This window comes from Ruditapes philippinarum, unplaced genomic scaffold, assembly GCF_026571515.1.
Source record: "Ruditapes philippinarum isolate M1 unplaced genomic scaffold, ASM2657151v2 ctg582_1_1_1_1, whole genome shotgun sequence".
In the NCBI taxonomy this organism is placed as follows: domain Eukaryota; kingdom Metazoa; phylum Mollusca; class Bivalvia; order Venerida; family Veneridae; genus Ruditapes; species Ruditapes philippinarum.
In genome coordinates, this window is record NW_026867385.1 from 184,792 (window position 1) to 246,941 (window position 62,150).

At 32.5% G+C, this 62,150-nt stretch overlaps 1 protein-coding gene across 3 annotated transcripts; it reads left to right on the forward strand.

Moving 5' to 3' along the window:
* Nucleotides 1-15,273: 15,273 nt before the first annotated feature.
* Nucleotides 15,274-59,334, forward strand: LOC132735940 (midnolin-like). Of its 3 annotated transcripts, none has more exons than XM_060722980.1 (7): nt 15,274-15,601; nt 36,534-36,621; nt 52,011-52,067; nt 53,158-53,322; nt 53,662-53,782; nt 54,140-54,322; nt 54,739-59,334. In XM_060722980.1, the coding sequence occupies exons 1-7, from the start codon at nt 15,405-15,407 to the stop codon at nt 55,038-55,040; spliced, it is 1,113 nt and encodes a 370-aa protein (XP_060578963.1). In that variant the 5' UTR covers nt 15,274-15,404; the 3' UTR covers nt 55,041-59,334. The 3 variants fall into 3 exon arrangements, with proteins under 3 accessions (XP_060578963.1, XP_060578964.1, XP_060578965.1); XM_060722981.1 differs by lacking the exon at nt 15,274-15,601 and adding an exon at nt 31,813-31,992; XM_060722982.1 differs by lacking the exons at nt 15,274-15,601; nt 36,534-36,621 and adding an exon at nt 49,236-49,558.
* The last annotated feature ends 2,816 nt before the right edge of the window (nt 59,335-62,150 follow it).

The following is a 62,150-nucleotide window of genomic DNA, read 5'->3' on the forward strand; positions in this document are numbered from 1 at the left end:
TCTCTCATGACCTGGCTCAATTACATTTTTCGACTATTTATTTATTTTTTTTCTGGTTGCTCTCAGGGGGATCTATCCTTTCCATGGATGTTTATATATATATAAACTTTATGCAAAATCACTTATTCAAATAGGAGTTAATTGTAGGACTTAATTGCAGATACATTTATAGATAATCTGTATAATGACCACAGCATTCAATTTTCTTTATGGTATCATTTAACTAGTCACGTGTTTATACTAGAAACCTTATTATTAATAAATGCAGTTATTTATTTACTTATAAATGAATAAAGCACACATAACGAATTCAACCGATTTACTCTAACCGGCACCCACCGCGCCTTTAGAAACTTTTGCGCACGTTTATCTGTGTGATTTGTTCTTCTATGTTTATGCATTGTGTCGAACAACGTTACTGTGGTGCTTAGCAAAAAAATATATGTATTATATTATCGAATAGTGGGTGGTTTGCTAGTGCATGTTGATGGTATATTTACAAAATTAAGAGAGAAAGGAAAGCTATTTCAATACATTACTAAATAGATCTCGACTGCATAAGATCAACTGGTGCAATTAAAATCGAAAACAAAATATGCAAAAGATAATAAGAACATACTTAATTAAAAATTGATTTTAAGTGGGATTCTTTGAACAAATTAAGTTAAAAGAATATAAGATGTGACTGGAAACAATTTTGCGAGATTAGTGTTCTATTTGATATACAGTTGGTCTAGACTAATAACTTGTGTGCAGAACTTCAGATCAATCGCTCACATCGTTTTTCTAGAGCACTAATTGTGAAAAAAAATGACACACAATTGAAAAGCGTTACAACGCGTTTTACTCAATTAGGGCTAATAATAGCAAAAAAGTGCAATTTTCAAATTATATCTGAGTATATTTCTTAATTATCTTTTGTTTATTTAATTATCTTTTTTTTATCATTCTCTTTAAAGTGTCCAAGCAGATCTATGTAAGAAATTCGGATTTTATGTTTTAGGCTTTTGAAGTAAATTAATTTTTCTATGACGATCATCTCTTTATCTAGATTTAAATGACACAAATACTAAAGAAATACTGTTACTTAATCGCTACATTCTATGCATTATTGTATACTTTAGAGGATCCGCAACAATTTTCCAAATTACAAATATTTAGATGTATGAACAATAACAATCACTTATTCGATTTATATAAAAAGATACAGTTATAACACTCTTTTCCCTTCTAAACTAAGATACTTTTTTAGAAACTCGTTTTCCTCCCACACGTTAATTGCCTGGTAAGCGTTTACCAAAAGGGTACAAAGAAATACTGATATGTAAATTCTAAGGTTCTTTTTTAAATTGTTATGTTTTTTTTTAAGTTTTTGAAAATTTGTTAAAAGATCATACTATCTATGGCACATTTCGGTTTATAGAGTCTGAAAAATGCCACATTTAATTTCACAAGGACGGAATAAGACCTCCCACTCAACCGTAATTTCCTGCACTAAGGAAATTTTGTAAGGTTTCACAGTATTAAAATAACGCGAAGAAATCTTTCAGAGCGATTATTGCAATCTCGAAAAAAAGAGGAGAAAATGAAAAAAAGAAGAGAAAGAGAAAAAAAAGAAGAGAAAGAGAAAAAATGTAAAAAGCTGAATCACTTTTTCATTCTTTGCATTATTGTATACTTTAAGAGACAACCGTAACAAATTTCCAAGTTTCAAATATTTACATTTACGGACAATAACTTCATTTATCCGATTTATATAAAAAGAACAGCCATAACACTCTTTTTCCTTCTAAACTAAGATACTTTGTCAGAAACTCGATTTCCTCTCACACGTTAATTGCACGAAAAAAATGAACAAAAGCAGTTAAAGGGACAATAATTTCCATACAATTTGAATATAACGACAAATTAAGCAATTACAACATGTCTGTCGTGGATAAGAATGAGAACGAGGCACGCAACAATGGAATGAGGTCCTCCTACACAGAAGTAAATATCTGCAAAGTGTATCATTTTTCACAGTTTTTGTAATAACTCCACAGGAATGCATTGAAATTGCTTTGCGCTCAGGAAAGGGAAAAGACAAAAACATGTGCTTCCGTGACAAAAAAAAAGATTGAGAAAAGAATTTGATACAGTTCATTTCGACTAGTAAAATCTTAAAAAGTCCGTGATTTAAAAGTTACGATTAAGAAATATTCAAACTTAAGGATACTATATGATGATTAGTCTGAAAAGTATACGTTCTATGACGTATATTTTCTTTTGTTGTCCTATGTTTGCTAATGTGTATAATGGCGTTTCGAGATTAAGTTTTCCTTTTGTTGTGTCTTAGACCGTTAGTTTAAAATTACTACTGATTATATTTCTTTCTGTGATTAAATTTCTTTCTGTATGCTCGGATAAATAAAAATATTTGTGGTGTTCATTTTAGTAGCATCTAAAGAAAAACTAACCCAATATTTTGTGTACAATATAAAATTAAATGGAAGTATTTTAATAATTTTATGTTGATACATGCATCGTTATTTAATTATGACGTGATTTATATTAATATTATTTCATATACGTTAAAAAAACATTTCCACTTTTTGACATGTTTTTAGAAGATCAATTGTATATGACATTGCTGTTGTTAGAACAAGAACTTTTCTTTGTTCTCTTGTTCTTGTTACTGATCTTGAAGCCAGTTCACATTGCTCAATCGGTTAGACCACGAAACTTGTAATCTCGACATTGTCGGTTCGATTCCCAGACTGGCCAACTAAAATTTACTAATCAGTCTTTTAAATTAGACTTTAAATCGAGATCCCGTGTATGAGTGCTTTAACAGCTAAAGAATAAGGAGAAGCTTTAAGAATTGGGGCATCTTTCTCTTTTATCCTTCAAAATCTAAATGACACATACTGTTTTTGAGTACTCGTCCATATGAGCTGTTGGCGAGTATGAATAAACACAAATACACACAAATTAGCTGCTGGCGGGAACTGAATCTACCCATGTGACCAGCACGGACAAAGATCGGTCCGCACATCGGTGTAACTGTAATATTTACCACTAAATCAGTAAATATATCATACCTACCCTACAGATCATCAATGGCTTTGTCCAAATCGATAGATGGACCATTCCATTTCATATATTAAGCGTTGTTTTGATAATAAAATGACCGAAACATAAAATAGACTATGGCACCAATGATATGAAGTCATTTTGTTGTATCACTGCTTACCAAATATAATTATACAAACATGTTTAATATTTTTAAGAAACGACAAAGTACCACGGAGAAATGAAATGCCATGACAAATCTGAATGTTCCAGAAACGTCAATCAAACCAGTATTTTTTCGACGCCTTCTGCTATTAAAGTAACATAATACATTGTGTATCTTTTCTATTTCTGCGAAAAAAAATCTACTTGTCATGTCATATTGGTTCAGATACTATTATGTAAGTATTAAAAAAGGTGACAGTAGACAGCAATTCGTCTCAAATGTTTGAACATGATAGTAACCTTGCTGTGATTTGCAGCGATAGAATTCCTAGTCACGAAAAATGGTCTGAATGGTTGTCTGAATGGCTGAGGTGTTCATATTATGTGCTAAATATATCAAGTATTTATATTTTGTGCTAAATACAGCTCAAAACAGCTCGGTTGATTGTCTATATGAATGGAACTGTTGAGTATGAACATTGACGTTCTGAAAGGAAATATTGACGGGTATCCATCAATAAGACCACAGCAACGATTGACACTTCTATAAATAGAAACCGGTCGTGATTAACCAGCAGGTCTTTAAGTACCAACTAAACGACGTGTTGCAGTCGGAACAATATAAAAATACGGTAATTAGATATACATGTATATATTCTTTACGGATAAGTGTAAGTTTAACTTATATAATTGGCTCAATTGATATTGCGTATTTGAAATCGTATCATACATTTGCAACAATAGTTGGGTTTCTTTTGAAAGGGATCTAAAAGTCTTAAACATGAAATTTGAAGATAGATCAACTTGGGCGCTTAAAACATGTGAAAAAAGCAAAATATAAAAAGAAATACACTCGGAATTAAATCTTAAGTCGATGTTTTTATGCGATATTTAGCCTAATTTGACTTTAAAGCGTTTAAAAGCAATTTGTTTTAGGTCTGGAAAAACTGAATGAGCGTATGATCTGGACTTTGCGCCATGGTACCCAACTATTAGAAAATAAAAGAGTTACTGCAAAATTCTTAGAATTTATCGCACAGTCCTCGTATGTCAAAAACAAAACTTAAGCCCTTTGAGCGCTTGTGAGCGAATGATCTGGAATTTTGTTATCATCAGATGGTATTAAAAAAACCTCCATAGTCTCTTTTAGCGCTTAACTAGAAAGAAATAATAATTTTAATTCGTGTTTATTATAAAATATGCAGTTAAAACGTCTATACAAGTAAAGAAAATACGTATATCAATCATTAAGCTAAAGGAAAATAGTATTTTTCTAAACTACCACAGCTGAAATGCCTTACATTAGAAAAACGGAGTTTGTCAAGGTCCATGCGGTTTACGATGCTCAATGTCTAATGTATAACAAAATTCTGATTTGGTGCCGCTCGTGACCTCAGTAACAATCACTCTTCTGAGTGCTTGCCGTACTTTGATTTTGGTTTATTTCACTGATAACACATACATTGAGCACCGAAAGTTCACATTCAGCATTTAGCGTGAGTAATGTTAAAATACATTCAAATATGACAATTAGTGAATAATCCTTTTTGTTAGCGTTACGATTGGACGCCATGACAGAAACCACTGATAAACACTAGTTTTGTTTGTTTGTTTATTCATCTATTTTTACATCGAATTGAACAAATTCCTGGTCTGTTGACCTTTTTTTTTTAATTGGTTTTACAACGCACCAACACAATATAGGTCATATGGCGCCGGCACAAGATAGATGGTTTTGGCTAAACTCGGGCGTTACAAACTTAAAGCAACACCATGGGTCAAAATTACCTCATCTGCTGAGCTTAGAGATGCATAGACTCCAGTGATTCAAACACATTTAGTAATCACGATCACGCACGGTGGCTGCATTCTTTTAAGTTAACCCCTCAGCCTCAGTCGACCGAACTTACGTGTCTTGATAGTAAACCAGAATATTTCTAGAAGAAAACCTTAACTTTCTGTATTTTTATTAGGAATTGTCCGGCTTCCATTTCAAGACCTGTCCATCGCCAATTTTGCGAATATCAAAATGAAATTTTAAAAGGCATAAGATGACCCGACTATATACTGGTGGCAAAGGTTAATAACTGTTTAGCGTTCAACAGAAGGGTGCATAAAAGTACTGTTACGTAATTCGTAATTTCTAAGGTTCTTTTTCATTCTGATAAGATTTTTTTTAAGTTTTCGAAAAACTGGTTCAAATGTCACTCTATCTATGACACATTTTCGGTTTATAAAGACTGAAAAATGCCACGTTTTATCTCACAACAACGGAATAAGTCCTCCCACTCAACCGTAATTTCCTGCACTAAGGAAACCGTGTAAGGTTTCGCAGTATTAAAATAACGCAAAGAAATCGTTCAGAGCAACAGCATTATTGCAATTTCAATAAGAGAAAAAAAAATAAGAAAAGCTGGTGTCTGGCGTGGTTGCGAACTACCATATAACTCTTGAAACGTATGTACGTACAGTTAAGACGACCGAAATAGTCATCTCTAATCTAGTTAAACATGCAATCAAACTTATGGTCGTTTTCATGCTGTTGTTGTTGTTTTACAGTGAGTAAGGAGTAAACGTAAGTTACAAAATAAAATACGACACTATATAATAAAGTGCCTTAATATGCAGTACAGCGAAATCAGAGTCGGAATTGAAAATTTAGATTAGCCCATTGTACGGTTAAAGCAGTTAATATAAAGGTATTGCAATAGATATATTTGATTTGTTAAAACTTCATTATACTAATGCTGAAAAGAAGAAATTATTCGATTTTAACAGTAGTGACTCAACACAGGCGTCTGAAATAATGCACGAATAGGCACTTAAGGTCTTCCACGGATAAAAAAAAGTTTTTTTTGTGTTTAAAAAAACTGCTTGTAACCGAAACATAAATAGGAAACAGATTCTATGGTTACTCTATACATATAGTAACAAAACTTGATTGTGTACCATGAATTTGACAGAGGATGTATAAAAAGCATTGTTTTATTTTTTACGTTTATTTAGAATGATAATGAGTTGTTGCTGACCTTCATCTTCAACTTTTCCTTTTTCTTCTCCTCTTATTCTTTTTCGTTTTTTCTTTGTTATTTTATTCATTTTCTTGTTATTCTCCTTCCTTTTTTCTTGTTTTTCTTCTTGTTTTTCTTGTTTTTCAACTTTTTATTGCTTTTTTACTGCTGCTGCTTTTTTCATCTTCCTCTTCTTCTTTTCTGTCTTGTTCTTCTTCTCTTTTTCTTCTTTCTTTATCTTCTTCTTCTTTTTCTCCTTTTCTTTCTTCTTCTCCGTCTACTACTTCCTCTTCTTCTTTTTCTTCTTCTTCTTGTTCTTCCTCCTCTTCTTCTTCTTGTTCTTCCTCCTCTTTTTCTTCTTGTTCTTCCTCTTCTTATTCTTCTTCTTGTTCTTCCTCTTCTTCTTCTTGTTCTTCCTCTTCTTATTCTTCTTCTTGCTTTTTTTCTTACTACTAACTACTACATGTACTTTGTGCCGCTGATTCAGCCAAAACAGGGTTAAACATGATATGTTTGAATTTCACAAATAAAATAGATAAAACAAAATAACAATATCCATTGTTGTCTAAAACAAGACTTTAACACGCAAAACTCCTACTCATAAGCACCTTCTGAAATATAACCACTATGCATTTTTGCGCAATTTACAATCATATTATACAGAAACTAACCACGTGCAGATTTTGAAAATTTTCAAATATTAAGGAGGGACTAGTACGGAATGTTTCCCAATACAACCATATATGTAGTTCTTTTAAAGTATATAATGTATGCATTGTTAAAGATAATCAAGGCTTTTGGGTGCTTTGTGATTAGTTATTAAGATACTTGAGATGTTATGAAGTAATTGGACAGATTAAAAAGTTACTTGGACAGGTCATGTAGGCCAATATAAACGGCTAACGCCTCGTCCAATATAAGTCGTCTCTCTCGTCCAATAGAATTAAGTATTGTACTCATCAATGTACGATAACCTTAAAACATATCACGCCTCGGGCCATACCGATGTTGAGGGATTTAATAATGAGATTGATGAAATATATTTGATTCTGTATGACGAAAAGGGATAAATGTGACGATAAACTACAAACACTTACCTGCATTTTCAACATGATCAAACAAATAGAACTGACAAAAAAATAACGTAAGTATGCCTGCATTCTGTGATTCTATTGCTTGGTGCAAGTCATTACTATGGTGGTTGATTTGGTACACTTTGTGGGTTGCGTTGTCGAAAGCGACAACACAACCTGTATCGTTATCGCCTTTTCGTCTTGTCGTCTTACACGATGCACAAAAACGTTCCAAATCAGCCACCATACTTTACGGACGTCATTTCAAGAAACGACTTAGATTGCATGTTTAAGGACTATATAAATTTATGTAAATAAAACAAATTTCATTATGGAAATAGTGGCGTTGCTCCTAGAATGCAGGGTGCACCTTTGAAACATTCATCACCTATGAAAGTTGGCCTTATTCATTTTTTCACGTATCCGTTGACTTAAAAACAATAAAATCAATTATTATGAAAATATTCTTTTTCTTAACAATATCTATCACGGAAATTGCCGGAGTTTGCCGAATTTATGCGTCTTTAATGGATGCAATACCTTAACTAAATTAAACGCTGCGTACAGTTACGTCAACCTCAACGTCTGCTAGATACTCGACTGGTTTATGGTAACCGAGCAGATTGTCCGTTTTAATTGGCAAATAATATTTATGAACGAAAAACATTTTACCACCTACAACGTACTTTAAATAGAATTTTCTGAGAAATCTATACATAGAATTATTCCATCTATCGTCTGTCTCCCCAGCCTTTATGTAAGTTGCATATGTTGTGAACATGAAATATGAAACAAACAAAACGTTTTTTCTGACTGTATAACGCGAGTATGAATAAAATAATTTAGAACATGTATTATTGTCAATTTTGTAAACACTGTACAATAGAATGCGGAAAATATTTAACATCATTATTGAGCCGTGTCATGACAAAACCAACTTAATGGGTTTGAGACCAGCATAGATCCAGACCAGCCTGCGCATCCGCGCAGTCTGATCAGGATCCATGCTGTTCGCTTACAAACTCTATAACAAGTAGAGAAACTGATAGCGAACAGCATGGATCCTGATCAGACTGCGCAGATGCGCAGGCTGGTCTGGATCCATGCTGGTCGCAAACCCAATATGTTGGTTTTGTCGTGACGCGGCTCATATACATCTACATGTGTTTACAATTGGTATGGTACATTTATATCACCATATTTCTTTGGGTATGTTACATGTATATTATCATATTTTTTAATCTGCATTCTTTCCAAATACAGATATAATCAAGGATGTGTATAAATTTTCTTTATGCATGAACCTACAATTTACAAACAAAGTATTCATAGCGATTTGATTTTAGTAATTTTATTAATATTTTAGTAATTTAGTAATTTTCCATGCAGTACATTCGAGTTCTACCAAAAAATAGTTCAAGACCTTTTTTTCAACCCTTACCACGTTAAATATCTAAAAAATTAAAAATGGACAAGACAATCTTTCAGCCTAGACAAAACTATTTATCATTTTATGGTAAATTATCGTAATATTTAGTGACAGAATGATGAACAGTGCAGACCATGATCAGTCGGCACGGTCTGCTGGCAGATCATGGACTGCACCGGTCGTAAGGGTAGAATCTGTTTCAACCAGCAGTCTAGGAGTAAAAGTAGCAGTCTTGAGGAACAGAACAGTCATTTATAAAAGACTGGTTTTGATACATACATTCATGTACTTCTTTCTTCCCCTTGGTGCGTGCACGTCGCAGAGATGGAAAATGGCATTGGCAGAGGATTTGGAGCTTGGCTGATTTCTTCACCAATAACACGTTGACTGATTAAGATCCGAGCGCTAGCTGTTTATGTACATATAGAGTAGGTCTTTGGGACCAAACTACCCTTGCACTGATGGGGAGTTAAACTACTATCGACATCATGAACTCAGCCGATGTCCTGACTAAAGCTGAAGCGAGTGGCCCCACAAAGTAGACAGGGACGACGAGGAAATTGTGCTAGGGAGCGTGAGCCTATAGCATAGAGCGTAACAGCTTGAAAGCATGAAGCATGACCTTTGCTGTCATAACAGCCCTGCTACCTTCTTTTGATATTGTCTCAGGTTTCTGTACATTTATGTTCTCATTGGCCACCGTACAGTAACCTATTGTTAACCCAAAATTCATATATTTGGCTTTTATTATGTGGAAATTGCAAAATTATTACCACTTTTGTGATTTTAAAATTAAACCCCCTTTAAGGGTAAAGACTGATGATGCCTGTCCATAGGACCTTAATTCAGAAAAAAAAAAAAACACGAGAGAAGCTTGCTGTTTGTAGCTTATAACGGGCACAATGTTCCCTCATCCCAAAAAGTCCATCAGCATGGCCCAACCAATCCCAATTCCCCATCCCCATTCCCCCACCATCCCAACATACCTACAACAGTACATATAATCAGGAACGTTCCGTGGCTAAGTTTGGAATAAGGTCGTGGACTTTAAAAACCACTATCCAGCTGAGTTTACGGAACGCGGTGGCTTACCAGTTTGTGCTTGAAATAATGCACGGAAAGGGGACCTTTGAGGTCTTCCTCCCACAATAAGATCAAAACAAAAAATCAATGTCAAGAAGAAACTACTCTTTCGCGACGAAATTGGGTGTAAAAATAAGTTTAACAAAAGGCAGAAAAGCTTCAAGATTTTCAAGAACAAATTAAGTTTTAAACCTTTGAAGCTGAAAATTTAGAATACCTGTTCTGTTCGTCCGTTCTTTGTACAATACGATGAACTTGTCATGAAACTTTTTGAAAATGTGTATCTATGACAACAGATTAGTCTTAGATCAGAACAAAAAATATTGCAAAATAGGATTTTCCCGGATGCAGGGATTGTTTTAACAAATGAGGGCTGCTAATTTTCCAACAGAAGGTGATGAAATTATATATATTTTTAAGGTGTAACGGACACGGCCATTCACCTTGTACGTCCACCTGTAAACGGATGTAGTAACTATTTTAAGTAAGACAATGTTGAATATAAAGACTAATAATGACTTTCAAAGGTGTTAAGATTTCTAATGAAATGACAATGACCGGACTTAACGAATTTCCTTGTTTGTCCACATTCAAACGGATGCAGAGAATATTTGAGCCGCGTCACGACAAAACCAACATAGTGGGTTTGCGACCAGCATGGATCCAGACCAGCCTGCGCATCCGCGCAGTCTGATCAGGATCCATGCTGTTCACTTACCAACTCTATTACAAATAGAGAAACTGATAGCGAACAGCATGGATCCTAATCAGACTGCGCGAATGCGCAGGCTGGTCTGGATCCATACTGGTCGCAAACGCACTATATTGGTTTTGTCATGGTACGGCTCAAATATATTTATTAAGGGCTGCTTATGACATCACAAGTGTTAAGAATGTCTAAGTTGAAAATGACCGGATTTACGAATTTCCTTGTTTTTCCACATTCTAACGGATGTAGTGACTGTTTTAAGTAAAGAAGTGTTACTTTAACCAATGACCTTTCAAAAACGAGATTTAAAAAGTGTAAAAATTTCAGAGGTGGCAATCCCGGCTTTAACAGGATTTCCTTGTTCGTTAATCTCCATAACGGGTTCATTTTTTTTCAAAGATTGCATTAAACGTAAACATTGTCAAATAAGGGGACTGAAAATGACCCTTGCACATGAAGGTTTAGTATTGCATATAGGTCTAAATGTCATTTCAACTCTGATTTGAAATTACTGCGATATATCATAAAGATATAGGCAGCTTACGGTCTCGACTTTGATGGAGTTTTTTTTAAACACATATTAACTCTATTTTTAGCATGACATTGAACATCAATAACAAGATGCAACATATGTTAATAATTGTTTTACATATGTTAATAGTTATTTTGTGATCTGCTTTTTGTTTCAAAATACCACATAATGTTGTATGTGATCATATATTTACATTATGTAAAACTTTACATTCCATTCCATTCCTTTCCTTCTCATCACTTTTCCTTTTATTTCCTCCTTTCCTTTCTTTTCCATTTCTAAACCTTACTATATAACTTTCCTGTTCTTTACTTTCCTCTCCTCTCTTTCAATTTACTTTCCTTTATTTTTCCTTTTGAATTAACTTTCCTTTACTTTTACTTTACTTTTTAAAAAAAAAAAGTTAAACAATTCAGAAGTAGCGATATGCTGTGATGTTATGTTGTATTTTTTTATTTAGACACATGTTTACAAATACACTTACAAAACTTTAGAAAAATTTGAATTAAAGGGTTTGTAAACTAAGTTTTGATTACCCAAAAGCTTTAAGTATCCGCTATTTCTTAAGGGTCTAGCCGGAATGACAAACGACTCGTGCTTTTTGTTTACTTGCATAGACATGCTTGTTTCGTTTGTTTGTTTGTTTCATTTTACGCCTTTTCCCAACAGTATTTCAGTCATGTAGGCGGGAAGTTTCCAAACCATCGTTCCTGGAGAGTTACACCAGTACAAGACTACCTTCCTCTGGGCTAAACTACCAAAGCATCTCTTGGGGATCGAATCCACGCCAGAGAGGTAACTGGATTAGAAGTCATCGACTCTAACTCCTCGACCACGGAGGCGATATAACAATTCAAACTATACAGTTCTAAATGAGAAGCTGCACATTATTCGTACCATTTACTGAAACGTATTGTCCTGGAAAGTATCAATTATTTCAAGAATTATTCCTTTGTGAAACATGCGTTTTAAACTAAAGTACCTCGTATTTGCACAGTATCAGTTACTTCTCCTTAAACAATAAAATAAGATCATTTTGTTGTAGACAATGGCGGACTACCTTACAAAGAAGTATCTAATGAACGGTACCAACCAGGGAATTGCGTAATGGAAACGAATAGTTGTCAGTAATGAATTATTACCATTTAAGTTTCCGCTTAAATGACAGGTATCTATATAGATGACATTGCATAAATTCCGACAAGTATTGAAAATAAATTTAGCGAAGGCGTGTGCAGCTGTAGTAAATAAATAAATTAAATATATAAATAAACAAAAACAGAAGAATACTGTAAAATTAAATTTTCCGCCCACAATTAATAATGTATTCACAGTAGTTGAATTATTTAAGTTTGAGAATTAAGATATCTGAGAAAAACCTTGAGGGACATAAGAATAAATTGTCTCGAGACAGCGAAAAGTAAATAAAAAGCCAATGGGATCTTTGGCCGTTCTAGTGGCACCACTATCATCCTTGACAATTTCTGAAACTTCTATATGGTTTGTATACTATAAATAATTTTTATAAGAATATAATATCACAAATTATAATTTCTTCATGTGTGCATGCGTTTGAACAACCGGAACGCAAAAAATGCATCAAAGCAAAAATGCAACAAAGCGAAAATGCGACAATGAAAAAAAGGGGAAAAATGCAACAATGCAAAAATATGCCAATGGAAAAAAGAAAATAAATGCAACAATGCAAAAGCGCGTGTTATATATGGTAGTACGTCCAATTGGAACATCTCGGCTATTATCAATATGACGGAGATGCGATTTCTGTCAAGTCTTTATATAACGAATATATGATAATGCATGTTTCCTTTCTTTGAAGAAAAATGAAAATTTATAGATATACAACCCCCGCGTATACAGATACTATTAAATTTATAAACATCACGATTTTGGTTACAACCGAGCAGAATCAGCTTAATATTTTCACTAATCAGCGTCATCATTTAGGGTGGCTGACTTTAAAGTTTATAGTGCATGATATATACACATAGTTTAAGGCTATAAATTGAACGATAAGTGAACACAGTTCTTGAAAAAAAAGTAATTTGGGCGGGTATCATACATTCCACAAAGTATTTATGACAATATATAACAATTAAAATTGATTTCTTTGCTATTTGAAACCAAATTTGATGGGTAAATGAATATCTGAAATCGCAAATATTTCATTAAAAGTTTAATTCTTGATATTTTTGTTGTTATAAAGATAGTGTTTGATGTTGTTATATAATTAAAGTTAATAAAAGTAAAAAAAATAAGCTTACCCAATGCAGTTAAAGGCCCATTATGCCTCAGAAATGCTTTTATTTTTATGTCTCAAAATTTTTTTTTTTAATTTTGGTGTTTTTTACCTTATCCAAAAATGTTACTCATTGGTCAATTACATGTACCATATTTTTTTCATCTGTTGCTTTTTTGACAATAAGTACAGTTATAGTGAATTAGTATTTTGTATGGGAGTCAAAATACTACGTTGTTTACATTTTGCTACTTTTATGACAAATGAGCCGCGTCATGACAAAACCAACATAATGCGTTTGCGACCAGCATCCGCACAGTCTGATCAGGATCCATGCTGTTCGATAACAAACCCTATAACAAATAGAGAAACTGATAGCGAACAGCATGGATCCTGATCAGACTGCGCGGATGCGCAGGCTGGTCTGGATCCATGCTGGTCGCAAACCCATTATGTTGTTTTTGTCGTGACGCGGCTCAAATTATTTCACATTTATCATCACTTTCTTTAGGTAACAAGCATCCAACATTAAATAGTAAACATGTATAATGAACGCTCCTGCAAAAGTAATCATCAGTCGCGTTTTTTTTTTCAACTTTGGGTCATTTTGCAGATAAAAGTGATTATTCAAGTAAACGGAGTGAACGACGGATCTGAAATTTCTTACGTCCAGGTCAAATAAAAAAAACTAATCTTGAAAAAATTCCGGTTCCTTCATGCCAATAAACATCAGTGGAGTCCTTAAATTTCAACAGTCGGTGACTGTTCTAAACCTTATATGATGGGCGCGATACACGACAAGAATTGGGACTTCTAGGAATGCAGCCATGTCCTTTCTCATGACCATGTACTTTCATTAATTTTGACGATTAAATGGGAAAGTTGTGTATCAATTTGCACAGATGTGATTTATCGCCAATTATTTATTCAAAAATTAATGGACAAGATTAATACTCACAGCTAATGTTAATATGTAACAGAGCAGATTTATAAATATGCCTTTAACCTTTACCCAGCAAAATATCTTCAATGGAAGTCCAAAACATTCATCACTGTAGGGAAAATTTCAAATCCAGGACTGCCTGGCAGATGAATAGCGAGCAGTAGAGACCATGGCATAAATTCGGCAAGCTGAATCCTGCATTGCTATTGTTGCATGAGTAGAAGTTGTTGAATTCCGGTAAGAAAGGATGGACATAATACTTACTGAGAGATTTAATGTACTTGGAGCCACACTAGTTAGTTGATATCTGTCAACATATTAATAAATATGGAACATACATGTACGTGTGGGAAATAAAACTCCTTTAATAGCCTATATAAAGTAAGTATTTAGTAAGACCAGATATACCCGTTGATCTATATATAAGTATTTCATCGTTCTGAAATGTACCCTACGCTTCATGTTCACAGAAACAAGTCAGCGCCCGTAAATGTATAGTTCATACGGGCACACTAGACAATAAATCTGATGAGTGGGACATGTGAGAAATAAGCTTTATCTGCGAATGCCGTCCCTAAAATTATTAATATATCGATAACTAAATCAACATTGTGCAACTCAGTTTAAATTACGAAATTGCCGATCGGCCCTGAGGCTTTTCTTTGTACATTTCATTTCATCGACTATTTACTACCGATTTCATTGAGGAAAACAAAGTCACGTGATCTCCCATTGACGTCAATCGTGGCCTTTTGATTGACAATAAAAAGACCTACTTTCGCGCAGGTGCGTCAGGTTCGATAAATAAGTGTAACACGCCTTTCCTGTGTAATCTTTAAGCTATTAATGACATTTTAAGTCACAATTGATCTAAGTAACTGATACTTCATAGATATATAGAATAATATTAAGTATCAGGCCGTTTGTTTACATTTAAAAACAATCACGCGCATTTGGTTCACCCCTACAGGACTACTCCAATTTATAGTCGAATCTGATTGGATGCTTACTGAAAGATATAGTAGAACATACAGTTCATCGGTGTAGCGTACTCACGCGCTTATAGTTTGACAGTTGCGTATTGTTATTCTTTAAGATTTTGGACAAACTTGCACAGTTAATAGGAATAAGGGACTGTTTGACTTTTTATCATGAACAGAGACAGTGGTAGGATTAATTTTGTAAATGCTCCAGGGCTTCGGCCAGTGCGCTTGACAGTTTGCCCGACTACCGGTGGGCAGTACCAACTTTCAGTTTCACCGTTTGAGTCTGTGGCAGGAATTAAGTACACGCTTGCACGAAAACTTCGCTTACATGCAGAACGCATGAGCCTTTTGTATAAGGATAGGTATGCTTTTATTTTCTATCTCTTCCTCATACTTTCTCAATATTCTGCTGCATACTTTTGATATGCAACTTAGTGCATGCATTTATTGTTATATTTATGAATGAAAATTTTTCGTAAATGGTAAAATGCAATATAAAAAGCAAACCAAAAAATCTAGTAAAATGCAATGGCATTAACAAGCTGATTTTGCATTGAGGTCAGCATATCTGATAAAAAAAAAACAACAACATTTGATATTGATATTGAGTTTTTTCCCTCTCTCACATTCTGTAATTACTAAGATGCAGTTTTATATTTAGGGTACTTCCCAAATGAAAAACCATCTTTGAACAGTTATTGGATTGCTTATTTATGAATTGTTTACTTATATGATCAGATTCCACAATGTTTAGGATATGTTGTATATAACCTTCAATGGGCTCCAGTGAAACTGTCCTTAAACTAGGACTATTTAGTATTTAAAGTGATATTTTTAGGCCTGTGCACATATCAAGATGTAATTACTGTTAAATTGGCCTTTAAAAGTGAATAATATATAGTGCATTTTATGCATTTTATTACATGAACTTTAAATTTGCATAATTATAATACAAATGTTTCAAATAAGCACCTCTTTGATACAACAAACAAGAAAAGCATTGATGCAAAGCATCAAAGGGCGACGCCAAAAGAATTTGATCCAGATTTGCACGTAAATACTTAACAAAAGAGCTGTACTTTATAGCAGTACCATTACATGTGACCTGGAGGCTAGGGCCAGGTTAAGTTGAAACTTAAACCAAAAAAGAATAGACTCTGTCTTGCCAAGATGCAAAGGCAATTTATAGTCAATTAAGCAATCTTATAAGACTCATGTTATAAGAAAGAATTTCTTCAGATTTAATTTATGAGACACAAGGATTCCTGAGTCATCAGCATATAATCACTGGCACGAGTATCGGACCTGGGAAGAAAAAATATGACCAGATGACCAGATTGATAAAAAAAACTGTGTTTATAAAAACCAAAACAAAAAATGTAAATAATGATCCCCTTTAAAAATATACTATCAACTTGAAGTATATTTTTAAAGGGGGTCATTATTTACATTTTATTTTGGTTGTTGACACTTTTAAGATGAACACAGGTTTTTTTTATCAATCTGGCCATATTTTTTCATCCAAGGTCTGATACTCGTGCCTGTGCATTATAATAAAAGCTTATTGCTTAGGGTTGAAGACATGTAATTGACATATATTAGACATAAAAGAGGACCTAAAATGAACATCAGGGGGACAGCATAGGTACTCAGAGCAGTAGTAGAATAAGTACCAGCCACATCAACCAGCTACTATCAGAGATAAGACTTAAACCATGTAAGAATGTCATTATATATGGCAGATGCTTGAAGTTTCATGAAGAAGAAGAAAAACAACTTCTTCATGTGCAGGATAGTGTGTTCAACTGTATCAAATGCCCTTTGTAGATCTAAAAGTATCATGCAATACTGCCTTTGTCCATTTCAAATAATGCAATCTGTTAAATGAATCAAACATGTGTCAATTGAAAAACCACTTCTAAACCCTGACTGAAACTGCCTGACCATGACTCAAACCCATGACTTTCAGAAGACCAACTGAGCTATCCGTCCTGCTACACATTTTCTCTTTAATAATGAAACAGTTCTAAACCACAACATATTTCCCCACTATATCGATTTGTGTTCGTGAATTTCTTATGTTACAGAGCATAGGAAATTGAACTCATGCTTATATGCAGTCATAGGATGAGAAAAACTTTGAGCTTGACCAGAACTCATTAACCTGTGACCAACATAAGAAATTTTATGAAGGCTGATTTGTATTTTGCATCAAGGGCACCGGGCAAAAACATGAAAATACAACAAACAAACCACTTTGTGGTAGATTGTATTTTCATGTTTTCATCTGGCGCCCAGTTACTTTTTGTACTATGTTGGTTTTCATGTGGCACAAATCACCCACTATAAATTTAGTGCACAAATTTATTCAAGGGCAAGTAACAATCTACTCTATGTACAGTCTGTTGTCGCGTTGACTCAGGAGACCTGGAGGTTGAGACCGGTGTCTCTTCATTACAAATAGATAAGACAGAAGCTGTCCTTTTCAAACTATGCACATGTTATTATGTTAAAATTAGAATAACTATTCAGAATATGATTTTTTGAGACTTTATTAATTATATTGCTTGATCCAAGGACATTTTCAATCAATACATGTATAATCATTTATAACTTTAAATAAAAGTCTCATTCCTTTAATGATAATGACATAACTGTAACTCTTCAATGCAGAAAAATTATAAGTCTCAACATATCAATATACTACTGTCTAAGATATACATGTACATGCACATAACATTAATAATTCCCAGTTTATATTAAATAAATATGAAATCCTAACATTAACATTAACATGCTTTTGATGACCTTACAACTGGTGAATTATATACAACAAAATAGTATTATAAGTAATACCTAAGATAGACAGAAAAGAACAAATAATTTAGTAAACATAAGTTACTTCCCCTTAAAATAAAGAAAACCTGAAACCCAAAAGAACACGATAAACAGCAAAATTATGAAATGTTGCAGGTTCAATTTTATCAAGCCATGCAAATTAATGGTAAAGTATTCATAAAAAAATAGATGGCCATGTGTCAGCAGTAATTGCAGAAAATCGGATAGCTTTCAACATCCAGATACTGGTACACTTTGTAAAAACAACCATTCTGCGCAACAGATAAATGTAATAAGGATAAAATCAATAGGATAATCGTTTACAACAGTTCCATTACCTATCCTTATACTCAATTGCAGGTGAACTTTCTTCTTGTAGGAAAATTTTGAAAATGTATAAATGATACGGCTTTAATCTAGACCACAACGATATTCGAAATCCGGGTTTTAGTATTGTCATTAAAACTAAGGGACAAGCTGTTAAACTTAACCCGCAATTTCGTGAAAATAATATCACAATGCACATGCTTTTTACATAAAGTTATTAAATACAAATATAACAACACATTTGTTTACTTGATTTTTACGAATCAAAATAAAACTAATTTACACAACATGAAATTAACTGCTAATAATAACAGCTCCTTCCATAGGCAAAAATAAAAAGCGTTCCATAATAGACGACGCCGCTCACCGGCGTCGCCAATAAATGTCATAAGAACATGACAGACATCTGTCTTATTGGGTCACTATATACATTGTAGTTTACAGTATTCATAGAGCTTAAAAGAAAACACCTATAGTATGAACTGCAGAGTTCTTTGCATTTATAATGCAAACACCCCATGGCTCCACTCTGATCATGATATACATATGTACATGTATTTGTGTCTCTCACACTCATGTTACAATGATAACATGATGGCTTCCATTGTGGTTCAGGCAACCAGGTGGCAGCCGTTGTGGTTCAGGCAATCAGGTGGCTGCCATTGTGGTTCAGGCAACCAGGTGGCAGCCATTGTGTTTCAGGCAACCAGGTGGCTGCCATTGTGGGTCAGGCAACCAGGTGACAGCAATTGTGGTTCAGGCAACCAGGTGGCTGCCATTGTGGTTCAGGCAACCAGGTGGCAGCCATTGTGGTTCAGGCAACCAGGTGGCAGCCATTGTGGTTCAGGCAACCAGGTGGCTGCCATTGTGGTTCAGGCAACCAGGTGGCAGCCATTGTGGGTCAGGCAACCAGGTGGCAGCCATTGTGGTTCAGACAACCAGGTGGCTGCCATTGTGGGTCAGGCAACCAGGTGGCAGCCATTGTGGGTCAGGCAACCAGGTGACAGCAATTGTGGTTCAGGCAACCAGGTGGCTGCCATGTGGTTCAGGCAACCAGGTGGCAGCCATTGTGGGTCAGGCAACCAGGTGACAGCAATTGTGGTTCAGGCAACCAGGTGGCTGCCATTGTGGTTCAGGCAACCAGGTGGCAGCCATTGTGGGTCAGGCAAGATATGTTGTTATCTGCGCATCAGTGCAGTCTGGCCAGACTCTATACTGTTAGCTGACAAACTTCGAATTTTAACCTTCATAGATACAGATATCCCCAAAAATGATAATGGACAACTCCAAAATAGAAGCTGGACAGGTCCATTTAAGAAATTATAAAGACATTTTATTCCCAGGCTCTGATATGACAGTTGTACATTCAGGCCTAAACCCTGGTTGCATGAACACATTTCTCTCTATGTCTTCAACTTAAATTAACTGATTTCAAGTCATAGAACTTCACTGTGAGTTTTGCTTTAAAAATGTCGAAATGAATGCCTGCTCAAGTTGGACAAGCTGACCTCACAATATGATGTATACAGAGATTTATAGGAAGTCAATGAGCTGACACCTGCAACCACTATGTCCTGTGTAGCTATTATTAAAAAGGTTGTGTGCCAGGAAATAAGGGAATACCCCAAGTCTCTTATATGTTTTAGCTTACCGAGCTATGCCATCATACGTTTTGTTTTTTTTACCTGCAGAAACTGAAAATTTCAAAATAGTCAGGTGAGTCAGCTATGTGACAGGAATTTGTTTATATTGATCAGATCTACTGTTATGGTACTATGGACACAATAAGTTAACTACTTCATTTAATATTGAACAGCCATTCTATACATAGAACTGGTTCGGGGTAAGAACTGGAACAAATCATTCGTTTTTTCTATTTTCTGAAACACACATTGTTATCTTGTGCAGTTTCAAAATAACTCGAAATATTATAAAGGTCAGTTTAGGAATATGCATGTACTTACATGTATTCATGTTAATATTTTTCATTTTGCATTTTTTTTTTAAAGTTTTGACCATATAAGCTTCAAGTTGAGTTTAATATATATATAAATATAATGTATATATAAATATCTATACTAAAAAAATAGTGTTTCAAAGAATTTATATATTTCTATGAAATGTGTTAAAGTTATTTTTAAAACATATCCAAGTTCTTCTTAGAAATGTGTCAATTTTTCCTTCCGGTACTTTTTTTTTTTAAAGTACATTGTTATAGTATTTCAAGTTTAAGTTATTCTAACTTGGCAAGTAAAGCTAATTTAATATTTTGATTAATAGTTTTTTATTATATCAAAGTTCTTTTTTTCCCAAAGTTTCATATGTATAATTTCATTGACACTTAAAAAAGATGAGGCGAGTAATTGTTTTTAAGAGAGAAATCTTAATTATACGTCCGCAGTCATAGGGAAATGCCTCATATCATATTAAGTTTGTAAGTATTAAACTTCAAATTTTCGCACACAAATTAGATTCCGCTACATTCATTCAGTTCTGTTCAAATATTATATTTTGTTACCTAATGACCTCGCAGCACCTAAATTCTTCCTGACACAGTTTGATTGCAAAATACCTAAGTTGAATAGGAAATATATAGCTACCATTATTTGTTTACAAAGAAACTGTATGAGTAATAATAACAAAAGCTTGACAACAGCAGTCTCTGTCGACAGCAGCAGCTAACTGTGTCAGATGTTTCCATTGGTGGGAGGCAGTATTGATTGATTTCTATAACAGCTAATGTTACTCACAATTGATGACTATTTGCCAGTGTAAACACCAGTACCGATGCGAAATGTGATGGAGAAAGAAGATAAATTCCATGGTGACAAGAAAACAATGCCATGGCCGGAATCTCGCAGAATTTCAAAAATAGTTTAAGGGCTTTCCATAAATGAAAGTCAAAATAAATTTAAAAAAAAAAATCACTTCTCATGGGTTTCACATCAAACGCATTGATTCAAGGCATTTAGAAAGTTAGAAACTATGTCGAGCTTGGTTGTATTATTGTATATGTATATTTTATAATGAACATCATTATATTTTTGTGATTAAAATCCCAGTGGTTTAATATTTTTTTAAGTCTGTAAAAGACCCTCCTCGCCCTTTTTCTTGTATGTTCGAGCTTTAAGGAAGTTTTAACTGTTATATATACGCGTACAATTATAAAATATGTCAACATTTATCATATTTTGTACTTCTTTTTCAAGGAAGTTTTACTGAAGATGGATTGGCCTGATCCGTATGTAACCTAAGGAGCTATATATAGTGTTTAACTACGCTGGTTTTTTTACCTGTATAAAATACACAGTATATATTAATGTATGAACTTTTGATTGATTTAATTGGGCCATAAGTTGAATTATTCATTATGTGCCATTTCAAAATGATGTTGAAGTCAGTGTGTTTGTATACGGTAGGTGATGAGTTACAAGATCATGAAGTTCAAGCAGAGAGGCATTCAAGTGTTAATTCTTTTCCATGTAGAATATAAAATGATACACTGGCATACCGCATTAACCACAAGGCATTAACCCCTCCGATAGTTGAATCCATACTGCCATATACCTTTTATGCTTTGGTATACTAGACTAGAGAATAAATATTTACAAATATATAAAATTCTCTCAGAAAATTCCTGTTACAGCATGTATAAAGTTTCTAATTACTGTTCTTTGGGTTAGTTTTTTTTGTTATTTTGAACACTTTAATAAAATTACTCTTTTTCCTGAGATAAAGACATGTAAACATTCTGATTGGCTAATATTATGTTATGAGGATATTGTAACATTAAGCATTAATATACAGCATTTTTGTAATGTTATATTGATTATTAAAGGAACTCCACTGAGGTCCAAAAGCCCATAAAAAAAACCCATAGAATTTGAATTTTTCACTAAGAACAGCTGGGACACTTAAAATGGAAAGATATGCAAAAGATAATTGTTAAATGTACAGAGAAATAAATTGAAATCATATCTTCTGCTATTATTAGCCGAATTGAGTGAAAAGTGTGCTATTTTGGATCATTTTTCGCAGTTAGAATTACTATTCTGGAACAAAGTAGTGAGCGTATGATCTGAAATTTTGCACAAAAGTTATTGATATAAACCTTCATCAAATAGAACATTAATATCGAAAGATTATGTCCAGTCTTGCCATGTCGAAAAAAAAAAAACTCAGTGGAGTCCCTTTAAGGCATTTGTACATGTAGGCTTTACCAAAATGTTTACAGTATAAATGTGTACAAGTACTTTAGAATTTGATAAAATATTGATCACTTTTTACAGAATTATAACTTTATAAGAATTTATTATCTTAATATGGGAATCGTAATAAACCATAGTGGAACCCAAAGATACTGAATTAAACCTAAATAATCTTTATTGAATGAATCCTATCAAGGCTAATTTTAAGTAAATAGAGAGCTTTTTAAATTTAGTTTAAGCTCTTTTGTTTTCATTAAATTTTGAAATTTTCTATCTAAAATATGAACGAGCTATAAGCAACTCAGTCTTTAAACTATTTTAATACCTGTATTTGTTTTATAAATACACTCTCTAGTAGGCAGAGATTGACGTCACAGTATACAATTGTATAGTATGACAGCGAATTCTTCAACTTTAATTCTTTGATCTGATAAAAATTTTCGTCACCCTGGATTATAAATGGACTGAGAGATATAATTTGCTTACGTCAATGCGGTCTTCAAATTCAAATAGCTTTTAGCTATGATAGTACCTGAATGATTTAAAAGTCTATTTGTATCTTAAATAAAAAAAAATATGAAAGTAACAGTGAAGTAAATTTAGAAATACTTTTCCTTAAATAGATGAAAAAAATGCACATTTAATTATCATTCATCTCTAAATCATTATTCTTATGCCGTAGCGAAGGGTGATAAAGTTACTGGAGTATGATACACTGCGTCATTTCATAATTTAAAATAGAACACGCTGTATCAAGCAATGTAAGAAAATAGATATTTCACTGTCATACGATATAAGCAGTTTTTTTGAAAATATTAAAACATTTTATTTTATAAAGCATTAACTACAGGTAATAATTTAATTGTAGAAGGATCCAAACATGCTGTGTTAATTGTAATGTGTTTTATATATAGATACCAAATTGAAATAAAATTGTTATTGTCATTCTTATATGCTGTCAGGTATAGAGGATATTGAATGAGTGTAAGTTCAGTACTGAAATTATTGAACGAGTTGAATAAAATTGTCTGGCGTTAGCATAATATTTTATTATTCAATGAGTTCAATAAATTAGATATGAACCTACATGAATATAATATTCTTTTTATCACATACATGTACACAAAATTAAGACTGTTTAAAGTGAAAAAGAATCATTTTTCATTGACAAACCTGTAACTCTAACATATTCAATGACGTCGCTCCAAAGTATATGCAAGGCCATGCAATGCCATTTTTATGGACTCCTGTCAGCACATGTTCATCAGTTTATTGACTGTTCATGAACATTCAGTGAACCAGTTCATAAATATTCAATGAACCAGCTCATGAACATTCAGTGAACCAGTTCATAAATATTCAATGAACCAGTTCATGAACATTCGTGAACCAGTTGAACCAGTTCATGAACGTTCATAAACATTCAATGAACCAGTTCATGAACATCATCATTTGCTTGTTCATCATCTCTGAATAGTTCATGAATATCCAGAAACTTCATATGTTCATGAACATTAATAAGCTAGTTCATGAACATAATGCTTTATAAGCTGACTGGCAGCCACAGATTTTACATATAGGACTAGAGATATTTAATTTACATATATCCAATCGTAAATTTGATTTTAAATTTTTTGAAACCTGTCATAGAACATGTTTATAATGTACCGTCTTATTCAAAATTTGTTACAGTTTCATTGACAGTTTTCAAAATTTACTACAATCAACTGAGATATTTATATAACCAGCAGAGAACTGATCCGAGTCAAGTTAATATAGCACCTGGACAATATAGACGTGACTGAACATCATGTAAAGTCATTTCGAAATCTGATAACACACTATTTCATAGGCTAATTTTAGCCATTTATCAAAGCAGAAGGTGTTTAGTCCGTGACTCAAAGTTTTATTTATAGTCTCTCTGTGATATTTGATATTTCATATACCTAATGTACCCAACATTCAGAAGGACTGAACAAAAGAACAGAAATAAACAACCAAAAAGTAAGGCATGCAGTACACAGATACTGATTAACAAAATATTATATAAAAAAATATTGTGTACAAAATATTTTTTACAATCTGGATTTGGATTATTTGACTTATGTTTTTTGCTTATTTTTGAAACTGAAATGAATAAGATATAATTATATACTTTATATTGTTTCAATATTTTCTAGTTGAGTGAAAATTAAGAAATAGATGAAGATTATTGATGATTCTTGCATAAAAAATGTGCAAGCAGCTGTGCATTAACTGAGAATGAAACATGCAACAAATGCCATTGATGAATGTTTTTAATATGCTTAACTAAGGGCACCATGTAAAAAAAGCTTCTGCATTATAGTGGCTCTGGCAATTTCATTATCAAAACATAATTTTCAAATGACATCACATTTATTTTGAATGTGAAATGCATGACTAAAACCAGTTTCTTTATAAGAAGAAAACAACTTCAAGAAGGGAAACAATTGGAATCACCACTGCATGAATAGACATATAAACATCTTTTTTTAATAATGCATTAACATCTGCAAGCCTTTAATTGGACTCTTGGACTTTATCATTAATCCTGCCCACTCAGGGACATTTGCTTTAAATGTGTCCACATGCTTCTTTTAAATGTGTCCACATGCTTTTGCAAAAAAATTTACAAAAAAAAAAATTGTGAAGACTATTTTACTATTTTTATTTTAATTTGTATAAAATATTGCTCAAAAAAGTATTGAATACCTTTTTAACAGTCATAACGAAGCTTTGGACATTAGTCCATTAGTCTGTCATTTTATGTACGTACATGTATTTATTTTTGTTAATATATCATTTAGGCTAATGTAACCCATTTGGTAGAAAATGTATGTTGCTATTGATCTTTAATGTTTAGCAAAGAAAACATGAAGTTTTAGACAAGTTACAGCTGTTAAAATGCTGAAATTTCATAGTTTCAAATTTGTTACGGTAATTATGTACTTCAGTTTTTTTTTGTTTCACTTGTTTTATAATTATAATGTTTTGACCTGGAAGGTAGATTTATTAGCCTTATTAGAAATACAGTCTTGTTCTCATTTAATTGTTATATATTTGGTGTTTAAATGTTTAACCTTTTCCAGTATGTAATAAAATGTGAATAATTGAATACATTTTGTTAATGAATGGCGGTATGAAAAGAATCATTATCAGAATTGTGGACATATTTTTGGAACAGATTATTTTTCAGTTTTAATGTTATGCAACAGTTATTATAAGTTTTAACCCTAGATTCCTTCACCCCATTGTTCCCTCCCATGGAAAATATAAATATAATGGCCCATTGTGCTGCAGTTTTAAAAATTTATAATCATGTGAGTTAGTAAAACAATAAGATGGTAAAATTTCTGTCAATTCCTTCAGCCAGTGACCCAGCTTTTCTGATGGTGAATCAAAACTTAGTCTAAACTGCATTCACTTGAGGACTGTGGGGGAAGGTAATGACATATGATTTATTCCCCTCCCTCCCCACACTATCATCCTGTCTTAATCTTAGTGTCACTATTTAAAATTGTACACCTGGAATTATTTATTTACAGGTGCACTAAGGTTAATAAATTAATTTTTTGAGCAATTTTTTTTAGGATTTTCCTGAATTATGGACTTTTAAGTCTCAAATTTCACAGCAAAATCTTTTTCATAATGATCAGAATATTTATGAAGGAAAACAACAAGTTTCCATAGTTATAATTGCGATTTTCAGGATTTTTGAAATTTGAAACTTTTACCACATTGATGTGGAACTTATGTCCAAACATTTGTTATTTTAATGAACTCCAAATCCAAATAGTAGATATTGATTTGTATCTTTAGAAATGCCAAGATTTGTACTTTCATTCAAAACTTTTAAAAATCTTTCTTTTAATTGTCAACCAATTGGTTACGGAAGTAATATTTTTGAGAAGTTTTCAGAGAAAAAAAACAAACCCACAAACAGTCTGTTACAAGTGCATCATGCAGTCAATTTTGTGGTTATATTCATATACTGTATAAGTACACTGAAATGTGGCAAAATTAATTTAAAAGTAGGAGCTTAATTTAAAGCCCTTTTATTAAATAATGAATTAATATTATGACTCACAAATGCAGTTCTTTTGAATTTTAAAAAGGGCTAAATGATTATGATATTAGCGTATTACAAAGGCAAAAAAAAACAACTTTAGAAACCAATAAATATTGCAGGTTGCAAGTTATCAACACATTTTGAAACATTTGTTTACTTATAATTATAAATTGTAATCCTTTTAAGACCTTTCATCATTTTTATATTTTTAGAAAAAATTTCAAAATATTTACTGAATTAATTCAAATTTCAAAATAATATTCACTGATGTGCTTTCCTCGATCTTGGTCTGTACTGCACGGTTAGCGATTTTGTTTACGTCAGCAGGCTAAAGGTTAAGTTATTATACTCTCTTACATTTTTCTAGTACGCAATTTGTTTACATCAGAAACATTAAGAGGTCTTATAATGTTACAAACTTTGTCTACAATAGAAACATTGGGGAAGTATTTATCTGGTGGTAGCATTTCCTTGTGACATTTTCAGCTGTTTATTTAGATAAACAATTGGCTTTATTGAAAATCATTTATCATCCAACAATATTTCTTCTACTGAAAATGATCTGTTGTAAAGGTCACTATGATTGCCAAGACATTTTCAAAATGTCAGCCATCCCAGGAACATTTTTTTTCCTTGCTTAAGTTTTAATGGTTTAAAGATGAACAATTATTTGTGGTAATTTTAAAAAATTACACATTAAAGGTTAAATGATGCTGAACTTTCTGGGATATATTGTTCTTAAATTATAAAAGATAAGTATGTAAACTATTTAACTGTGCATTTAAGTTACCACATCGCACATTTAACACAGGTTTTACTATAGAAGTTACCACTAGATGCATTTAACACAGATTTTACTTTAGAAGTATCCATCAGGTGTATTTAACACAGGTTTTACTGTATTTGTTGTGTATTTAACACAGGTTTTACTATAGAAGTTACCACAAGGTATATTTAACACCAGTTTTACTGTAGTAGCTACCACTTTAGGCCCATTAAAACTAAGTGTTACTGTTCACCTAAGATACCAAAAAGGTTTCTTAAAAGGGGTTTAACTATAAGATTTCCACAAACTTTTTTTCTGTAGATTTTGCTAACAATTTTACTGTAATTGCGAATGAAGAGTAAGTTTGACTGTAACGAGTTTGACTGTAATTGCAGTTGAAATACGAGTTTGACTGTAATTGCAAATGAAATATGAGTTTGACTGTATATGCGAATGAAATACGAGTTTGACTGTAATTGCGAATAAAGTACAATGTTAGAGCAGCAGATAATGCCATTGAGGACCAAGTAATCTTTGTAAACCACAAAATGACATGAAAGTTTTATTGAAGTGTTACTAGATTACATCAAGGGTTAAAGGATCACAGTGTCTCGTGTAAATAAAAGAGAACAACAAAAAAGTAAAATGCCCTTTGTTTTATTGCGGCTCTTTTTAGAATATCTGAATTTTGACATTTTGTATTTCATTGAATTGTAGCAACCAAATGTTTTTGTTCATATTTAAAGATTGTTTTTGATAATAAGTGTAGGCGTAACATAACTGCTTACTTAATATTTAGGTCAGAAAAACGTGGCCTTGCGTTCATACGTCTACATATGTATTGTACTATGGTAGATTAGTTTGATCATGCATACACTATATTATTTGACCCAAATTGTGTAGGCAGCTTGAGAAAATTAAAAAGTTTAAGCCAAACATTCTTAAAAATATGTGGGCCTTAAATGCGTGCTTTTTTTTTTCTTAAAGAGCTTTATAATGAAATGGGTGAAGTATAAAGAAATTTAAATATTGAAAATAATGTAGGAGGGTAGAATGATTATGTTTTGATTAAGTATAAACTTTAATTTAGGTTTTTGATATTTTAATTATCTTAAAATACATGTGTGGTAAAAGATTTTTAAGCTCACTCAGAACTCGTTATATTTTATAACTAACATCTATTCAACTACATGCATCAACAAAGTTTTTTTAAAAAAATATTAAAGACCACCTGACTCAGTCTGTAATATTTCATTTTGATCTGTATAAATTTTTTGTCTACGTGTAGGGAAAGGGCCGTAAGTTTTCGAATTTTTGTTTGCCTTAGTATCTAAGGAACTCTGAATGCCGATATTTATTCTTACATTTAATCCCATCACCAAGTAATTCAAATTGTTTTTTGTTTTTTTCTTTAAATATTATCTTAGAATATTATATTAAAAGATGCATTAAAAGGTCACCAAGAGTTTATTAATACTCCTTTCTGGAAATATGATATGTGGTAAATCTCAAACAAATGGTAAACTTGGCTATGATATGATGAAATAGATGCTTTATAATTAATGCCAATTAGAATGTCAGAGAGTTTATAAATGTCAGGTATTCACCATTAATATAATATCCATGTGTAAGAGATACCAACCAGACTGATGGCGGCTTTTATATGAAAAAAAAATTATCAATTTTAACTATAATTTATGTCTTTTAGATCAGGGAAAATTAAATTTCTGAAAGGGCATTCTGAATAGCAAAGTACTTAACATTTTCTGTGCTGTCTGTGAATCCAAGCTTGTTTATAGTTTGATTTATAATGATGAATTGACATTTATACCTGAACTTTTTTTATAGGTCATGACCTTTTCATGATATTTTCTAGTATTTGTCTGCTGAAGTTGATTAGTTTTCTAAAACAAAATCTTTATACAACATTTTAAATTAGTACTTTGCATTATTTTCTTATTAATATCATAAGGCATTTAGAAAACAGTCTGCCTCAGTTCATTTTTTTGAAGTAAATTTATAATGCCATGTTAATAATTCCAACATGAGCTCGCATAAATAAGAATGACTTCTTGCGAACTTAGCTGTAATTGCGTTGATTAATTTAAGTCTAAAATACCTAATGCTTAATTTGTGTTGTTTTTGGACTATTTATGCCTTGCATTTTGGACTTTTCCTGTCTTGTTTTTGGACTTTTTATACCATGCATGTAGGACTTATCCTGCCTTGTATTTTGGACTAAAAATTTGCATGCCTGTTATTTTTTACTTTTCTTGCCTTTTTTTTTTTTTTTTTTTTTGGACATTTTATGTTTTGCATTTTGGACTTTCCCTACTAAAAATTGCATGCCTGGTAAATTTTTGCACTAAATTTCCTGCCTTGTATTACTTGGCATCAAAATGTTTTAATTCAACATGTATCTCATAATACTAGTGATATGGGAAGGCAAAAAATAGGGGTAACATTTTCTTGCCACATGAAACTTGTGATACAGAATTTTTTTTTTGATATATGGTCAAGTCTTAGAATCAATCAATTAACTTTAAATTTTCCACTGTCTAGGTGGGTTTTTTTTCTATTGATAACAAGGGAACTGTTAAAATGTTCTGTTTTATGTTTTATTTGTTTAACCTATCATGTAATGATGATATTAACAACAAAAGTACAATGAATCCGATACAGCAAAATCAGCAGGTTTTTTTCTAAAAGGATAAAGGTGAAACACCAGACACATTATATGTATTAGAGCTCAAACATGCCACTGGTTTCAATTTTGGCTTTTTTTATGAACACACGAAAAGGTCATTGCTGAAATGCTCACTAGATAACCAAACCTGATAGGTTTCCAGATAAATGTTAGTAGTACGACCCATGACCTTTTCCTCCGTTTCATGCAAACTCACTGTTAACCTTTAAATCTCTTAAGACTTTCGGAAATGTAATTCACTTGTCTTATTAAAGGAAACCTCTCTGGCATAATACAGGCAGTAAATAACGGAAGCCAAAACTCTCTCTTGACATTTAGACAAACACAAGTAAACTGTTAGTGTTGGGAAATTGGTAAGATATTGTTGTGCTTGTTTAATTTCCATCCAACAAATTGTCTCTTGGATGGAATTTGACAGACCATTAATTTTCTTATAAAGGTTATTCCCTATAACTGGGGAAACATGTTTTCACTTTGTGACGTTTGTAGTATTTTCTAAAATGAAATCTTGGCATGGAACATGGCTGTTTTTATATCCGATCAATACTCTTTATGAGCATCTGATGAATCGTAGATATCCTGTTTTGGAAATTGTTTGGCACACAGAAAATGTTGATGTATATTTTGAGAATTCTTGCTGATGGAGGCCAGCCAGAATTCTATTTTAAGTGCCATATTTGATATAATTGAGCCGTGTCACGACAAAACCAACATAGTGCGTTTGCGACCAGCATGGATCCAGACTAAGCCTGCGCATCCGCGCAGTCTGATCAGGATCCATGCTGTTCGCTTACGAACCCTATAACAAGTAGAGAAGTGATTATAGCGAACAGCATGGATCCTGATCAGACTGTGCGGATGCGCAGGCTGGTCTGGATCCATACTGGTTGCAAAGCCATTATGTTGGTTTTGTCATGACACAGCTCATATTATTTTGCTTTTGCTTAAGCTTGTTTTCTCTGTAAGTCTAGTGATGATTTTTGTTGTCATTATTAAAATGATGGTTGAAGCATCTTAAATATAAAGACATTTATAAATAAAAAACTTTTCTTCGGTTATGAACTGGCCAAATGAAAAGGAGGGTTGACTTTATATAAAAATTGCATACCCTTAGTGTGGCTCAAATCTCACCAGACTTTGAGTTTGTTTTTCATTAGAAAATATTTATAATTCGGCTTGATGTTTAAAAGAGTCACCAGCTTTGCACAAGTGCCCATCTATACACATGTGCTCACTCTAAAATGTCTTGCCAATGTAACAAAAGCAGTGCTTGTTTAGTTTTTGTTGTTTTTTGGGGGGTTTAATACCAATTTTAACACTTCTTTGGTCTTCTCATGAGATGCACCTAGATAACCTGTAAATACCATTTTCTCTACAAGTAGCCGGACTTCAAGAAAAATGTTGTCTGCCTATAATGATTATATTATTTACTAGTATGTGATATACTGGTGTTAAAGTCGGTTTATAGCATATTAATTAACTGGTAAATCTTCTTACTAATGGGGAAGTGAAAGTATTAATGGTATATAGATGATTTACTGCAGATAACACTGTTGATCTCTAAACCGCAAGTATGCGATCTCTTAGCTCAGCTGTTATACCAGATTGTATTTCCTGCTTTAATGTTTATAAACTCTCTTTATCAACAAATATAGCTGCACGATGAATTGCGAGATAATGAAAAAGGAACATAGAATTGAAGTGTTCTGTTTTTCTTGATTTACTTTTTTGTTACTTCTAAAATTTAATCAAGAAAGTGGGCACAATTGGATTGTAGTTGACTTCAGCATTTGGTCTCGATTTAAATGCATATTTAGGCAAGCCACAGAGATTTATCTCGCATTGTAATTTGATTATGCCGGTCTTTATAAAATGGAGTTATTGACATGATCACTTATTCGGAGACAAAGTGCAATTAAAATTAACGCTAACGATGGAGTTTACTTCCGCGCTAAAAACCATTATTGGATATCATATAGTTATTTTGCGTCTGATTTTTTTTTGATTTTGAGCTGCGTTGATTATTGACTCTTCTCGATGTGTTATTGTTTCCTTCTTGGGGATAAAAATGTGCCGTAAAGTGATTTTGCGATATCAGATCGGATAAAACTTCCTTGTAAAAATGATTTGTCAATAGTTTCAAGTGGGAGTTATTTGATTTACATTGTAAACAAAATTGCAGTTTAAGGGCGGCTTTTTTTGTCTCTTTCTTGATTCAAATTATATTGAAGTATATCTGTCAAACTAGCTGAGCTCAGAATAAATACAAAAATTAATGTTGTATTGCCGGTAACTTGTTTACTGCGAAATCTATGTTTTTAAAGCAAAATTTTCTATAAATAGTGAGAACCCGGATTTTGATGTATTTTGTAAAAAAGAAAGTATATTGCAGCATTTAATCCTTACCTCGCTAAATATCTCTTAAACATTTAAAATTTGGACAAAATCATTCATCTCTTTTGGAAAAATTTCAAAACATGTACTGATTAAAAAGTTAACTGTACAGACCACAATCAGATGGCACAGATGTTATAGACAAAAATAATGGTCTGCAACTGGTGCATAGGTATATTTGGTGATCGCCCTCCTGGGGACACCCGTGCTATATTTGATTTTTATCTTAAACCCTATTATAGTTACCTGAGCCCTGATATCTTTTTTCTTGAGGTGCTGAATTTGTGAAACAGATTGCTGAATTTGTGAAACTGATTTGCTATTAGCTGACCATTTATATATTATCAAGTATTGAAATTTATTTATTAAATTTACTTAAGTTAAAATATGAAAATTTTGCAAGCCACAGTATATAGAATTTACCTGCTTTAACTCATTAGCCAGGATTTTACAGATGAACTGACATTATAAATATATATATATATATAATTATATTTACAAGAATATCGCCATCTTTGTGCAGTAATGGGTTAAGTCATTCTGAATTTAATCGTAGTTAACCAGTTATTGCACTTAGGTGACAATATATGTATATGTAGAAAGAAAGAAAGACGGCTGATCTAAGTGTAACTGGCCTTGATCGCATTCTCTCCCACACAAAATCTTTATGGAGATCTAAAACCTACACACATAATGTCTTGCCCGCAGTTAACTTTATATTTCTCGCAGTTAACTTTATATTTCTCGATCTGTAAACACTAACCTTTAAACTGTCTAGCTGAATGCATTTGATTAAAAAGACTGATTTTACTTTAATTAGTGGTGCATGTAATATTATATTGTTTAATTTACTCGGGAGGCAATTTAGGCTCGCAGAAGGTTAAGGGTCAAATGCAATTAAAATTGTTACTTATACCTGACATGATTTTTTTATTATAATTTTTTTTATATGAACCAATATATAAGAGAGACAGGCACCCTGCTTACCTATGCAGACTCTGACCAGGCTAATGAAGGTTTAAGTTTAGTTTTTATAATCACTAATTCAACTTAGAATGGACGTCCTGAACATGTTCCTGACAAATCCATTACAAGAAGTCCACGGGTAAATTGGTATATAATATACATGTACTAAATATGCAATAAGTAAATGACAATACCTATAATGTACATGTAGTCTGACAGTTGGCGGACCTTTAAATTCTATATTTTCCTGCTGACGTCAACTGAATCTGTCTATCCGACCAGTGCAGACCAAGATTAATCGTCTGATCGTGGTAGGCACTGTTTGCTTTTCAGCTTAGAGCTAGTACTGATTTTGAAAATTTTCCCTAAAAATAATGAATGGTTTTATCCTTGATTAAAGATGGACAAGTCTATTTAAGATATTTAGCATAGTAGTAAGGGTTGATTTCAAGATTTAAATATCAAAACAATACAGTTATTTCCAAATCAAAACATTTGTACGTCATTTAAGAAAATTTTATAGTTATACATATGATATGAACATAAATATTAGGAAGTTTAGAAAAAAAGCGACAGACTTTGAAATATTTAAACATATCTATTAATCTACATTAAGCAGCTATTTTTGTAAGTATTTGTAATCGGATATACAATAAAGATATAATTGATTGCGCAGTAGTGGTTTAAGTCTATTTCAAAATTTAAACACTTCCTCCTAGGATTGTGAAATAGTTTATTTCAAAAATTAAAAAAACAAACTGTTGATAAGGCCTAACCATATAACCGGTACATTATCATTTGATCCTGTGATATTAATGAGAACTTATATACCTCCCATATAAAACCGTATTAAGCTTGCACGTCATTGTACAGACCTGATACTACTGGACGGCCTATAAATAACACTTTTAATATTTTAACTTATGGGCAAAGCTCAACATAATTATAAAGAGAGAAAGAAAAAAAAGAACCACAAAAGAATGACCAAACGGCAAAACTGAAAATGTTGCAGCTAGGTTTGATTAATCCAAGCCTGTTCATTGACAGTACTCAGTGGAAAGTGCCACCCAGGCTCTAGCATTGACTAGCTAGCCTGTATGTCTAATATTTTGGACTACACAACCGGTTGCCCATTATCTAATTAATTTGATAAAGAACCTAAATTTTGATTAATGTACAAATGTACAATATATAATTCCAAATGTAATTCCGTAGCATAAAGGGTTGATAAATGGTTTTTTTTTATTCCTAAAATGGGATGATTTTTGGTTGGGGCTAATTTGCCTATAAAAGCTTGTATATGTAACTAAGCCATAATTATTATCATCATCATCAGACATATTGATGTCACTGGCAATTTTGTATCTGGAGTGATTTGAATAACAAGGCAAATTAGTGACCTAGATTTTTTTCTAAAAGTGAATAAATGAGACTCCCACTCTTGCCCTCGAGGGACCCTGTTTCTCTTTACATTGCATAATTGCAGCATTTAACATTGATCTTAGTTGATCGGATACAATGAATCTAGAATCTGAATCTTTTTTATTATTTTCCAGAGAAAAGTAGTTTCATTTTAAGATGTATAGAATTTGTTTCATACATTCATTCAGACTTAAATGTGCGGAGGTTTCTTTCCCTTCCGCAGCAAAACCCAGCTATCTGCTTCTATTTTTATGCTGCAATAGGAGAACTGCGTCTTTTTTTAGCCGTAATCATGTGTAATTATAGGTCTTTACTTAAAGAGATTTTTTTTACTTAACCAATAAAGTTTTGAGTTGTAATTAAATCGGACAGATTTAATGATTTGTCAGTGGGCAGTGTGGGTATTTTTCTATCCAATTAGGAACTATATCATATCTGGCATATCATCTACAAGGCCCTAAGACATAATGTTATCCCAGACAGTATTTTTATTGAGTTGAAATTGACCTTTATTCTTAACATCCTACATAAAAAAACGACTTATTTTTGGATATTGTTCTGTAGGGTAATCAATTACAGCATTTTATATAAAATGCAAATATTTGGTTTTGATAAGAACAAGCAAATATAAGAGTTTTTTTTTTGTCAATAGTTCTTGGAATAAATCAGTGAGATTTATTCTATTTTACTCCTGTATACTTACTTTTTGGGTATGACAAAGCTAAAATTGTGTATAATATTATGGAATTTGGTCAGACTGTGCTGATCTGACTTTATATCAACAATTAATCCATTGTCACTGTTAAAACAAAATAAAAGAGATAATGGAATGATGTCAGAACCTGGGACTTTATCTCGTATTGAGATGATCTATTTTTCATAGTGCTTGCACACTCATTTTAAGTTAATTTATCTTTGCGATTCTCAGAGAAATATTCAATTCCTGTAAATATTCAATTTAACTGAGTCATAGCTGCCGAGTTATGATGGATCTTGAAAAATGTTATCCGGAAATTTCTATGGAACATGGTGCCATTTTCATATCAATGGTTTTATGCCAGACTTGATTGGATATCAGTGTGCGCTTGAATTATACACCACTGGTATTATACAGCCAGTTGACCCTGCTCGCTCTACCTTGGCCACACACATGCAGGCAACACTGAATGAATCAGTGTGTGTCTCGGCTGACCAAAAACGGTTGAAAAACCCGTTGGTCTGCCTGCTTATCAGACCGGGCCTCAAGATTATAAAACTTTTTTTCTAAGCTCTGTCTCAAATCTTTGGATTTTCACTGGTTAGTGTACATTCAATGCCAGTCTCTGACCAGTTTATTTTAAAACTTCTTGAAATATCATTTCACAGTTACAAAGTCGAATTGGAGCAAGTCCATTTATTATAAAATTAGTGGATGTAACATTTTATTATGTCATAGTATTGTGCTGAATCTAAAATAGTCTCTCCGACTGAGCTTGTGTTACATGCAGATAATACAGGAAGAAAATGGTTATACTGATTTTCTCTATATAAGTCTATATACACAATTAAAATAAGTATGCGATCTTATGTTTTTCAGATTATTACTGCATGGGAATTTATTGGATAATCAAGTGAGCGACGGCAGTCATCTGACCCTCGTACCTAATATGGAAACAGGAACAGCGGTAAGGCTCTTTTAAGCAAAATACTTGTCAAATATAGGTACGGCAGCAATATATGGATATATATGAACAAATATATATAGTATAGCATATACTAGTAATTAGTATGTAGGCTAAAAAGAACACCTTTCGTCATAAAAGTCTGGCACAGGCAAAGGGGGGGGGGGGGGTTTCAAAAGATAAGAAAATGATGTTTTAAAGGTTGATTGAATGAAATGTAAGGGGGTCAGTGGTGAAAATATATATTTATATATATATATATTAGGGCATTTATTCCTATAGCTGCAGTAATTCCCGAATTTTTATTTTGATCCTGGGGAGACTTGTTTAGTAAATAGCTTTATGTTACAGTGAAGTATGTTCCGATTTAGAGATACTCTGTACAATGTTATATTGACAACAGATTGATTTTACCCTCTCTTGGGAAATTTTGCGATCTTGCATTGTTTATAGCGGCATAATAAGAAATGTTCCGTTCTGAATAACAACTGGAAGAAGAGGATGTATAAAATAGTTCTAAGACTATTGTCTCAAAACTGATACATTGATATTGGGGGAAAAAAGTTTTATATAATTATGTAACATTGCCTGGATGGTATATTTATAGTGGTACATGTCCAAATATGAGGCTATAATTATATATACACGCAACCACATATTAACTTCCTGGTTCAATAAGCAGTACAGTAAAATACTGCATGTTTAAGAAGGTGCATCCTATACATGTATATGTACATGTACAAGATATTATTGTAAACAAACTTAATGAACTAAACTTGAGCTTTCTAACAAAAAGTGATGTAGGGTTTGGATAAACTGTATTTCCTGTTGGTAAAATAATTTATTTGTTATATTTTTTTTTAAGTTGACAATGCAAGAAAGGTAATTTATTGCGGTTAACAAGTTCCAAGTTTAATCATGGTGTCAAGCTATTTTAAAATCAGGCTGCCTATCTCTATAGTTTTTATACAAGTTTTTTTTCTTTTCAAAGGAGCATTTTTAGTATCAATCTTTCGAATTGTTTTGAAGAATTTGGGTAGCTGGATTGTAGAAAAAATGTAATGTTGTTGTTGTTTTTTTGTTTTTGCAATTACCTCCCTTTTACAAAACATGAACTTTATTACCATAGGCATAATATACCAGTATAACACTGTCAATACTTTATAAAAATATAATCTTCATTTTCCCCATTTATCTGTTAATGATAGAAATTTAATGGTTCTACTCAAATATGCCAACACAAGTGGGCTCGGGAAGTATTTCAATACCATTCTAGCTCAGAAGTTGACATGTGACCGCTGTGAAATGGAACCCGACCATATGATTTTAAAAGAAATATGTCACAGCATTTTTAGCTCACCTGTCACAAAGTGACAGGGTGAGCTTTTGTGATCGCTTTTCGTCCGGCGTCCGTCCGTCCGTCCGTCGTCCGTCCGTCGTCCGTCCGTAAACTTTTGCTTTAAATAACATCTCCTTATTAACCACTGAGCCAATTTCATCCAAACTTCACAGGAATGTTCCTTTGGTGGTCACCTTTAAAAATTGTTCAAAGAATTTAATTCCATGCAGAACTCTGGTTGCCATGGCAACCAAAAGAAAAATCTTTAAATATCTTCTTTTAAACAACCCTAAGAGCTAGAGCTTAGATATTTGGCATGAAACATCTTCTAGTGGGTGTCTACCAAGTTTGTTCAAATAAAAGCCCTGGGGTCAAAATTGGCCCCGCCCCAGGGGGTCATTGATTTTCCCTATATGCATATAGTAAAAACTTAAAAATTCTTCTTTTAAAGAACCCAAAGAGCTAGAGCTAAGATATTTGGCATGAAACATCTTCTAGTGAGTGTCTACCAAGTTTGTTCAAATAAAAGCCCTGGGGTCAAAATTGGCCCCGCCCCGGGGGGTCATTGATTTTCCCTATATGCATATAGTAAAACCTTAAAAAATCTTCTTTTAAAGAACCCAAAGAGCTAGAGCTTAGATATTTGGCATGAAACATCTTCTAGTGAATGTCTACCAAGTTTGTTCAAATAAAAGCCCTGGGGTCAAAATTGGCCCCGCCCCAGGGGGTCATTGATTTTCCCTATATGCATATAGTAAAAACTTAAAAAATCTTCTTTTAAAGAACCATAAGAGCTAGAGCTTAGATATTTGGCATGAAACATCTTCTAGTGAATGTCTACCAAGTTTGTTTAAATAAAAGCCCTGGGGTCAAAATTGGCCCCGCCCCGGGGGGGTCATTGATTTTCCCTATATGCATATAGTAAAACCTTAAAAAATCTTCTTTTAAAGAACCGTAAGAGCTAGAGCTTAGATATTTGGCATGAAACATCCTCTAGTGAATATCTACAAAGTTTGTTCAAATAAAAGCCCTTGGGTTAAAATTGGCCCCGCCCCAGGGGGTCATTGATTTTCCCTATATGCATATAGTAAAAGCTTAAAAAATCTTATTTTAAAGAACCCAAAGAGCTAGAGCTAAGATATTAAGCATGAAACATCTTCTAGTGAGTGTCTACCACGTTTGTTCAAATTAAAGCCCTCGGGTCAAAATTGGCCCCGCCCTGGGGGGTCATTGATTTTCCCTATATGCATATAGTAAAAACTTAAAAATTCTTCTTTTAAAGAACCATAAGAGCTAGAGCTTAGATATTTGGCATGAAACATCTTCTAGTGAATGTCTACAAAGTTTGTTTAAATAAAAGCCCTGGGGTTAAAATTGGCCCCGCCCCAGGGGGTCATTGATTTTCCCTATATGCATATAGTAAAAGCTTAAAAAATCTTATTTTAAAGAACCCAAAGAACTAGAGCTAAGATATTAAGCATGAAACATCTTCTAGTGAGTGTCTACCATGTTTGTTCAAATTAAAGCCCTCGGGTCAAAATTGGCCCCGCCCCGGGGGGTCATTGATTTTCCCTATATGCATATAGTAAAAACTTAAAAAATCTTCTTTTAAAGAACCATAAGAGCTAGAGCTTAGATATTTGGCATGAAACATCTTCTAATGAATGTCTACCAAGTTTGTTCAAATAAAAGTCCTGGGGTCAAAATTGACCCGCCCCAGGGGGTCATTGATTTTCCCTATATGCATATAGTAAAAACTTAAAAATCTTCTTTTAAAGAACTCAAAGAGCTAGAGCTAAGATATTTAGCATGAAACATGTTCTCATGGGTGTCTACCAAGTATGTTCAAATAAAAGCCCTGGGGTCAAAACTGGCCCCGCCCGGGGGGTCATTGATTTTCCTTATATGTGTATAGCAAAAACTTAAAAATCTTCTTTGAAAAAACCTAAATAGCTAGAGTTTAGATATTAAGCATGAAACATCTTTAAGTAAATATCTACAAAGTTTGTTCAAATAAAAGCCTGGGGGTCAAAACTAGCCCTGCCCCAGGGGTGTCATTGTTTTTAACTATATGTATAGTAAAAACTTTAAAAATCTTCTTTTAAAAAACCCAAAGAGCTAGAACTTAGATTTTTAGCATGGTAAAAATTGGCCCGGGGGTGGGGGGGCCTATATACAGGTGAGCGACCTCAGGGCCATCATGGCCCTCTTGTTTGTTATTTACTTTTTACATAATACAAAATATAATCATCAAAATATATCTTCTAACTTTGGTCTATGTTTGTGTCTTCTTTTCAATTAAAGGTAGCTATTTCAGTGTAAAGTAAAGCTATTTCAGTCACAGGTATGACTAAAATTCAGCCTAGATTGGTTTAATTAATAAACAGATTGTCAAGCAAATGCTAAAACTAAATGGATTCTTTGTTCACGAGCGCACATATCTAAATTAGGAATATGTTAATTGTTATAGCTGTGGTAGAATAAGACATGTTGCGGTCTTAACTGCGTTCTATTTTAGACAATCAAACAACTGAGTGAAACATTTTATTGTTATGCTCGAGACATAACAACAGTATAATTGTGGGTTTTTATGATATTGGTTATTCATTATGCGTTTTATCCCTCATCTTGAAAACAGTGTTTAGCATTACTTATACAATCGGAAAGTTCAAAATCCAAAATGTAGGACATGTCCTTTTAAACCCTTTTATTATTCTGCTGATTCCTAAAGTGATAAGTGTTTGCCACCAGTATTCTAAAGAGCCATGTTTTAAGTCTGAATGTCTTAACCGACTCTTTACGGTTGTTTTTGTATTTTGAAATATCATAAACTTTAAATGGACTGTTTCCAAATTCAATGCCCATCATGTCCATTACACAAATTCAGGAGATTAAGGGTCATATATGGCACACTGCAATAATTTGTACCTATATAATACATGTATTTGTGCTTTAAAGTCTTGTTTGCTTATGAGTACAATAGAAACAGTATTATATAGACTGGCACTTCAATTCTTCGCTTCAACGTAGTACCTTTCAAAATTGATAGATTACAAAATCAGTCACAGTCTGTAAGTAATCAAATAAAGAGAATCCAATCTTCATTATGGGTCCATAACTTGAAAAAAGAAGTATAAAATAACCGTTCCCATAGTCATGTGACCAGATCACATGATTGATGTAACGACAGATATATACTCATTTGGTGTTTTCTTTACGTCATGCACTGGCTCAACTTGCCCCCTTTCAATATAATAAGCTAATTCATTAACATGGGACGTAGGAAGGAATCACTTAAAGCCACCAAAAAAATGACAATACAACCTACCGTTGTACTACTAGGATATGATTTTTATTGTATTAGTTTTATATTATGATATATTTTGGTCAATGGGTAGAAAATATCAATGCCTTGGTAATTATTATATGACAAAATGTGAAAAAAAGAAGGCCGATTATTCAGTAATGACTTTGTTAGTAGGCTGGTACTTAGTGGGAAGAGTAAGAATAATGAGGTCGAGTTTTAGTTTGTAATACTTATAGGTATGTCATCAGACATATTTTTTATGTAAATGTAGGTCACGCTGAAAATGAAGAGTAGGTGACATTTAAACTGTACTTTCTATGCATACTGAATAATGTTAAAGGTGTGACTTCTTAAGGTATGATATTAAGAAATACTTGTTTAGTGTTGCGTTCAAATTTCTCATTTTTCCTCGCCTCTCATTGATAAAGTGATCTGATTTATATCTGAGATATTATTTGCTGTGATTTTGCAATTTTTTGTGACATATGCGTAAGTGTAGGTTTACATTGTTGTTGAGATAGATCTGTCCTATTGTCGGCACCGGAACATTTATGGAGGCTTTACTTGATAAATTGGAGACCATTAAGGGTTTGGGCTGCTGATTAAGAAATTGATGGGTGTGATGGGGGTTAGGGTTTGATTGTTTTGGCCTTTTTACCTTTATTACACTATATATTAAAATAATTATTGACATATAAATCATAAATGTCAGAAATTTGAGCGATATTTATATAAAAAAAAAAAGAAATAAAAAAAAAAAATAACAAAAAAGTTATTTATAGTAGATTTAATTGGACATGTGCCTAGTTAAAAACTAGAAAAAAATCAGTTCCAGTTAAATACTAGCTTTTAGATATTGAAGCACATAACAACTTAAGTGGGACAGTTATCAGACATCAGAGAGAGAGAGGCTGATAAAATATCAGCCGGAGGTCACTGAAGAAGTGTTGGTGGAAGTCTGTGTAAAGATAAAACACCCCCTCACACTTCTGGAATCTCTCAGGTAATCACCTGTAACTGTATCTATAAATGGCTTCTGAATAGTTACATGTAAACATCCCATGCATAGCTGCATGCTGCCTTTACCAAATCTTAAGATTTGTTGTAAATACTTCAGAAAAATTCGTGTAAAATTGAAAAAAAAGAAGTCTTGTAATCAGGATAGTTTTATCATAGGGGTTACATGGGGTGATGAATGGTTTTATACCGGTATTTTAGCTTCCTGACGCTGTGCAGTGCGCCACTTATTGCCATTCCTTTAATTGTTTGCCATCCTTTATGTCATAAATGTGATTTGTGAACTTTGTTCTTTATTTTTTCGTCTTCATTCACTTTCCTATTTTTGTCCATGCTTTAGTTAGTAATTCGGGCAGACCCCAAGCTGATAATCATGTTACAGTTTATTCAGTTAAATCCCTCATCTCAAAGTTTGGTATGTCAATTACACAAATTAAACTGGGGCACTAAAGGTTAAATAGAACCTACAAAGTGGTCCAAATGAATTTATTAAATAAATGACCATTTGTATTCATGATATCTGCTGATACAGCAAAATCCTCACAGGACATTCAACCAGGTTAGATGGAGGTCAATTGTTTATAGTGCCCACTGTTTACACCCACATACTCAGCTGTTTCAAGAGGTTTTAGTGATAAAAAATGGAATCTGATCATTGGTTTCATGTTATATACCATGTGGCCAGATTGATAAGTAAAGCTTAAGCAACAAGACACTACAAATATACTATTGTCACTTTGATTATACATGTAATTTATTCTCACTGAGTATGAGATGGAAATGTATGAGATGGAATTTAAAGCTTATTATTTTGAGTATAAGGGAATGTTCATGATGAGTCATAGATAGTATCTTGTTTAAAGGCTCTACTGTACAATGTACATAGACTTTTATTTCTATTGTTAGAAAAATGTTACTGAAATTTTGAGTTAAATAAAGATATTTTTTGGGGGGAGAAAGGATAATGACAATATTATATGGAGGGCACTTAATGGTCATCGATCAGGATTGCTTGTCCTGGGTGAATGTTGGACACACTTGTTGCTCTTTAAATTTAGTACTGGGACCCTATCTTTGAGTAACCTCCCAGTATATGAACCAAATTATAATTGAAGAAGAAAACATGACTGATGGTGAATCTAAGGGGTAAATAGTAAATGTGTATCAACACTCTGCCTCTCAATTCAGGATATTTGGGTTCGAGATCTTCTGGGGTGGTATATAACAAAATTTCTTCAAAACTGCACCTCAAGTACTGGTTAATTCTGGGAAGTGAGCCTCAAAGAATATTTCAAATGAATTTCAAGCTTTTATCTCATACAAACTAAAATTGATAATTATATACAAACCAAGTCAAAGTACTAAACAAACAAAAAAACACTTTCTTACTCTGAATTCAGAAGTTTTCCTGCCTTTGTCTTAGTGCTTTCTTAGCATAAAAAAGCCAAAATAACTGAGAGAAGACTAGTCATTTGTTGAGAGTATGTTGCCTGCAATAATAGCTGACGTACATCCTCGTAAATGCCAGTTGTACTTGGAAGAACAATTTGATTAAGAAGTCTTCAATCAGCACTTGTACAGTGAGTGGGCGTATTTTAGTAGCTTACACATTGTTCTCATGTCTTGGAGCTGTAATAGTTTAATCCAATCCCATACTGATTTTATAACACTATATTTACTGCTCATGCTGCTGATTTGTGTACTAGATTTGCACAGGGGCTTTGAATTCGGAACAGTCCTTCCAAAGTTAGAGGGATTTTGCAAATTGAAATTTCATTTTACCATAGAGTCTGGTCAGACCTACAGACTGGTCTTGCGATTAATACTGTACTAATCACTTTCAATTCGGGTAGGTTTTCAATAAAGCATTAAAAATAGGATTAGTTTTCCGTAAGTTTAACCAGCTTCGGAATCTGCCCTTAGAGCTGGCTGATCAACTTGGTCAGTTACATGTATTCTTAGGTATACATACATTAGATCAGTACATAATTATTTAAGAAACTTTCCCTAGAAACTATGAATGGTCCATTTAAGACATTTTGCAGGGGAGATTTGTTCAAATATTTTTGGATTCCAAGTTGACTACTGCCCGAGTTTGGAGTTTTGTCAGATTGAAGTGATTTAAAAGATTGATATAACAAGATAATCATACAAGAGAGATGTAGACCTGCATAAATATAGTTGTCATAGAGATAAAGAAATCAGGATTATAATAATTACCATTAAGTTCATTATACTTCAGTGTAATTAGCACAATTTTAATCAATTGAGGAATAATGCAGTTAATATATGTCAGTGGTACAGTGAACCTTCGTGCGTTCGTTATGTTGACTAAAAAATGGTAAAACAAGACGCTGAATCAGACGTATTTGATTCTTTATCGTTGTTTAATTGTTATACCAGACATAGTGTAATTTTTCATGCTATTAAATAGTGAGTAGGAAATACCAAACATTTTTTTTTATGGAAACTGTTACAGTACTTTTCTCAGGGAAAAAAAATTTACTTTTAAGGGATAGATCTGTGTTAGTCGGTAGGAGCAAAGGGAGTGACTGATGTTTCGTGGAAGAGTCATTAAAATGTATATATATTTGTATATATATTCGTAAATGAATTACATAGATACCACCATACCAATCATTTTACAACTTTAGATTCTTGCTTCGGGGCAACATTTAATGATCTAGTAAGACTAATGTCCTACGTATATATTATACATGTGTTGTCACATGACTCAATCATTTTTGATGTCCACTCAGTGTCCTATAATTATGACTTATATATACTATATATAATACACATTTTTATGCCATGAAGTAATTGTTATAATAGGAGTGTCTATTATTTTGTTTATTATTTTGTCATTTTGATAGGGGGATGGTTATTATAGTATTTAGGATATTGACCATTGGTTTGGTTTATACAAAATTTATTTTAGTTTGATTGTGTAGGAAGCTATTAGCTTATAGGACACACTTTAGAATCCGTTCCTGGAACCAACAAGTACTGAGCAATGAGTGTAAAGTTTCTAGCTCAAGGAAACCACGACTTGCCGAGCCCATGGGGCTAGCAATGTCCTTAGGTTACTAGTCCAACGTGTTAACCACTCCGCCATGCCGCCACCAATGGTTTATTTCAATATACAATGGGGAGAACATGCTGCTCATCATTATACATTCACAAAAAAACAGAAACAAGATGTATGAAAAAATAAATTTAATAGCCATGTCAAACAATATTACATATTTATAACAAACTCTTATTACATTACTGTTCTTATGGACTGAAATGATTTGATTGTTAATTAAAGGATACTAAATTTTGTTATTTCGCTTAAGAAAAAAGCAGAAGAAAAAGGATTGACGTTGATAATACAGGAAAAAATGTACATTTACCAAAAGTCCTCTAATAGTCAATGAGTAATGAACTATAATGTATGTACTAATGTATGTACTAATGTATGTACTTTTAGATGATTACCGGTAGGTTTTTGTGGGGGGAAAAAAAAGAGGAAAAAAAAGTCATGAAAGTGGCTGTCAATAAATGTTCAAATCCCACATATAAATTGTTTGAGTCACTGCCAGGCTAAAAAGTGACGGCTCAGTTAGCTCAATAGGAAGAGGACTGTGAATGGCTTGATCTTGGTACAATTCCTGGACAGTGCCGGTTACACTTTCATTGTGATTGATCATGAATTCCTTTCTACAGTCATTCACACTGTTCCTCTGCTTTTGCATGTACAGAAGTTATCAGTTATGTAATTGCAAAAGAGAAGACAACTAGTACTGGTAAACTGCTTAACAGCCTGCCCAGGAACGATGTGGTGACTGAACTGTTCTCTGGTAAATTCAAAGTGGCTTATTGCCGTGATCCGGAGGGTAAACTACCACCACTACCACCAACAAGGCTATACATATATATATAATCAATAGAATAATTAAACATTTACTTTTAAATAACAAAAGAAAAATTATTTATTTATAATTAACATAAATAATTAAACAAGAAAGAATTGTGTATCGAACAGCTATGAATTTAGGTTAATAGTCGCCATTTGTTTTAAGGTAAATGCTGAACCGGTGCAAAAAATGTTTACATAGTTGTAATTGTTACGTTTTTATATCATTCCTTTCCTGTGTGGACAGGTAATATTGGACAAGTTTTTACTTATAAGTAGGTGTTGAACAAGTGACATTTTGTACTTGAAAGAAATGTGTCCCCAAAAAATATGTGTTTACGAAAGAAAAAAATTCTTAATTAATGTATGACAGTTGTTTTTGTTTGACTGTCTCACATTTTTTATGGAGATGAATAAAGAGGTGAATTTAAACTTACTACAGAAATTTGAATTTTTTTATTAAAATATATACATGTATATATAATTTTTTTATAATTTTCGTAGAGACCTTTCATTGTTATTTCAATATGCTTATAAAATGGGCCATTAATATTTAGCATAACAAAACATAAGAGAAGAAAACATGGTGAAAATATGTTGAAATTTATTAATTACTCCCATAAAAGTGATGGATGGCTTATTTAAATGGTTTGTTTTATGTAACAATTGAAAGACTCAGAACAAGACTCTGTTTAAATAAATCATGTGATGATATATCAGGGCTCTCTCGTTGTTTTGGGGGAATACCCGGTAGATACCAGGTTTGTTCCGGTGAAGTCCATGACCACTAGATCAATGTCTGCTTGCTAGTTCATTATGAAGGAAATACAAAATGTTGCGTGAAAAGCAATTTTGGGTCGCTGGTTTGATCTTTAAGTTGCTGGTTCAATCCTTAGACAAGGTGGAATTTCTCGGATAATTTATCTTGGACATTAATGTCTCTGACTGCTGGAGCAGTCCCCTGTAGGGAGGGGAATATTCCGATTGTTTGATCCTCGTAGGGGAAATTTCGTGCAATGTTTGCTTCAACTTATACATACAATCGAACGAAAAAGTACATTGATATAGAAAATGTAAAAAAAAATAATGATTTATTGAATATAGAGGTTTAAACTGCAATGTACATTTTATTGTGAAGTAAATGTATATCAGTGTTCAGATATTTTTTTTCTTCGGACTGCCAGTAGACCAGTATTTCAAACATGTTTGTAACAATTTCATTATCAACTTCATAATTAATGTTTTTTGAAAAGTAGTTCATCAAATGTATACATGAACAAGCTATTAATTGTTAAAAAGAATAATGAATGTTGTAAAGCCGTATGTTTTAACTTTAAGGATACAGTGTTTTCTGGGGGGAATTTTATAAGGTGACAGTTAAACAAAACTTCTTTATTACTTTGAGGTTTTTAAATGATTTAATGTTTCCCTTTGTTTGACATGAACACAATTATTTTTCATCTACTTTACATTTTTTTTTGCAACATCATGAGCAAAAAAAAATTAATTTAATATTAATTTCTCATATTAGACTGGAAAAAAAACCCAGACAATTACTTTTTTATGTGCATAAGATTTTTTATAATGCCCTTTATAGATATAAAAAAATTAGAGACTTCCTTGCACCAACTTTATTAGGTCGCTGACTTCAAAACATTTTTTCTGTCACAAAGGTAATTTTTTTTCAGTGATTTTCACAATTGATTATAATCATTATTGATTACCCGTATTATATTTTCACAGTTTCCTTTTATGCTTAATTTCATTTATCATTATTGATTCACATATCAATAAATGAGGGAAGGGTAACCAGGAAGACATACTATTTCAAGGATTGCCAATATGTAGATTAAAAAAATGAGGTTTGGGGATTCATAAATATGCATGTATACTAAGCCAGACTAAAGCATAGTAAATTATTAAAATATTATGTACATTGTATTGATATAGCCCATCCTTTGTCTTAATTTTTCTTATGTTACTAAGCCACTAGCTGTTTTATAGAAATTAAAAAATAATTGTATGATTTAATTATTTTTATTCAACTTGGCATATACATGTATATAAAATCCAAATGACTGTTTTAATCAGTGGGTATATATAATCAAAATTTATGATGATAATGAAAATGATAATGTTTTAAGTTTTTATTTAGATTTATTGATAATTGATGTGAACTTTATTTAAAAATGATTTAAGTCTCGGCCACCACCGTATAGAGTCTGGCCGGCGTCCTGCACATCCATGCAGTCTGACAAGGCTCTAACACTGTTAGTCCTGGACTCTGAGCTCAATTTTTATATTTTGATATTGAAATCCCATAATCTTCAAATGGACTTTTCCAAATTCAAAACAGGGCAAATCCATTAGCAAATTTAGCAGGTAAATAAGGATTTTACGATAAAAGAATTACATGTCATCTTAGTACAATGTTATGTAATCAGGTGACGATGTATTGACCTATTATTCATATCGTAGTATGAAGCGTAGTAAAAAATTGTAAGTGATAAAGTCAGTCTTGCCAAATAAGGAAATTAACTTCTAAACCAAATAAAGTAAACCTACTTGACAGTGTATGTTCGAAGTGTTTTGAATGATTAAGAAAAGATCATAAATATGTTCCTTCAATAACCACATGGGATTTGATGATATATGATTTTTGTTACACTACAACAGGTGAAAAGAATTTCATAAATGCAAATAAACTTTGTTTTATAATAATGTAGGAATTTTCTTAAAGCAGTTTGCCGTTTTAAGCTCGATCAAGAATTTTAATGTTAAATCAACACTGCTTTACGATGATTCGATAAATAACAATGCTCATTGTAAAAGTGTCTTACAGAAAATCTTGAATACGTTTAAAATATGCGTGGGCGTTCCAGCTTGTAGGTTTATTTTACGGCTTTCTCTATAAGTTCGTCAAGTATTCAAACAAGAAAATGTTAAGGAAATATTAGACGCAGTTGTTGAATTTTACCAATACTTCAGTTAAATATATATATATATACCGGTAAATATATATACCACAGTTATATTCAACATTATAAACTTGTTGCAGTACTGTAACGGTTTAACGTTGTAGTGGTTATATTTTTTTATCGGAGGAAGTGGGAGAAATCCTACCGAGTTTGTTATATACAGAATATCACCTCAGTTGTGTAGGTGGTGTATGATTGATCAGGAAGTGTAACTGTAGTTTAACTACTCACAGTTTATTAACAGTTGTAACGGGCAAGTTCGTATTCATTGTAACGCAAGTTCGTATTCATAACTCTGACAGGCTGTCATTAGTGCAATATTATAAATAAATACAGGGTGAATATAATAAAGAATTTGGAATAATTATTTATAGGATCTAGGAAGGATGTATTCAAAAATGGTAATTTTTTAAAATTATTATATTGTATGAAATGGTCTTATAATGTTTCAATTTATTTTGTGTTTCGATGAATTATTTTTCATTAAGTTACTTACTTAAAGTTGATAAGGGGGAAAAAACTATAAGATGCTTCAACACCTTACTCTGATTTTGTAAGTATTTTAACTGTGTAGATATTTAAGTTAAATAATATTTTGTTATAATGTGAATGTAAAATTTTTGTATGTACAAGTCAGTGATGTAAATCAAGATCAAATTAATGGATAAATTTGAAAAAGGATAGGTTAAATTACCAATTGTGTCTTTTCTTTATTTGGTAGAAAAATGTTTTTCCCCTTTTCTTTTATTGCCTTTATGTTTGACTTTAATATTATAATAGACAACAATTGTGAAGTTACTTTTAATGTTGCGGTTTATGAGCGACTTCGGGATCAAATTACCTTTTAAGCTTATTTTTAGCTCACCTGTTTCAAAGAAAAAATCAGGCTGTTATGATCACTGCATTGTTGTCTTTAATGTAGCTGTGCTCTTAATTCAACTTTATATTGAAGTTCAGAGTGCTTTTTCCAAACAGGATACTTTGAACTCTTTTAGACAAGTTCACCAGGTTTAAAGGGTTAATAATATGATGACCATATTTGCACTAAGGTTGTTTACTTCAAACCAAATCCTGACAGGTACTTAGGATTATCTTTGTGAGGAAGCTGTCCAGTTAGCTTACGGAACATCAGTGGTTCTACTCAGGTGTCTGTTTGTGCCTGAAATAATGCATAGTCGCAATATGACCTATATTGTGTTTATGTAACATAAAACAAAATGAAACAAACAAATATGTTTGTACTTAGAGAACTTTTGTATTATAAACTGACTATGAGTGTATCATAGCAACATTTATTTAACAAAATGTATGTATTTGTACCCATTGACCTTTTGGTTTATAGGGTAATAAAACTGTGAAGGTTTACTTATGATATGGCTTCCAATACTTCAGATGAAAATAATAACGGTTTTGGGATGGGCTCGAGGGTTGAATTTGAAACGTCTTTGAGTAACCATATCTGAACATAGTATCAAAGTCGATTGTGGTATCAATATTACAATAAAAAACCACTTCTGGTTTCTGAAGGATAGATTAGCGTTTCAAAAATATTTACTTAGTGAACATTGAATGATCTGATAAACAATAAATATCGTGACAGGTGAGGATTAAAGGTGAATTAGAAAGTAGTCTTCAAGGGCATATAGATAAAAGTCTTCTGTTGGGGGATTTTTGGATCCCCCCCCCCCCCCCCCTCAAAAAAAAAAATTAAGAAGATAAATGGACATGTTAATATATGTCAGTCTGAAGTATTTAAAGCTTGTGAAATGATTGATGAAAAGAAATTTAATACACCTGTACTGAGTTGTAATTTTTTTAAGTATTAAAAACCACTCATAGTCAAGTGTAGGCTTGCATTTCTTGTTTATATTTGCATTTATTGGAGGGTAATAAATTTTGTTGATAAAGTATTTAGGAGAGGAATTATTGACTTTGATATCTTTTATCTAAATATTTGTGTGTACTGCGTACAAAATACCTTAGTCATAGTAATTTACAATTTGACATTATATCTTCATTGCAAATTAATAACATATTTCAAAAGCAGAATGCCTTATCATTCTGTGCGATTGGCAAGCAATTTAAGACGAGCTTCTGAATTCCCAATTGCCATTTCACTTTTCAAGATTTAATTTGATTGAGCCTATTATAGGAGAACAAACATATGAAACAGATTTCCATAAATGTCAAATGCTTAGGTAATGTTTTACAGAGAAATTGAAATCAGATGTTTTTCAAAGTTTAACATGGGTGTACGTCATTACGGAATGGAATATAAGACTTACCATGCTTCTACAATTAACCGCTGTTATATAATCAGAATGATATTTTCTTTGTTAAATGTCAAACTGTTGTTCTGTAGATTCTAAGTTGATCTTTACGTGTATAAAAAAATAATTAATAAATTGGTGATATTTTATTAAACATGGGTGTGTGACATATGTATAACAAATATAGAAAATAAAGAAGTAGACACATGTGTTTATATACATTAAGATATATATCAGGTATTATTAAACCTTCAGCAAGATACCATACTCAGGTTATATTTAGCATACTTTCAACCTGCTGCAACTGGGTTATTTTGTATGTAAGGGGTTAATAAAGGGTCTCTCCATCTGTTTTTTTTTTCCCAAAAAATCTTTCATTTTTGTGAAAGACATGTAAAAGATGTCCCCTCCTTGCATTATAGATGACTTTTCATGTAACACTATGACTTAAAATCCCTATTATAATAGAGAGTTGCCAAGTCAAATATGTCCCCAAAAATATCCAAATTTCCAGATACTTGCTTCCTTTTGGGTACATGCTTGAATTCAAAATCATATAAAGTTTGTTTTTTTGTATTTTCAGAACAAAAATTCTAACTGCCGGGTCATGCAAGCCTTAGAAAATCTCTCTGAGTCACAGGTAAGGAACTTGTAACTTTATAGAACTTGTAACTTTATATAACTATAATATATGAGCCAACATAATGGGCATCCGCGCAGTCTGATCAGGATCCATGCTGTTGGCTATCAGTTTCTTGTCTTGTTATATGGTTGGTAGGCGAACAGCATGGATCCTGATCAGACTACGCGGATGCGCAGGCTGGTCTGGATCCATGTTGGTTGCAAACCCATTATGTTGGTTTTGTTGTGACGCGGCTCATATATATTATAAGACAAACTTAAATATTATTGATAAGGGATAGTTCAACAAGTACATCCACAGAAACTTAGTCCAACTTATTGTACTTCGCATTGAAATATTATGCTAATTTGTGTATGGGCAATATCTCCCCTGGGAGATTCTGACCCAGAACAAAAAAAAAAATCTCAGAATCTAGCTGTGACATGTGAATATATTTTGACTAAAAAAATTCTCAAATTTAATAAGGAAATGTTTTAATCAGGGTTGTCAATTAAACTTCACATGGATGAATAAAAATTTAAACATAAGTTCTATTATAACTAATGTTAACGATGAAGCATGGAAAGTAAAATTTATTTGTACCCTAAAAGATGTAATGCCAAATTTTCCAAGTTCCAGATAACATTTTTCTCTAAGCTGTAAATGGCTGTATGATACCAGATTGAAGCAGTTTCTTATAAAATTCAGTAATTGTTCTAAATAGTAAAGACATTATCATGCGTACACTAATCATTAGTTATAAAAACTTTCCCAAAGCACTTACTCTTAATTTTAAAGATTGTAAAAGATTAACATGGATTGTAAAAATGTTTTATGCATTTATAAAATCTTTATGTACATGTATTCCTTTAGTAAGTCATATTATTTTCAATATTGAATTTCAGAGGTTTATTGCTTATATAAAGAAATAGTTTATCTATTTCTCAATCTTAAGGGTCATCATGCACTTTTTCAATCTCACAGAAGAGTGCCTACAGGCCTTGTAATACTTACATGAAAAAAATAAGACTATTTAATTTGCAATATTTTTGAGAATTTAGACAAGTTAGTTATTGTGAATGATATAAGCATTATTTAAATATTTCAGGTGAACGATTTTCTAACTGGACGTGCTCCCTTACTCTTAGCAATGAAACTGGGAGAGCATATGATGTTTGTACAACTGCAATTGTCAACATCTTGTAGTTCACGACGCAGGACATTTGCTGGCGGGAATCCAGCACACTGTAGCAATAATACATCCCAAAGAGAGGTAAGGTTCTGTTAGTTTTAAATAGGTCAATTGCATGTTAAAGGAGTGTACCTGATGTGTATATAAAGGCCAAGTGCTAAATATATTTAGGCCATGTTAACAGGTCTTCAAAAAGTGTTAATTAAAGGACTGTCGTAAGCTTTCATAGCTTTCAGACCAATCTCAAAATGTTTTGTGTAAATATTGTTCATCATGCAAAATGTCAATATATGAAATAAATATATTTAGGTCAAAGGATATTTATATAAAATAAGTGGTTTGCCATTGTAACTTTTCTTTATTTTCAAATTTGAACATTTCCGTTAATTAATATTTTTGTGTCATGTTTTATTTCTTCAGAAGCCAAATTGTGCGTGCAATCCTCATCCAGGTAGTCCAGTCCCAGCAGGTCAAGCCCCTGGGGCGATCATTGATAGTGTGAACCACCTAGGTCAAGGAGTCTATTCAGGGACTTTTTCTGGTAAGCTTTTTCTGGTCCACCAATAAATTTGAAGAGCTTTTTATTTTATTATCACCCTGCTTGTTACAATACAGAGATATCTTTGGAAGATTATAAAAAATCATGTTGGTCGAGACTTTGGGCAAGTTTAAAGTGACCTTTCAGCTGCGTGCACATATTTTGTATAGAAGACTAATACTCCTTTTTGTTCTGTACCTATTACAGCTTCAGTAAGCACTATTATTCCTTAAAAATCAATTTCTTGTCGTTTTAATTAACAATATACATGTAATTGATAATTCATTTGTATAGAATGTTAAATTAAGTTTGACCGACGGTATAATCAGAATTTAACGTAATTTGTTTGTATGGTTACAGGTACTTTAGATCCTTCATTACAAGAGACTACGGGGCGACCGAAGCGTGACATTGATACCATTCTTCAGATTTTGAATGACCTCCTTTTAGCTTCTCCTCAGTTACGGCAATCTGCGGGGCACATCAGCACTCCCCGAGCTCAACAAAATGAATTTGTACAGGATACTAGCAAAACTGTTTTAGGTATGCATATAATTATTAACAATAAATTTTCTTGAATATAAAAGGATTGTCTCTTTTAAGTTCATTGTAATTGTCTTTTATGCTTCCGTCTTTATCTTCAAAATATTGTTTATTTGAACAATTCTCAATTTAAAAAAACTTAAAACGTTATCAGTCAGATGAGACTGTATATGTGTACTGTTGGCTTACCAAATGTTTATCTTGTTTCCCTCAAAACAGATTTCATTTTACGACAGTTCCTTTAATGAAAGCTTAATAAGTTTCAGCAGGGTTAAGAATTATAAAATCAATTTCAATTCTCTTTTTCTATTAGGACATATTCTTTGTTAAATTTATGAGAAGGCATTCATACTATTTTGTATAAGTAATCTGCATTTTTCTTAGTTTTTACTAAGTTTTTATACTTTCCATTACAGGTGAGACTGTTGATCAGAATGTAAATAAAGTCGAAGACTCATTACGCGGAAAGGTACAAACTTTGCAAAAAATGATGCAAGAAAGGAAATTACGGCGCCAACAAAAGCGTGGACTTAAAGCACCTTATCAGTGGTCTAACCGGGTTTCATCGGGAAGGCAGCGAACGCACACCCAGCTTAAGTTCGAGTCACCTTTAGGAATGGAGAGGGAAGTTACGAAGACAGAAAATCATGCCGCCCCCGATGCAACATTTTCCACAGCATCCGCAACAGCAATAGAGCACGAGAGTGTACTGGTTTGAAGCCTGCCCAGGCTGATTATTGGTTCACACATTTGGAGTGTCTAACTCTTTAGACACATTTTGTCTTGAAGACATTTTGTCTGCTGTAGCAGTCATATTTGTTTTTTTGAAGGAAAGGTGGTTGATGTTGGTGGGTTTTTGTCTGGTCTGAACACAGTTTAGCCAGTGAAACTGGACGGCACATTTATATTGGGCAGTTGATTGGGTTGTACCATTATTTTCTGAGGGAGGTCATGCCATTTGTATTGTACATGACTGTATTTTTTAATGTTATATATACAAGTGGTTATACCGTCTATGTAAAATTGTACACACATATGAAATATGACATTGCTAGAGGAATTGTAATCCATTATAAGGACTGTAACGTATGCCAAACAAGAAATATCGACAGGAACTCTGAATGTTTTACGAATTTTCTATAATTTGTAGTTTTGTTGAGGCAGGGGAGACAAGAATGTTGATTTGTAACTGCCCAAAGTGCCATTTTGTGCTGCTGCTTAATTGTTAATGCCTATTATCACATCTGCATTTTGTATTTTGTACCTAGACTCATATATTTATTGGGATATATTTGCACTGTGTTCTTAGTCTTTCATGAGTTAATATACTAATTATATCATTTTCCATAGATATCCTGGTGTAAATCCTGTAGGATATTTGTTCTTTTTTTATATATATTTTTTATGAGGACTTTCACGATGAGATCATTTTCCTCGTCACAACAGCTGTTGTACTACACCTACCTAATGAAGATGATTTTCATGTCACATGGTTCGATGATTAGTTTTATGTCACATATTTATGTACTTTAGGTACATATAGGTGAATATACGTACGGGATTTGATCATGGTCATAAAGTTTATGTAATAGGCTAGGCCCCTTCATAAATAAGTAGTAAAAGTTTTCTGAATGGATGTATCTATAGTGAAAATGGGATTTTAAATAATTTTTTTTACTTTGATCAAATCAGTGAAACAGTTTCTCCGAAAATGATTTTAGTGCACATAGGTTAAATCTGTAGAGCTGACAGCTGTCATTTATTACATTGGAAAACTTGGGGATGTGATTTTAATCCTCAGTCTGCTAAGAGCATTATTCAAATAGTTAAGTACCAGTCAAGGTGCTGGGAACCAGTACCAGACTAAATGCAGGGTACCAATATCAGACTCTGTGTCGCGTACCGGCCGCAGACTAAATGTCACATGTCTCAGCAGTTTTTTCAGGTTCCAAACTGTTGGACAGTCCAACTCTGTGTTTTTTATATATATTTGACCTTTTTGTGCACTTGACTGATAACAAATTATTTAGAACTGGTTTTAAGACATACAGTATTAATATAATGTAATATTTTTTCTGTGCCGTCACTTTTCATTTTGTTAAGACTTTTCACTTTGAATTGTTGATTTACGATTTTACCTATATTATAATAATTGATCTGGTTTTCTGAGAGCACCTGTGTTTAAGGTATGTATATTTTATTTCTGAAACCCACACATGGGTAAACAGATGTCAGTGGGTTGTCTACATTTTCCCCGCATTTTATTAATTTATGTATTTCCTACGCATTTCTATAATTTTCATTCGTCTTTATCCCTGTAAATTTTATTGTCTCGTATATGCTTATCATCAGGGTTTAAATATCGCCCTAAATGCACCATTTTTGTAACTCGTCAAAAAAAATTGATACACTTTTTGCTACTTAAATTTTATTTTTTAAGTTTATTATTTTGGTTTCAAAATCTAGATCGTATCATAACATTTATGTCCACAACATTCAAATTGCCTGTAAATCATGAAATTGTATTTAATATTATAAAAATGAAATAATTTATATGTTTTAGATAACTATGTCTAAGTTAAATGAATACTGTAAGTACTGTGTAGGAAAATAAGGACAGAATCATCTTTTTAAATTTTGTTTTATTTTAAAATTAATGAAGATTATTTTTTAAATTTTGTTTTATTTTTTGAAGAAAGATATTGAAAATATCATGCTTATATAATAACGAAATAGCTAAATAATGTACATTTAATTAACGCACATCTGCTTAGTGAAGCTTTATAACAGTTGATTACTCGCTGTAACTAGATATGTAATTTATTGGCACATACAATTGTTTGCTCACAAAGAACTAGTAGATATTGACGGGGCTACCTATGCTACCAGTATAGATCCAGGCTTGATCCAGTATCCAGACTGGATCCAGCATTCAGTCTGGAACAAGTCCAGCCTGAAGTTTTTTTTTAAAATTTAGTATATTTGGTATTGAAATCCTTTCTTTTTCTGTAAACACCTGAAAAGTTCCAGATTTAAAGCAGGGCTAACCTTTTTTGTACAAATCAATCAAAGCATAAATTCATTTTCCAGTTGTGACTCATCGGCACTATTTACTGAAGTAAATGGCAATTTATGTTTTGAAGGTTGACCGGTTTTCTTACATTGCATATTCTTTGATATTTTGAGTATTCATTGATTTACAACTTATGATGCGGTGAAATTACAGTGTATTTATATTCTTTATAATGTACAGCGTGTGTTGTTTTTTTTGTGTACACATTTTGGAGATTCATTGTTACAAAAAACAAACTTTGCTGAAAACTAACGATTATGCAACTGATGTTAGTAATTAAGGATTTGCACAACACATCATATTCAATGTTCTAAAATTTTGTGAATTTTGATTTCGTCACATTTGTTCAAGTGCAAGTTTGATCTGCTAAAAATAATTGGGTTTTTTTGGTGTTTTTTTTTGTGAAATACATATTGATAAGCATCACTAAAGGTATGCCAGTTGGGTGATGAATATTTATTTATAATTTAAAAAAAGTATATTTTGTTTACTTTTTTATTTATTTGATCGTTCTGGAACAAAAAAAAATTGTTTGAAAATATTTATAATTTTATATTTTTCAGAAAAGCAAGGCAAATTTGATTTATCATTATCATCATCATCTCTTGTTAGTATAACAATGTTCATATTATATCTTGAGGTATTCTTATTATATTGGTGTCGTTTGGCCTTGCATTTCTCATGTACTTTCCGAATTTGTCAATACCTGTTTTATATTTGTATTGCACTCCTATTGATTTTTTAAAACGTATTTTTGTGGTACCATTTTTAATTAGATGCATATCAGTTAGTTGATATTATATCAGAACTTTCATTGAAAAGTTCGCACTCATGGACTATCATAAATAAGACTTTCAGAATTGTTTGATATTTTTTTTTATTTTTGTACGGTAACCGTTTTTTTTTTCTCCCAATAAGATGTATACGAAAAAAACTTAACTTGCTCTTGTTTTGCGCATATTAGCTAGATATGGAATAATATTTTTATGTATGCATGTTTTTATGGATTTTAGGGGGGTGCGGGATTTGAACTTAGTGGTAATCCAGTTCTTATCTGCCGGTCTGTCCAGATCCCAAATTCATTAGTTTAGATTTGTTTTCTTTAATTTAAAAAGAGAGTTTGATATATTACTAATTTTTTTTATTTTGAATACTTATTTAAGAATTTAAAGATTATTAAAATTTTGACAAACAAAATTAACCTGTACCCTACTTAATTCCCTGAATGGACTTGTCCATCTTCTATTTTGAAACAATCCATTAGGGATAATATAATGAAATTTTAGAAATCGATCTTACCAATGGTATAGAAAATTGCTCAGACGGCACAGAAATATATGCTAGCACATATTAGTGGTGTAGGGACGGCAGAATCAGGTTTTAACAATGTGCGGGTAAAGACAATTTTTTTTTTATGAATGAAAGACAAATTTTTATTTATAAATGTTAAGAAAGTATTGAAAACCCTTTACCTACTAGAATGGAACGTTTTCTTCCTTTGTCTAACAGTATAAATCCAGGCTAGCCTGAACATCTATGCAGTCTGACCAGGCTCTATACTGTTGGCAGCTAATTTTTTTTTATTTTATTTTTTTAAATAGGCTGTCCTATATTAAAGTGCATATCAATTACACAGCATATTCAGTAGGATAGGGGTCAGTGTGTTACTTTCGAACATGAAATCAGAAGTGCAATATACGTACATCTGGGAAAGATATTGCTTTGTGCACGATAATCAGTGATGTATAAAATAATTTATTGCCGAGTAGATCATCTGTAGATATTATTATTATTATTATATTAAATACACAAGTTTTTGTATGATGTTTAGTTGTTTTCATTTTGTTAGTACTTATTTATGCAACTTGAATGTTTCTTTGAGGCAAGAGTGTTTATTGTTTTAAAAATACTGAACAAAAAAATAAATTGTAAAAAGATATGTCTATCTTGTTGTTTCTTTGACTTTGTTGGAATGTGGATTCAGACATTCAAAGACTGTCAAATGAAAAAAGTGACTGTTGTATCAAATTCTAACACGACCCACATTTTTCCCTATTGAATATAGAAGAACCGAAAGTGTATGATATTATGCAATATAATCACTGTTGACGTTCTTAATTTAGATATGCGACGTATTATAATACATGTGACGTACATGTAACCACTAAAAATCTGACTCGCTGAAAATAAGTAGGGAAACAAACAGGCGCAATTGAGCTTAATATCTGGCATGGCAGCATTTATTTGTTTATGTCCTGTTAGAATCGAAATAATAATTCCAAATCGGTGATAACATCACTGTTTGTCGTTCAGATGAGCATCATATCACTTGGGCTACGCCCTCGTGATAAAATTCCTGGCATCCGAACTCAAAACAGTGATGTTACTGAGCGATAAAATCACTGTTTGGGATATATTATTTCTTAAATAGCAACATACCAGTTTAAGAAGTCAAAATGAAGTTAACAACTTTAATGACGACATTGTCATGTTACTGATGTATTGGACTAAATATCTAAGAATCACTAGCCACATGTGAGGAAGCTATGCAGCTAGGTTATGGTATGTTGTAAATTCTACTCAGGTGCTCGCTTTAGCCTGAAATAATGCAGTGTCAAGTTTCATGCTCAAGGAGACAATGGCTGAATGAGTTTTTAGCTCGGCTTTTGCTTGAAAACAGTCAAGCTAAATACCAGTTTGGCAATACGTGCATTTTCATTACATCCAAAGCACCATGCCTTCAGATTTGTGTTCATTTTTATTTTAACTCCGGTGGTATAATGGTACAGTGCTCGATTTTCTAATCACACTCACCTGATGGTGAGTTTCAGTGTTTAGGTTGACAATTTAAGGTTCATTCAATCTTCAATCTGTATACTTCATCCTTATGGGCTAAAAATTGTTTATGCTTGTTGGCTTATATGAAATAGATTTTATTGAACCAATATTATGTAGAACAGTGTTTATTTTGAAATTCCCCCTAAAAATGATAAATGGTTTAGTCCAGGCTGAAGATGGACTCTGAAGATGGACTCCGAGGTCCATATGTAGTTTGGTAAAGGTTAAACTTTAGAAAAGATACAGCTAGATAAGGCAACATACCAGATATAAAAGATCAAAGTCTTGTAGTTTCAGAGAGAAAAAAAAAATGGCTAAATTAATTAATTAAAGTTAATGTATAAAACTGCCTGAAGATCATTTAATTAACTCAGGTGCATGATTAATTTAAAATTTGCTGTGGTTCATCTCAATGAAATACTACAAGCAAAATTTCTCAGCTCTGTGCCATTTAGTTTCAACAAAAAAAACCCTAAACAGTTGCAACAGCTTTCAGATCATTGCTGTATTATAATAATCCACCCTATGACTCAAAAATATGATACCTTATTAGACCAGCTGCCTACATAAGGTAGAAACGTTATTTCAAATGTCAATGAAATCCATGGCAATTTTCTCTTATATTTCTAAGATAAGAAAACTGTTGATTGTAAATAGTCACGATATATGATATTGATTCTGTGGGGGTGGTTAATGGAAACAGAAAAATACATATCTATAAGGTTATTGGGAGGTCAATATATATTAATTCTTAAATATACTACTTTGCTGTCATTCTGTCCTATTAAGTCAGCATTTTATGCTAATAAAATCATGCTGAAGGCATTACAATGTTATAAAGAAATTTTAGCATTCATGGTAATAAAGTCACATGCTGCATGCCTGCATTTCATGCTAATTAAATCCCATTAAAAGACTGAATATCATGAAACAAAAGCCAAGCTGTTTATCTGCATTTCCAGCTTTAAAAGTAAAACCCAACAAAAGCATTGTATTCTTATAACGATTAGGTGAAAACTCAACATTTCATGCTAATAAAGTCATGCTAGTATTTCATACCAATCATTTTCAATGAAAGTCATTGTTTCATGCTTACAAAATAATACTTGCATTTCATGCTAATAGTCAAACTGAAACTCAGTATTTCATGCTTATAAAGTCATGCTTGCATTTCATGCTAATTGTCAAATTGAAATCAGTATTTCATGCTAATAAAGTCATGCTTGCATTTCATGATAAAAGTCAAACTGAAACTCAGTATTTCATGCTAATAAAGCCATGCTTGCATTTCATGCTAATAGTCAAACTGAAACTCAGTATTTCATGGTTATGAAATAATGTTTGCATTTCATGCTTATAGTCATACTGAGACTCAATATTTTATGCTAATAAAGTCAACATTTAAGTCAGCATTTCATGCAAATATAGACATGCTTTCATTTCATGCTTTTAGAGTATTTCTTAAAGTCAGCATTACATGCTAATAATGATATGCTGAAAGTTAACATTTCACAACTAATTACTGTCAGTTATTAATATTAAGTACGTTTAGATTAATCTGTAATTAGTATGTCAGGTAAATTTGTAAATGACAGTATATTGAAGCAAATCTGTAATCAGCATTTTGTAACTTAACTTAGCTATATAGCAAGTCTGTAATTAACATTATTTTGACTTAAATCTGTAATTGATATTACTTTTATATGATAAGTCATGCAATTTATGTTAGGTAAATCAGTAACTCACATTAAGGTTAATAAGGTAAATCTGTAATTTACATTTGTTTGAAAATAGCTATGTAAGGTAAATCTGTAATTGACATAAGGTACAATAGGTAAATCTGTAAATACATTTGTTTGAAAATAGCTATTTAAGGTAAATCTGTAATTTAGATTATGTTTGTGAGGTAAATCTGTA

Excerpts from the sequence above, each read along its gene's own strand:
- LOC132735940 (XM_060722980.1), top strand. The coding sequence starts at position 15,405 with ATGAACAGAGACAGTGGTAGGATTAATTTTGTAAATGCTCCAGGGCTT. Across the intron at positions 53,323-53,661 it reads ATAATACATCCCAAAGAGAG|AAGCCAAATTGTGCGTGCAA; the intron begins GTAAGGTTCTGT and ends TTATTTCTTCAG. Across the intron at positions 53,783-54,139 it reads CTATTCAGGGACTTTTTCTG|GTACTTTAGATCCTTCATTA; the intron begins GTAAGCTTTTTC and ends GTATGGTTACAG.